This window comes from Aotus nancymaae, unplaced genomic scaffold (genome assembly GCF_030222135.1).
Source record: "Aotus nancymaae isolate 86718 unplaced genomic scaffold, 86718_ANA_hifiasm-v0.15.2.pri h1tg000004l, whole genome shotgun sequence".
NCBI classification, from domain to species: Eukaryota; Metazoa; Chordata; class Mammalia; order Primates; family Aotidae; genus Aotus; species Aotus nancymaae.
In genome coordinates, this window is record NW_026988415.1 from 45,054,763 (window position 1) to 45,126,851 (window position 72,089).

At 36.8% G+C, this 72,089-nt stretch overlaps 1 protein-coding gene and 1 non-coding gene across 7 annotated transcripts; one reads left to right on the forward strand and one right to left on the reverse strand.

The window, feature by feature from the left end:
- The first annotated feature begins 6,086 nt into the window (after positions 1-6,086).
- Positions 6,087-60,620, forward strand: ZMAT1 (zinc finger matrin-type 1). Of its 6 annotated transcripts, none has more exons than XM_012438898.3 (7): positions 6,087-6,375; positions 36,722-36,828; positions 45,029-45,130; positions 45,208-45,382; positions 46,940-47,005; positions 56,193-56,292; positions 58,101-60,620. In XM_012438898.3, the coding sequence occupies exons 1-7, from the start codon at positions 6,087-6,089 to the stop codon at positions 59,404-59,406; spliced, it is 2,145 nt and encodes a 714-aa protein (XP_012294321.2). In that variant the 3' UTR covers positions 59,407-60,620. The 6 variants fall into 6 exon arrangements, with proteins under 6 accessions (XP_012294321.2, XP_064218403.1, XP_012294323.1 ...); XM_064362333.1 differs by having other exon boundaries at positions 56,250-56,292; XM_012438900.3 differs by lacking the exons at positions 6,087-6,375; positions 36,722-36,828; positions 45,029-45,130; positions 45,208-45,382; positions 46,940-47,005 and adding an exon at positions 48,187-48,382.
- Positions 27,645-27,750, reverse strand: LOC135269237 (U6 spliceosomal RNA). The gene has a single exon (XR_010337563.1). It is a non-coding gene; the product is annotated as a U6 spliceosomal RNA (small nuclear RNA).
- Positions 60,621-72,089: the final 11,469 nt, after the last annotated feature.

Consider the following 72,089-nt stretch of genomic DNA (forward strand, 5'->3'; position numbering starts at 1 on the left):
TGCCTCAGCCTCCAAAGTAATTAATTTTTTTTTTTTTGTAGGTTTAGTAGAGACGGGGTTTTACCATATCGGCCAGTTGGCCAGGCTGGTCTTGAACTCCTGACCTCAGGTGATCTGCCCACCTTGGCCTCCCAAAGTGTTGGGATTAAAGGCGTGAGCCACCACACCTGATCTTCACAGGATTTCATATCGTTTTTTATTTATTGTTTTGGCTGGAATAGTAGCAGCTCTGAAGCTGCTACTACTGAATTTCCCCATAATTATAGTTTTCTCCTCACAGGCTAAGGAATGAATATGGAGGTTTTATCATCTGACATGTGCATTCATTTTAATTATATATTTGTGGATCAAGGAAGTGACAGATTAGTTTATGGATTCATTAGAATGACAGTGAACCAGACCTGGGCAGACTCAGTAGAAACACAATGAGGACCTCCAATAGAGCGTCATGATGATGCTTCAGGTCTTCAGGCATCTAGTTGACACAGAGCTAGCTAGAATTCTGTGTCCAAAGGACAAAAAAATGTTTAAGTAATTTTCCCCAGTGTACAGTTAAGTAAATGGTCATAGGTCCCTTTGGGGAAGGACTATGAGAACCATTACTATATAAACGTACTATAAAGTTGCAACATTTTCCCTTCCTGGAACCTCATATTTGTGCTATCCCTGGAGGTTGAAAAGACACAATACTCAGAGGAGTAGGTCTATTGGATTGAAACTAAAGTGAGAGTCAGCAGATGTGTATCCCATAGTCAGAGACATCAGTCTTTGCAACACTTGAATTAGGTCACTCTCTCTCTTATCGTGTTCACTACTCAATAAATGCCAACTCTCATTATTATAATTAGTTAAATATACTGTGGTTATCTTGAGTAGTTTTAGAATACAAGGCCCTGTAAAAATGTTCAGATCCTCACCCAAACGCTCCTGGAATAGAGTTATTTTAAAATCATTCTTTCTTGAAGAAAAGACTTGTGAGTGGCTTTGTTGAAGAAGAGTTCAAAGACCTAGATTTGGTTTATTAAGTACACACACACACACACACACACACACACACACACACACCATATATCATCAAGATAAATTCTCAGCCTCTCCCTGTAGCATAAAATTTCACATTCTGTAATTGCCTTAAATACTTTCAGGATGCCCACCTGAAATGCACACTTTAGCAATAACAAAAAAAAATGGCTACAATGACATTTAGTCTGATGTTCTTCACATTCAGAAGATGATTATTAGCTAGGTTTAGGATTAGTATTAAATTAAAAAATTCTAATACACACTATTACATGTGAAATTACTTTTATTTAACTTGTCACTTGAATGCAGAGAACAGTTTCTGTCCACAAGAACAACTCTAGACACTACCTGGAAGGAAAGCTGATGTCTTTTAAAGTAATATCTGCAAGGCGATGTAAAGAGGAGGAAATACAATGCCAGATATAGGTGACGGGGGGATGGAGGCAACAAACCACATTGCCATGTATGTACCTATGCAACAATCCTGCATGATCTGCACATGTGCCCCAGAACCTAAAGTACAATTAAAAAAAGAGGAGGAAATACATAAAATGTAAAAATCAGAGGTCAGGAAGGCACATGAAACATAAGAAAACGGAGTCATAAATTGTTCACTGACTCCATATTCCATCGAGTGATTAAGTGACCAATGCCTAACCACGTTGGTCCTTTAACCAATTACAAAGGAGAAGCTTAGGTTAAAGGAAAACACTTCCCCATGGTTAAAATCAAATAGTAAGAACATTCTGGAAATTTCTAGATGTTTACATAGGAACGGAAGCATTAAGAATGATTCTGACATAGATCTGGATACTAAATCACAAGGTAGGGTATTTCCTTCAGATCCTCTCTAGGCTGATAAAGATGTGTGTGTGCCTGTGATGGGGGTAGGGAAAAGAGAACAAGAATGAGAATATATGAAAGTGTATACTATGAGACAAATACATTAGGCATACACAGATCTATTTTTATAACAGTTCTGTATAACTTCCTTTTCATTTGAATGTATGTACATATTTGACAACATTTCATATCAATCAAGATACATTTATGTAACTTCCATTCCCAACCAGGTACATCCTATACTATTGTAATTTTATCTATTACTATTATTCCTGAAACAATGGGGAAATACATGCATTAATTAGCTTATAGTTTAATCTTAAGCCTGACTTACCACAGGCTGTCTACTCATAGTATTTTTGTATATACTTTCCAGATATATTTTATGTGTGTCTATATATAATTCAAAAGCTATATGTTCACATGTGCAAATACATTTTTGTTCAAAATTGATTCACATTATACATACTGCTATTGTCTGCATATTTCCCAAAATTCATATGTTGAAACTTAATTGTCAATGTAGTAGTATTAAGTGGTAGTGCCTTTGTAATTATTTGTATATCTAAATGTGTCTATTTATTTGTCTTTAATTTTAGTATTGTTGAACAACTTTGGATGTTTGCCATTGCTTCTCACTTTTGAATCATTCGTTAATAAAATTAAACATTACTGTTCTATCTAGTCATATTTATTCCTATGTCAATCATATTAGTTATATGCTATTAAATTATGTCTGGATTATTTCTCCCATTTTCTGATGCCTTTAAATGTATTGTGTTTGTTGATAATGGTTTTTCAATTTCCCCATATTATTCAAAATGAGATATATTATATTTCACTGTAAATATAGTGAAATGACCACTGCTATGCTTTTGTTTTTTGCTGGTTTCTCATATATGCAAAAATATTCTCCTATATTTCTTTTTAGCACCTCTACCTCTACCTTAGACCCAGCTTCCCTCCCCTACTTCTACCCTTGTTTTCTTTCTATGATTTGGGAGTTGGTAGTTGAAATTCATTGCAATTAATCCAGTCTCCTCCCTGTGGGTCAATGATATAAATAGACCATTTTAATCAGTAAGTAAAGAACCATGGAGAAGTTATTTACACTCATGAGACTGAGTTTTGCATTTTTAAATGGAATTAATGAGCTCAATATAACATTACTGTTGTGAGAAGACTGAGAAATTCTAGGAAACATCTGGCCCATAGCAGGCTTTCCTTAATTGCTACTCTCCGCTATATTCTACTTCCTCTTTCCTGTGAGATAAATTACCTTGGTATTCACTTAATAACATTACTATCATAGAGAGCAATGTTAAGTATAAGACAAGGAAAAGGAAGTGTGTGCTTATTGTCATAGTGCATGACAGGTTTGGTGGCATTTTCATGTTATAGCATGTCACCAAACGCAGTTGAAGGATGGGGAGAAAATTAATTATTTTTTTCGTACATTATCCTACCACTTCTTTTTACTGTTAAAATGGCAGAGACAGAATTTTTCATGGATCCCAAGAAGGAAGAATTCCAGAATTTAATATATATGTGTTGACTGATATAGTTGTTACTGTCAGAGAGGTCCGGAAACTGCAGAAAACCACAGGTAATCCCACAGATCCTCCAAAATCTTTGAGTACAAGATTTACAGAAGAATACTAGGGCCATGAAAAAATTTACTTTTTATATCTGCTGGATTCCACATAAAGAACGGCCTTTATTTTCTTTCTATTTAAAAAATATTATATGAATACCTTTCACTGGTGATACCTAAACCATATTCAGAATCCTGCTGGACAAGAAGTTTAGGAAATGTAATTCTTAGGATTCCAGCTTCTGCAACAAGGGAGAGAACATAGAAGAGGATGGAAAAGCTTCCAAGTGCCAGATAACCATATCTGCAAGTCTCCTGGATTCTACTTCTTTAACCTATCTAATTCTTTTAAGTACCTGATATTCTACATTAAATATTTTCTGGTTGAAATACCTAGTGTAATTTCTTTTTTTCTGACTGAATCTTGAGTGATGTCCACTCCCCCAGAGATTCTGATTGAATATTTCTTACATAAGTGGATTGTGATTCATATTTTGAAAAACAATGTTTTTGAGCGACCCCCCCATATCAGAAGGAGTAAAATCACACCCCATTTTTATGCTTGCCTTGTCCTACTAGAGTATTTCTTGTGTCTGGTCTATCCAGTAATCTCCTTGATGAGTAAAAGTTGATCTAACTTACAGAAGGACAAGACAGAAGACTAGAGAAACTACCCATTGACTCAGGTAATCTTGGATAAATTATTGAACCACAAAAACAACATAATGTAAGTGCTTAAGAGCCCAGCACTCCATGTCTCTCTAATTGGTTATTAGCACCAGCCAACTGTTGCCATTCAGGAATGCACAGCCAGTACTGCCAAATCTTCATGTTGTTAAGAGATTTTTTTTTGCATGAAATACCCTTTTCAAATGTTGATGAGGACATGAATATATAATTGTGTATGTAGAAGAAAACATATCATAAGCCAGATCTAGGAAATTAGAGACCTGGGCCTAGGGATCCCTGCCTTTCAACTTCTGTACCAGGACTTTACTGGGCTGGAGCATGAGTCATCGAAAATAAGACAGTCATCGAAAATAAGACACTGTCTTTCGTCTCAAATGGTCCCAGGTTATTGAGAAGTACAAAGTATATAATTCATTACAATAAAAATATGCACCAGATATAGGTTTAGCACAGAAGATGGTGAAATTAACTCTAAGGAAGGACAGAACAGGTAACCTGGTGAGGCAATGTGTTGTCTGGGTTTCTAGGGGTGTATAGGATTTCATTAGGCAAGTGCCTAACGTGGGGAAAAAGGTGTTTCAGGAAGAGGGAAGAACATATACAATAACATTGCATCATGAAATAACATGGTCTTCACAGGAATCTAAGAAGATTTTTAGGCCCAGGTCTTTGATTGCTGAATCAAAGTAAAAGCAGAGAGGAGAGATGGGGACAGTGGAAAGAGATTAGGTCAAAGAGGTGAGTGGGAAAACTAATAGTGCAAAACTGTGTCTTCTGACTTTATTCAATAAGCACTGGACAGCCAATAATGACTGGCAGCAATATGGTAATAGATTGGAGGGATTGAGATAAAAGGAAATAAGATCAGTGGGGTAGATGCCATACTTCTGACTAAACATCATGAAGACTTGAAATACAGCAATGAAAGTAAGGCTGGAAGGGAGAGAATACTTAAGGGAGACTTGCACAAATGCACCAGGAGGTGTGCCCATCAATAAGGAAAAGAGTGATCTATTGTACAGGATTGACAGTGGATAACTACGGCTACAAGCAACAACATGGATGAATCTTAGAAACAAAATGTTGAGTGAAAGAAACAAGCCCCAGGCCAAGCGTGATGGCTCCTTCCTCCAATCCCAGGTACTTCAGAGGGTGAGGTGGGAATATTGCTTGAGAGGAAAAAAAAAAAGCAGAAACAAGTCCCAGAATGCTACCTAGAAAAAGATGTAAAATTTTGTGAAAATTGAAAACAAACTAAACAATACTATTTAGGTACATATCTATGTGATAAGAATATATGTTAAAGTGCAAAGAAATAATAAATATAAATCACAGTATTGGTTTCTTTGAGAGGGGAGGTTGGGAGGCAAGATGAGATTTAAATTATCAGTAATATTCCAGTTCTTCTATTGGGTGCTGAATTCACAGGAGTTTATTGTAATTAAGATGGACAGATCACTAGGTAAGCTGTCCTTTAAGAGGCCAAGAAAACAATGTGTCAGGACGAAAGATTCTGTTCTACTATCTGTACTAAGTGCTTTAAGAAAACCAGGTGAAGATATATTTCAGAGATATTTTGGAGGAGGGGTCAATAGGTTTCCAGACATTTTTTCCTCTTAAATTGGTTTTAGATTAGCTCTCCAAAGCAGCATCACTGTGTGAGGCCCACGTGCTTTTACATCCCGCGCTTTTTGCCCTTTGCCCTTGGCTGTCATTGCTTCCCCTCCAAAGGGAGGTGGGGTGACGCCAAGCAGTGGGGGAGGGGAAAACGGCCTGTGGCTCTAAAGCTCTCCGATTGGTGGACCGAGGACCCAGAACGAGGCTCGAGCTGAAGCGTCAAAAAGAGGGGCAAAGGGGGTAGGGCTAATGGAAGGCGGGGCTAAAGAAGCTTAACGGAATCCAGACGCAAGTGCAATTGTCCGCGCGCCTCGCTGCGATGGCGGCGGCGCCGGACACAGTCACCCCGCTGGCGGCGGAGTCTTCCCCTCAGGAAGCTACCGTCTCTGCCGCCTCCTCCTCCTACACCGCCTGCGCGGCGGCGGCGGCGGCGGCGGCGGCGGCGGCAGTAATTGTTCCTGCCTCCTCCGCCACCTCCACCCCTGCCTGCCCGCCTGCCTGTGGCTTTGGCGACGGCGGCGGCGGCGGCTTTGGCGGCTCCACAATGGCGGCGGCGGGGAGGGGGGGCAGTAGTTTTAAAGTAGACACCCGCCCTTGCCTCAGAGAAGGTGAGTTCCCGTCCCGGGGTGCGGGGGCGGCCCCATCTCCTTCGCTGCCTCTCTTCAACCCCTCCGAGATCCGGCTGGGCGCGGTTCGCCACTGCCCCACCCCCCACCTGCCGTGGCGCAGTAAAGGCCAAGCTCGCCCCGCCCCGCCCCGCCGTGTTGGCCCCTAGTGTGCAAGATGGACTGAAGCCGAGAGGGCCTTCCCTACCTCTCCCACCCGTGAAGGATGGGGGTCCCAAGGCAAAAGAATTGCAGGTACTCAAGAGGCAGGAGTTGAAGGGAAAAAAAAATACCACATAATTTCTCTCCCAGCCAGGACACCTTAGTGTGCTGTAGGAAGCTGAGGTGTGATTTTGAAGAGAGAGGAGGCAAGGTAGAAGTGCTGTGGACCAAGAGAGTCAAGGATAAGGGAAGGGGGACCGATGGAGAAAAGGGGGGAGATAAAAGAGGAAAGACCAAAGAAATAAAGGGGAGTAAACCCCCTTTGGTGAAATTCAACGTCCTGCAGTGTAGAAACTCGAAGTCGAATATTTACAGAGAGATGATGTTAGAAATTTGGGCAGGTTAGAAGTGTATACTTGAGCTTTAAAGTAAGATATGCCGGATTTAGGAAGGTAAGGTCTAATGGAAGAGACTCTACTGGGGAAAGAAGAGAGGAAGAGAGTGTGGCAAAAGCAGAGATTTCAGGAATCACTTTGGAGAGTTTTCTTTGGCTATTTGAGGATGTGACCTAGTAAAGCGAGGTTTACAGGCCCATCTTCAAGGTGGTTTGGGTTTTAATAAGTTCTGTTGTACCTACCAACACATATTACTCCTAACATAAAAGATATTTCTTGACTATATCAATATAAGCGGTATTCACACAAAGTTCTGTATACTTGTAAACAGCCTACTAATAGCAAACTGTAAAATTTGCCATTGAAATGTGTTTTAAAGCAGTTTGGGAAATGTTCTTAGCTGATGGAGACCATTCCACAACAGAGCATCCCAGTAAAGCATTTTACCATTGTAAATTTCTTAATTTCCAGTGTTTGTTGTGTTACCTTATGTTGCTAACTTGCCTCCAAAGTAAAAGATTGTGGACACCAAAATAGAGAAAAATAAGTTCCTTTCTCTTAGAAAGATGCCCCATTAAAAATTTCCCATAAAAATAATCATGATATATCCCTGTGTGCTATCACATAACCTTTCACACCTTTTACTTTGGAGGAATGGCAAAGTAGAAAAAAAATCCCTTACAATATTTGTATAGGCACATTACATAAATGACACTTATTAAATATGGAAGTTAGAAATACACTGTATTGTTTTATTTATCACTCTCTTACTAAAGGCAACCTTTGAAAGACTTAGTCTAGCGTCTTCAGTCAGCCTCAGTGGATGAAAATATGAAATCTGGATTTTTAATTTTTATATCAAACTTTATGTCCATAACCAGCTAGTAGGCAAGAACAGTTTTATAGGCATCAATATCACAGTTCAATTTGCCTCTCATTGTCTGTTCAGAGTAAGGTTTAAGACCAGTATCTCATGGGGAAAAAATGGCTTTTTGCCTGGTGGTGTAACTGGATTGTTTGCAGTATCTTTAAATATATGCAAATATTTAAGGCTTTCAGAGAGCTAATTTTATAAAGGAGCAGCAATACCTTATCTATATTATTGCTAGACAGTAAAATGAGGAACACCCTGGCATAGGAGTCTGATGCAATTAACATAGGTTCAGCTGCCAATTAATTCACTAGACTTTGTGGCCCTGAACAGGCCCCGCCCCCTCCATTTGGGTTTTGACATTTTTGAAATAAGGGAATAGAACTACCCACACTCCGAGGGTTGATTTCAGATCTGAAAGTATCAACCATGATTTTGCAGTTCTGGATTGATACTCTTTCAATGACATTTCCATGGTTGTGTGCTTGTACAATAACTCATAAATCATAACAAACCTTGTCTGATAGTTATCACCTGACATTAAGTAAGTAATGAGATCTGTGTTGAGTTAGTGTTGAGACAATTTACTAGCATATGAAAAACCAAATATAATTGTTAACCTGAAAATTATCTCTTACCATTTCATTTTAGCTAAATATCCTTCATTCACTGTTCAGTCCAAACTAAAACTCTCTCACCTTTCACTTAACAAATGGCAAATATTTTATATATTGCACTGTTCAAAACACTATTATGCCTCAAAAATTTTTGTTTAGATATTTATGAAGGCCATAAATGGTTGTCAGTTATTATGGCAGATAAAGGAGAAGAAAGGAAAATGTTACTTGGTGGTGTGTCAGTATCTTTTGCTTGTTTGTATAAGTCCTAGTTAAGAGATTGCTCTAAAAGATACCAGAGAATTGTCAAGATTCAATTATTGCAAGTCCACTCCTTATAGGATCATTAAAAGTGATTTGGAAAAGTATTTGCTGATCCATTTTGAACTGTAGCTGATATTCTTGAGGGTTTCATCTGTCTTAGGGTGGATAATGAACCAATGTCAGTGGAAATTAGAAACTAGCAAACAGGGAATATTAGAAGCTTTCAATGATTATAAATGGGACATTGAGCAGTAAATATAGAAATAGAACAAAGAAAGAAAAGAAATGCCATATGAAAAGACACATACTCAGAATTCACGGTAAAGGGAATTATGAGATTTTGTGGGACACTTCATATTTCATTTATCAAAAATGTTTAATGGCTCAAAAGTGAATTTTCACCCAGAAATAATGTTCTGGTATATTCATAGTAAAAAAGAAAATCAAAAATTTTTGCTTATCTACCCATTCCTTTTAAAAAATATATCAAATGTATCCTGTTTTAGATTGGAAAACCTTCTGGCTTTTTTTTTTTTTTTAGCTAGTAATCCATTTGTGTAGCAATTACCTAACAAGACTGTCCTTTGTCTCTATATTATTCAGTAAAGTTTCAAGTCAAATGATAGTAAGTCCACCATAAGAAAATATAGTGGGTAACCTTTCATGTATTCAGGAAACATTTATTGAACACCTCTATGTGTATGTGCCAGGGACTATGCTTAGTGTTAAAGATATACATAAAAATTAGACACAGCTATACTAAACAACTCAATAATAGTGATTGATAGTAAAATTATAAAATAAATAAGTAAGGGAGGGAATGCAGTTTTAAATGTTACTAGTCAGACTCCTGAGCCACAGGACCATTCCATTGTTTATTATAAATCTGTAATCTGTAGCTCATAGTATGTTATATACTACAGGCACAGTGAAGCAAATTATACTACAAATCTAATGTTGGTGTCAGGGAAGAATAGTTAGTAAACTATTACGGAATTAGTTTTTTGATTCTCTGCATTTGGCAGGTTGAGATGTCTGGAGAGAGGTAAATTACTATTCGTTCGTTTCTGACCCTCTCTGTTAGATTTCAGTGTGTGAAAATACTAACTAAGCTTGTTTTAAAGACTAACTTAAGCATACCCCCTACTATATTTATTACATATCGATTGGGATAAAAACTTTGATTCTTTCCCATCTGAAACCAGTCTTGGAGATTCATTCACATTTACTAACCTGTTGTAATGAATGCCATGTATTTGGTGGCTTTCTGATGTGAAATAGCTGTCATGGGATCAAGTGTATTAATGGATTTACACAGTACCTTAATTCAGTTTCTGATTTCACAAGTATGACCCCTGAGCTGGCTAGCCACAAAGTGCTTATGATTATGAAGGTCAAGGACTTAGTTTAAATAAAGAAAATGTAAATGTTTAACATATAACTAGTACTCTCAATTATTTTGTTAATTCTGTTGTAATTTGTCATTGTTAACACTGGCTAAACTCATAAGTCAGGTATTAATTTTATAAACTGAAAAACTAAGGACACTAGATAGCATTATAGCTGTGGGTATTCATCATGCTGGTAGCTATAGATCTTCACTTCTACTACAGCTATTATTCATGAAAACTCCTTAAACAGTGTATGACCTGTAGGGGACAAAAAGAGTTAAAACATCTTATGTAGGTTTACTCAGTTTCCCAGTCTCCTATAACTCAGTGCTGTACTCTGCTTATTCTTTTTTAAGATTCTGATTGTATTACGAGATTGCAAAGGTCAAGTCAGTTTTAAAAAAAAATTCTACTTAATCAATAATTCTTGAGGGAATTTACGTCTAAAAGTATAATTATGGACAATATAGCACATGTGCTCTTTGCACAATTAAAATGATTATTTCTCAGATATTTTAATGCCCGACTTTAAATCTATGACTAAGAATGAGATTTATGTTTATAGTATTGGATCCAGTCCTGAAGTTTGCTCCATTTTTGTCACCTTATTAAAATGGGGTATACAAAGAATCCTTTACAATGGTAGGTGGTTTTGTATCAAGATCAATCGGACTGTGAACTCCCCACTTCAGCAAAGCATTAAAACATCTAATAACAAGTTTTTCCCATAAACATTTGATGGGTTATCCTGAGGAGGAAATTTGGGGTTTTGTACAACTCAGCCTAATTGTCATTTAACAAATGCAAGTGAGATTCATTTTATTAAATATAGCCAGTTATATATAAAATTGAGTTACCTAATTTGAATAGCTTAAACTTGGGGGTTAACAAAAACACTTATTTGGAATGAACAGAGAATTATCTTGCCTGGAACTGAAGAAATATAGTAGTTTTCTGGTTCCTTTCCTCTGAGATCCTGCATGGTTTATAATTCCGTAAGTAAGGGTGGACCAAATTCATTATTCTGATTCAAGCCATAAATGTTATACTTTTGTCGTAAAAATGCATTTCATCTTAAATTGCCTGTTGTTATGTAGTAGCATTAATTAGGAGTAAGTTTCAAATATGACAATTGGATTTCACACTTCGCTGCACTTTTGAATGCAGAACTTAATTTCACTTTACTTTCACATAATAGTGATGCTATTTGGAGTAGGCCCAAGCCAACAAAAGTAGCTAAAATGTAGGGTTCTGTCAAGTCAATCTATTTGCTTTTTATATCATTGAAGGCAGATATTCTGGTACAAACTGAATTGAGTATTTTATATCAACATAAGGGATTTTAGTAATGCTGAAGTCCATAGAATGTGAGCTATTAGTACTCCTAGTTGTATTTTACTGACTTAAGAACATCCCTCTGCTATTGCTATTGTCTCTTCCCAGACTACTAGAATTTTTCAATAGACCAAATCCTCCTGAGTCTAGAATCATATGATTTACATTTTACCTCCCTCAATTATTTAATTCGTATTACCTCTCTGGGCCTTAGCTTCCTCATTTATGAGATGAGGACATTAGACTAGATTGGTTCTGAACTGGAGCCAGTTTTACCTCACAGGAGATATTTGACATTGTCTGGAGATATTTTTGGTTGTCAAACTATGGAATGCTAGTTTGATTGGCAGAGGCCAGAGATGCTGCCAAATATCCTACAATTCATAGGACAGGCTGCTCACAACAACAAATTATCCAGACCAAAGTGACAATAGTGCCGAGTTTGAGAAACCCTGAACTAGATGATCTTTAAAATAGCTCTGGTCTAAATAAAATGAGTATGTGTAATATTAAGTAAAAAGTTCAAAGCTTCTGGATTGGTGAACAAGCATACTTTATCAAGTGCGTACATGTATTGAGCATTTTAGAAATTATTTAATATTCACAAATTCTAGAATTAAAAATTACACATTGTATTTCTGTACCTTTTAGGTGAAATAAAAAAAGGTCCATAGTGGTTAATTTGCTCAAGGCTATATAGTTGTGGGTAAAGATGGAACTTGAATCTATTTGACCAACTCAGAATCTCAAATATTTTTTCCTACATCCCAGTGCTATAGGTCATAGATTTTCTCCCCATTACAAATTATTATGAAAGTTTTATTTTCTTAGGTCATGAAAACATTTCTTGTAAGAGGGAAATGAAGCGGTAAAACACTCTTTATTTATAGCAAATTGGAGTTTATTCATTCTCCCACCAAATGCTGAAGCCACACTTCAATGTAATTAAATACATTACATGGAATACATGAACTCTCAGATCAGATCCCATTTATAATTTGTCACAAAACTACTCTTTCATTTCAAATAATCATCATAAATATTACTCAAAAGTGAATTGCTTATGTCATGGTAGCAAAACAACTATCACTTGCTCGTGCATATTCCTCTGAGCAACAGATTGACTCTACAGGGCACCTGTCCTTCATGCAGTGATTCAGATGCTTTTATCTTTTATTTTTTTCAAAATTTTATTTTATGTTTTATTGTGGTAAAATATGCACACCATAAACTTTGCCATTTTAAGTGTGAAATTCAGTGACGTCAAGTACATTTACATTGTCAAGCAAGCTTCACCACTGTCCATCTCCAGAACTTTTTCATCATCCCAAATTGAAACTCTGTACATGTAGGTCATAGTTTTGTTATATAACCATATTTCTCCACTCTGAAGAACTTTCTGATGTATTTAATTTCTGGAAAGTAATATATATTTAAAGTTATGCTGAATTTGTTAACAGTTGGCAACTTGAAGAAATAGTTTCTTATTACCACAAAGCACAGCATTGCAAAGCAATTTCACCCTCTTATACCCTGAGTATAAATGGGACCATCTAGTAAACATTGGTTTTATCTTATCTTTTCCATATATTATTTTTAAGCCCTTACTTCATTATCAGATTTAGGTTGTCTTCCCATTTTGAACCTAGTTCTGGATAGTATTTTCTTACTTCCCATTGCTTTTTTTTCATATTAAAATGAAAATGAATGATGTCAGCATTGGAAATTCCTGTATATTTTAAAGACAGTATATTCCAGTTCATATCTGAGAGCATGCCTTTGTGTCATTAAGATCTCAATACCAAGTTTCACTAAACTAGGCTTTGAGTCTGATTATAAAATCTTGCTCCTTGACCAAGTGTGATGGCTTACACCTGTAATCCCAGCACTTTGGGAGGCCAAGGTGGGCGGATCACTTGAGGTCAGGAGTTTGAGACCAGCCTGGCCAACATGGTGAAAACCCATCTCTACTAAAAGTATAAAAATTAGCCGGGCACAGTGACACATGCCTGTAATCCCAGCTACTCAGGAGGCTGAGGCAGGAGAATCACTTGAACTTAGGAGGCAGAGGTTGCAGTGAGCCAAGATCATGCCACTGCACTCCAGCCTGGGTGGCAGAGTGAGACTTCATCTCAAAAAACAAAACAAAACAAAAAATCTTGCTTCTCTATCCATATCTCTTTTCCAAGTTTATAATAGCATAAAAAATTCAAATGTGCCAGGGAATGAAGAACAGTTGAGAAATTCTAGGCTAGAAATATTAAAATGATATGCCTAAAATTAACGAGGAAGTATTTACATACCATGTTCAAAGAAGTATATTTGTTCCAGATGAGACTTGAAATCGTGCTTCACCACATTCAGTGTATTGTCATTTGATATTCTAATGTGTAATCTGTTTATATTTTTAACCCTAGCTTTCCTAATTTCTTACTTAATTAGATTGAAAGATAAAAGACCATCTGCCATGAATTTTGTACATTTATCATTATGGAAAATTGAATTATTATACCTAAAGCATAACCAGTATATTAATTTTGCGAAAATTCTTTTTAGCTGCAATTATTAAAATATTACATTTGGTAATAGAAACGCCTCATGGATTTTTGCAAAGTAATATTTTGGAGGGAACGAACTTTAGGCTTAAGACATAGACAAGAAAATAAAGATAATGGAGGAGTAGGAGAAGAAACATTGGGACCCTTTGATTTTTTTAGGCCCTTAAGTGTTTGCATTAACTATATAGCTCCTTGACACTTTAAATAATCATCTGTGCTTCCTGACAGTCTTTGTATTTGGAAGTAGCTAAGCTGTTTGGGTCCTCTATAATAAATACTCCACCAAAATTTTGCTTCTGTATGTATTCCAATCTAAAATATATTTTTTCATTGATCATCATCAACCCATATAAAGTCAGGTAGAAAAGAAACTTCAGAAACAGAAATCTGAAAGGCTGTGATATGTTCTTAGTCATACAGCTAATTAATAGCAAGGTGAAAACCAATGCAGTCTCTCTCATCCTAATACTTTTTACAACTTACTGCTTTTGGAATTGAGAATCAGTATAAACCCACACTTAACAACAAACCAATAAAAATATATTTATTTCATATTCTAATCAGTTAAGGAAGAAAAAAAGACATGTTAAGAGTATAAAGACGAAAAGAAAAGAGAGGAAGATGCCCCTAAGTTTCTTCAGCTATCCCTTGGTTCCCATTTCTACTAGAATCAGCTCCTAAGTCCCAGTTCTTTGCCAGAACACGTTTATTCCTGGCAGATAGTGAGTTTTCAGTAAACATTAATTCCTGTCCCAGTTATCTTCCTCACAATCAACATCATCTGCTCATGTATCCTCTAATTTAACATCTGTTCCCAAAGGCCAGGCTTCCCTCTAAGCTGTCACCCTGAAACAGGCTGAAAAACATCTGTATTGTCACCAGTTTCCTCTCCCACTTTCAGAATTGGCTATTGGTCATTTTTTTCTGGGAGTCAAAAAATCACGTCTCAAATGGTGGGGGTTGGGGGCCAGGTGGATCTAAAGAAACATTTAGCATCTCTTGTGAATCAGACATATGTTTCTTACATATGTCAAGCTTGGAGATGAAATCTCTTTTTAAGACTAGCCTTGCCTGTAATCCTAGCACTGTGGGAGGCCGAGGCAGGCAGATCACCTGAGGTTAGGAGTTTAAGACCAGCTTGGCCAACATAATGAAACCCCATCTCTACTAAAAATACAAAAATTAGCTGGGTGTGGTGGTGCACGCTTGTAGTCTCATCTACTTGGGAGGCTGAGGCAGGAGAATCACTTGAACCCGCGAGGCGGAGGTTGCAGTGAGCCAAGATCATGCCACTGCACTCCAGCCTGGGTGACAGAGCAAGACTTCATCTCAAAAAAAAAAAAAAAAAAAAAAAAAAAAAGGCTAGCCTTTTTAAGAGAGAGCTCTCAGGGAAATCTTGGGCAGACTTAGATCTGAATCCTGGCTCTGACACTTACCAGCTTTGTGACTTTGGGCAAACTGCCTAACCTCTCCAAGCCTCAGGTATCACTTTTAGAAAGTAGAGATCATCAAATTCATGTACAATTTAGGGTAAATGCAACCTGAGGAGAATGTGGAAGTATACAGTAGCCTCTGGAAAACAACACCCATTTTATAAATTTGTTCTCAGTAGAAACCTACCTTCCATGAGCCTCCTGGTGACAGATTCTAGAAGATCCAAAAAGATCTTGAAAGGCTGGCAATGGTTGGTTGAGTCTAACAAGGTAAAACTTAAATTCGAAAGTATAAGTATATGTTGGATCTGTTTTGGGATCCAGAAAAAATTCTATCTATATAACCGTATCCTAGAGGGACATAGTTTAACCAGTTCCAGATCAAAAAGAACCATGTATTTTAATCGAAAGTTAGCTGAGCGTGGGTCAACAGTATGATAAAATGGTGAAGCTATTGTAGGCTACATTAATAGAGGATAAATATTCAAAATAAGGAGTTAAATATACTTAATACTACTGAACTGTACACTTAAAATGGTTAAGATAGTGAATTTTACATGGTTTTTTAGCCCAATTTTAAAAATAAGGTGGTCCCATTTTACTTGTTTGTTATTATTACAGTATTAAAGTGATTGTGTTTAGGTTATATGTTATGAGTGGCAGGGATTTAGACAAACTAATAAAAGTATTAGAAATTATGACATACTGGGATTAATTCACAAAACGGGCAAAGAGGGAAGGAAGAAGGCCTCCCACAGTGCTGGAATTATAGGTAAGGCTAGTCTTAAAAAGAGACTTCATCTCCAGGCTTGACATATGTAAGAAACATATGTCTGATTCACAAGAGATGCTAAATGTTTCTTTAGATCCACCTGGCCCCCAACCCCCACCATTTGAGACATGATTTTTTGACTCCCAGAACCCTAGAGAGGCTATAACCCTCTCTGTGCAACAGAATCACCTGGGAAGCTTTAATAAACAAAACAAACAAATAGTAAAATATGACTGGGAACCACTCTGAGAGATTCTGATTAATTAGTCTGGAGTGGATCCTGGGCACTGGTATATTTTAATTGGTGATTCTGATGTGCAGCCAGGCTTGAAAACAACCATGGTGGAAGGCTGAACCAAATGACCAGTTTGGCTAAGAGATTACAGCCAAATACAGGCTAAAAGCAGAGATTATTTAGCCTGAACTTTGGAGATTTGAGTAGATTTAAAGTAGTGCAAAAAGATGTACATTTATATAGCCTTCCTTCTTTTATTAAAAAATCTCTTCAGTTTAGACTAAAGCATAATTTAGCTTGATAAGTACCATTCTAGATGACAAGAGTTTTATATCAATCAACTTAGTCACCAAATAGATATTGGACAGCCGTTGTGTGTAGGATTCTGAACCTGTCCCATAAGGCAACGATTCTCATCATAACTGATCATCAGAATCACTTATGGTTGAATTGAAGCACCCACAGATACTCTGATTTTAATTAGCATGTATGATTTTGAAAAGCTGTATGTGTGAATTTGATGTAAAACCCGGATTAAGAAGTATTTTCACATCAGGATTTGTTCCTGAATGTTTGAGTAGATATAAACCATTTCACTGAATTAGAAAAGCATGCTATTTAGAAGAAATTGGGATAAATCCTTTTAAGTACATTTTAATTTTTCTTTTTTTTTATTTTCTCCTTGCAGAACTCAGTCTGTCTTTTAAGTACATTTTAAAATATGAATCATTACTCCAGTATCTTCTTTAATAACTTCATATTTTCATGTATTTTAATTTTCAATTCACTGAAATCAGAACATCAACACATTTATTTTCTTTTTTTTTTTTTTTTTTTTTTTTTTTTTTATTGCATTTTAGGTTTTGGGGTACATGTGAAAAACATGCAAGGTTGATGCTTAGGTGCATACGTGGCAGTGTGATTTGCTGCCTTCCTCCCCTTCACCCATATCTGGCATTTCTCCCCATGCTATCCCTCCCCAATTCCCCACCCCCCCGCTGTCCCCCCCACTCCCCCACAACAGACCCCCATGTATAGTGCTCCCCTCCCTGTGTCCATGTGTTCTCCTTGTTCAACACCCGCCTATGAGTGAGAACATGTGGTGTTTGATTTTGTGTTCTTGTGTCAGTTTGCTGAGAATGATGGTTTCCAGGTTCATCCATGTCCCTACAAAGGACGCGAACTCCTCGTTTTTAATGGCTGCATAATATTCCATGGTGTATATGTGCCACATTTTTCCTGTCCAGTCTATCATCGATGGGCATTTGGGTTGGTTCCAGGTCTTTGCTATTGTAAACTGTGCTGCTATGAACATTCGTGTGCATGTGTCCTTATAGTAGAACGATTTATAATCCTTTGGATATATGCCCAGTAATGGGATTGCTGGGTCAAATGGAATTTCTATTTCTAGGTCCTTGAGGAATCGCCACACTGTTTTCCACAATGGTTGAACTAATTTACACTCCCACCAACAGTGTAAAAGTGTTCCTATTTCTCCACATCCTCTCCAGCATCTGTTGTCTCCAGATTTTTTAATGATTGCCATTCTAACTGGTGTGAGATGGTATCTCAATGTAGTTTTGATTTGCATTTCTCTAATGGCCAGTGATGATGAGCATTTTTTCATATGCTTGTTGGCCTCATGTATGTCTTCTTTTGTAAAGTATCTGTTCATGTCCTTCGCCCACTTTTGAATGGGCTTGTTTGTTTTTTTCTTGTAAATCTTTTTTAGCTCGTTGTAAATTCTGGATATCAGCCCTTTGTCAGATGGGTAGGCTGCAAAAATTTTTTCCCATTCTGTTGGTTGCCGATTCACTCTATTGACTGTTTCTTTTGCTGTGCAGAAGCTGTGGAGTTTGATTAGGTCCCATTTGTCTATTTTGGCTTTTGTTGCCAATGCTTTTGGTGTTTTGGTCATGAAGTCCTTGCCTACGCCTATGTCCTGAATGGTTTTGCCTAGGTTTCCTTCTAGTGTTTTTATGGTGTTAGGTCTTATGTTTAAGTCTTTAATCCATCTGGAGTCAATTTTAGTGTAAGGTGTCAGGAAGGGGTCCAGTTTCTGCTTTCTGCATATGGCTAGCCAGTTTTCCCAACACCACTTATTGAACAGGGAATCCTTTCCCCATTGCTTGTTTTTATCAGGTTTGTCAAAGATCAGGTGGTTGTAGATATGTTGTGTTGCCTCCGACGCCTCTGTTCTGTTCCATTGGTCTATATCTCTGTTTTGGTACCAGTACCATGCTGTTTTGATTACTGTAGCCTTGTAGTAGAGTTTGATGTCTGGTAGTGTGATGCCTCCTGCTTTGTTCTTTTTGCTTAGAATTGACTTGGCTATGCGGGCTCTCTTTTGGTTCCATATGAAGTTTAAGGTGGTTTTTTCCAGTTCTGTGAAGAAGGTCATTGGTAGCTTGATGGGGATAGCATTGAATCTGTATATTACTTTGGGCAGTATGGCCATTTTCACGATATTAATTCTTCCTAACCATGAACATGGAATGTTTCTCCATCTGTTTGTGTCCTCTCTTATTTCGTTGAGCAGTGATTTGTAGTTCTCCTTGAAGAGGTCCTTTACATTTCTTGTTAGTTGTATTCCTAGGTATTTTATTCTCTTTGTAGCAATTGTGAATGGCAGTTCGTTCTTGATTTGGCTCTCTTTAAGTCTGTTATTGGTGTATAGGAACGCTTGTGATTTTTGCACATTGATTTTGTATCCTGAGACTTTGCTGAAGTTGCTTATCAGTTTCAGGAGCTTTTGGGCTGAGATGAGGGGGTCTTCTAGATATACAATCATGTCATCTGCAAATAGAGACAATTTGACTTCCTCCTTTCCTAATTGAATACCCTTTATTTCTTTTTCTTGCCTGATTGCTCTGGCTAGAACTTCCAGTACTATATTGAATAGGAGTGGTGAGAGAGGGCATCCTTGTCTAGTGCCAGATTTCAAAGGGAATGCTTCCAGTTTTTGCCCGTTCAGTATGATATTGGCTGTCGGTTTGTCATAAATAGCTTTTATTATTTTGAGATACGTTCCATCGATACCTAGTTTATTGAGGGTTTTTAGCATAAAGGGCTGTTGAATTTTGTCGAAGGCCTTCTCTGCATCAATTGAGATAATCATGTGGTTTTTGTCTTTGGTTCTGTTTATGTGGTGAATTACATTTATAGACTTGCGTATATTGAACCAGCCTTGCATCCCCGGGATGAATCCTACTTGATCATGGTGGATAAGCTTTTTGATGTGCTGTTGTAATCGGCTTGCCATTATTTTATTGAAGATTTTTGCATCTATGTTCATCATGGATATTGGCCTGTAGTTTTCTTTTCTTGTTGAGTCTCTGCCAGGTTTTGGTATTAGGATGATGTTGGTCTCATAAAATGATTTGGGAAGGATTCCCTCTTTTTGGATTATTTGGAATAGTTTCAGTATGAATGGTATCAGTTCCTCTTTGTATGTCTGGTAGAATTCGACTGTGAACCCATCTGGACCTGGGCTTTTTTTGGGTGGTAGGCTCTTAATTGCTGCCTCGACTTCAGACCTTGTTATTGGTCTATTCAGGGTTTCGACTTCTTCCTGGTTTAGGCTTGGCAGGAGGCAGCTGTCCAGGAATTTATCCATTTCCTCCAGGTTTTCTAATTTATGTGCATAGAGTTGTTTGTAATAATCTCTGATGATGGTTTGAATTTCTGTGGAATCTGTGGTGATATCCCCTTTGTCATTTTTTATTGCATCTATTTGATTATTCTCTCTTTTCTTTTTTATTAGTCTGGCAAGTGGTCTGTCTATTTTGTTGATCTTTTCAAAAAACCAGCTCCTGGATTTATTGATTTTTTGAAGGGTTTTTCGTGTCTCTATCTCCTTCAATTCTGCTTTGATCTTAGTTATTTCTTGTCTTCTGCTAGGTTTTGAGTTTTTTTGATCTTGCTCCTCTAGCTCTTTCAATTTTGACGATAGGGTGTCAATTTTAGATCTCTCCTTTCTTCTCATGTGGGCACTTATTGCTATATATTTTCCTCTAGAGACTGCTTTAAATGTGTCCCAGAGATTCTGGTATGTGGTGTCTTCATTCTCGTTGGTTTCGAAGAACGTCTTTATTTCTGCCTTCATTTCATTGTTTATCCAGTCAACATTCAGGAGAAAGTTGTTCATTTTCCATGAGGCTGTGCGGTTCTGGGTTGGCTTCTGAATTCTGAGTTCTAACTTGATTGCACTGTGGTCTGAGAGACTGTTTGTTATGGTTTCCGTTCTTTTGCATTTGCTGAGGAGTGATTTACTTCCAATTATGTGGTCAATTTTAGAGTAGGTGTGATGTGGTGCTGAGAAGAATGTATATTCTGTGGATTTGGGGTGGAGAGTTCTGTAAATGTCTATTAGGTTTGCTTGTTCCAGGTCTGAGTTCAAGTCCTGGATATCCTTGTTAATTTTCTGTCTCGTTGATCTGTCTAATATTGACAATGGTGTGTTGAAGTCTCCCACTATTATTGTGTGGGAGTCTAAGTCTCTTTGTAAGTCTTTAAGAACTTGCCTTATGTATCTGGGTGCTCCTGTATTAGGTGCATATATATTTAGGATCGTTAGCTCTTCTTGCTGCATTGATCCTTTTACCATTATGTAATGTCCTTCTTTGTCTCTTTTGATCTTTGTTGCTTTAAAGTCTATTTTATCAGAGATGAGAATTGCAACTCCTGCTTTTTTTTGCTCTCCATTTGCTTGGTAAATCTTCCTCCATCCCTTTATTTTGAGCCTTTGTGTATCCTTGCATGCGAGATGGGTTTCCTGGATACAGCACACTGATGGGTTTTGGCTTTTTATCCAATTTGCCAGTCTGTGTCTTTTGATTGGGGCATTTAGTCCGTTTACATTTAGGGTTAATATTGTTATGTGTGAATTCAATCCTGTCATTTTGGTGCTAGGTGGCTGTTTTGCCCTTTGGTTGATGCAGATTCTTCATTGTGTTGATGCTCTTTACCTTTTCGTGTGTTTTTGGAGTGGCTGGTACTGGTTGTTCTTTTCTATGTGTAGTGCCTCCTTCAGGAGCTCTTGTAGAGCTGGTCTGGTGGTGATGAACTCTCTGAGTTCTTGCTTGTTCACAAAGGATTTTATTTTTCCTTCACTTATGAAGCTTAGTTTGGCTGGATACGAAATTCTGGGTTGAAAGTTCTTTTCCTTAAGGATGTTGAATATCGGCCCCCACTCTCTTCTGGCCTGTAGGGTTTCTGCTGAGAGATCTGCAGTGAGTCTGATGGGCTTCCCTTTGTGGGTAACCCGACCTTTCTCTCTGGCTGCCCTTAGTATTTTCTCCTTCATTTCAACCCTGGTGAATCTGATGATTATGTGTCTTGGGGTTGCTCTTCTAGAGGAGTATCTTTGTGGTGTTCTCTGTATTTCCTGGACTTGAATCTCGGCCTGCCTTGTTAGGTTGGGGAAGTTTTCCTGGATAATATCCTGAAGAGTATTTTCCAGCTTGGATGCATTCTCTTCGTCACATTCAGGTACACCTATCAAACGTAGATTAGGTCTTTTCACATAGTCCCATATTTCTTGTTGACTTTGTTCATTCCTTTTTACCCTGTTTTCTCTAATCTTGCCTTCTCGTTTTATTTCATTGAGTTGATCTTCGACCTCTGATATCCTTTCTTCTGCTTGGTCAATTCGGCTGTTGAAACTTGTGCATGCTTCACGAAGTTCTCGTGTTGTGTTTTTCAGCTCCATCAATTCGCTCATATTCCTCTCTAAGTTGTCCATTCTTGTTAGCATTTCGTCAAGTCTTTTTTCAAGGTTCTTAGTTTCTTTGCATTGGGTTAGAACATGTTCTTTTAGCTCACGGAAGTTTCTTATTATCCACTTTCTGAAAGCTGATTCTGTCATTTCATCACACTCATTCTCCATCCAGTCTTGTTCCCTTGCTGGTGAGGAGTTGTGATCCCTTGTAGGAGGAGAAGTGTTCTGGTTTTGGGTGTTTTCATCCTTTTTGCGCTGGTTTCTTCCCATCTTTGTGGATTTATCCACCTGTTGACTTTGTAGTTGTTGTCTTTCTGATTTTGGTAATTTTAAGTCTGCTGTGGCAGAACTCATAAACCCCCTGCTCTTCCCCCCAGGTGTTCTGTCCCAGGGAGTTACGGTTTTATGATGTTCCCCTGTGCGGTTGCTGTTTTCCCTGCCCACAAGGTGGCAGCCTAGTCACACTCAGGTTGCAGAGGCTTCGCTAAGCTGCTGTGGGCTCCACCCAGCTTCCGTGTGAACTTCTGGGTGTGGTTAGAACTGCTTCCGATATGTTGGCCCGCCCCTGTAGTGACGGAGTCTCTGTAGTGGCGGATTGCCTTGGTAGAGAACAGCAGGGTGCCTATGGAGAACGCCCCTCCTCCACAGAGCTGGACTGTCCCGGTTTCAGTTGTGTTTCAGGTCTTCTTGCTGGGTAAGAGGGGACACCGTCTCATCTGATCTGCCTCCGGAGCCGCTGCGTTGGCTAAAGCCGCGGCTCTGAGATTCGTGGCGCTGGCCTGGCTCCCCGTTTCAGCTCCCCTTGCTGGCTTATAGGGGACTCAGACTCTCTCACTTTGTACCGTGAGCCGTTGCCTCAGGGTGCCGGCCCAGCGGCTGCGCCGTTCAAGCCAGCGGCGCCAGCGGTGCTGGCGACCCGTGTGGCTTCTCTGCGCGTGAATCTCCTGGTCTGTGGGCAGTAAAAATCAGTCTGGAAATACGGCGTCCACTCACCCTCTGTGCTTTCTCTCGGAGCTGCATTCCCGAGTTCCTCCTAAGCGGCCATCTTGGATCTCCTCCCCAACACATTTATTTTCTTACACCCACGAAGAGTATTTGTCATTGACAATTGTAGATGAATTTATTGGATCTAAAGTCAAAGCCCCATCTCTTGCATCAGGAACAATATTACTTAAGCTTAAATGTAATACATCTAGGCCGGGTAGAATGGCTCACACCTGTAGACCCAGTACATTGGGAGACAGAGACAGAGGCAGGCAGATCACTTCAGCCTAGGAGTTTGAGACCAGCCTGGGCAACATGATGAAACCCCTTTTCTACAAAAAATACAAAAATTAGCTGAGCATGGTGGTGTGTACCTGTAGTCCCAGCTACTTGAGAGGCTGAGGTTGGAGAATCACTTAGCCCTGGAGGTGGAGGCTGCAGTGAGCCATGATTGCACCACTGTACTCCAACCCAGGTAAAGAGTAAGACTTTGTCTCAAAAGAAGATTTAATCAATCTAAAGGATTATTATATTCGTAGCACGTTCTAAACTTAAGCTTTAATACTCTTCTAGTTTTGATATACCTCTTCTTTTCTTTTCTTCCATTCAGTGCCCACTGCCCCTCTTTTGGTTCAAGCCTGAAGCCTGAAACTGACTCCTGATATACTCATTTTAAGTCACTCCTTTCCCCCTGTTGAATACAGAATTAAGTCCATATGCCCTTGTGAAGCCCATCATGACTTCCTTTTATTCTGAGCTTTCCATTATTGTTCTTCATACTCTTGCCTCCCCTAAAATACTTTTATTCCACTCTTTTTATTTGAATTTTACACATCTTTTAAAGTTTAGCTCAAAATCTGTTCTACTCTAGAAACTTTTTTCCCCAAATTTCTCAGAAGGGGCACACTGTACCTTCTTATGTCTTATAAAACTTAGACCATTTTGCTCTTAGGATCATAGTTCTTAATATACACATCTCATATTCCTTACTAAATTGTCAATTTCATGACATTAGGAATTGCATCACTTAGTTTGTCATCTACAATATGTGGAACAGTTACATATGCATAATGAAAAGAGTCAAGATAATGCAAAGTTAAGTTCCAGCTAGACCAAATGACCTGTGACAAGTTATTTTGATTTCACTGGATCTTTCAAAATTTTCAAACATTCAGAGAAATGTGCCACTTACCTTACACATTTGTCTTAAGTGCTAAAGGGATAATCTATTATTTTGACTTACAGAGGTCCTCATTAACTGTTCTTTCTTACCTCTCAAAAATATCTACCATAATACTTTGAAACTAAGCTCAATACATAAATCTATATGATGCCCAAGACACTGAGGGCCTGAACTAGGTAGTGTTAAGAATGAAAAGGAAAAGATAAATACTGAAAAATGTTATAAGGTAGAATTTATGAGTCAATAATTTTCTGGGGAGAAGAATGACTGAGATTTTAATCCTGGAAATATTATGCCACTTGATTAAAAGAGAGAGAGAGAGAGAGAGAGAAAGACTAAGAACTCGTTTGAAGAAATGAGTCAAAGGAAGTAAGTCTAGGCAATGCCATTCTAAAGAAAAAGTTAACAGGAGCACTAGTAACTTCATAGGCTTCATGGAAATGATCTAAAGCACCAGTCATGAAAGGGTGTGTTTAAAAAAAACAGCACTGGTAGTTATTAACTTGAGTGTCAGTTTCAAACTTTGACGGTTAATAGTGGAGAAGTCTGGAATTAAGGGACAGAAATAAATGTTATTGATCTGGGAGATAAATAAGTGTTAAATTTTAGGAATTCTTGAACCTTTAAATTAATAATTTCCTTTTGTTTCTTTAAAAGAAATGGTTCTTCTGTAATAAGTTATATTGTAATCAAATGAATATTTACCTATTCTTTTTAATTGTTACTTTTTGTGGGTACATAGTATGTGTATATATTTGTAGGGTACATGAGATGTTTTGTTATAGGCATGCGGTGTGAAATAACCACAACATGAAGAATGGGGTATCCATCCCCTAATTTATCCATTGAGTTTTAAGCAATCTACTCTTTATGTAATTAAAAAATATATGGTTATTACTGACTATAGGCACCTTGTTGTGCTATCAAATTCTTAGGGCTTATTCATTCTATTTATTTTGTACCATTAACCATCTCTACCTCCCTGCCAACCCCCCACTACCATTCCCAGCCTCTGGTAATCATCCATCTACTCTCTATGTCCATGAGTTCAGTTGTTTTGAGTTTTAGATCCCACAAATAAGTGAGAATATGCGATGTTTGTCTTTCTGTGCCTGGTTTATTTCACTTAACATAATCTCCAGTTCCACTCATAATGTTGCAGATGACTGAATCTCATCCTTTTTATGGCTGAATAGTACTACATTGTGTATATGTACCACATTTTCTTTATCCATTCATCTGTTGGTGGACACTTAGGTTGCTTCCAAATCTTAGCTATTTTAAACAGTGCTGCAACAAATATAGTTGTGCAGATATCTCTTTGATATACTGATTTCCTTTCTTTGGGGTAATAACCAGCAGTGGGATTGCTGAATTATATGGTATCTCAATTTTTAGTTTTTTTGAGAAACCTCTAAACTGGTCTCCTTAGTAGTTGTACTAACTTACATTCCTACCAACAGTATATGAGGATTCCCTTTTCTCCACATCCTCATTAGCATTTGCTATTGCCTATCTTTTAGATATAAGCCATTTTAACTGGGGGTGAGATGTTATTTCATTGTAGTTTTGATTTGCATTTCACTGATGATTAATTATGTTGAACACCTTTTCAGATGCATGTTTGCCATTCGTATGTCTTCTTTTGAGTACTGTCTATGCAAATCTTTTGCCGATGTTTTGATTGGATTATTGGATATTTTTTTCTGGTGGAGTTCTTTGAGTTCCTTATATATTCTGGCTATTAATCTTTTGTCATATGGGTGGTTTGAAAATATTTTCTCCCATTCTGTGAAGTGTCTCTTTACATTGTTGATTATATCCTTTCCTGTGCAGAAGCTTTTTCACTTGATATGATCCCATTTATCCATTTTTACATTGCTTGTAGGGTGTTGCTCAAGAAATTTTTGCCAAGACCAGTGTCCTGGAGATTTTCCTCAATGTTTTCTTGTAGTATTTTTATGGTTTGAGGTCTTACATTTAAGTCTTTAATGTCTTTTGATTTGATTTTTGTATATAGAGGAGATAGGGGTCTAGCTGCATCTTTCTGCATATGGACATCCAATTTTCCCAGCACCATTTATTGATGAGATTGTCTTTTCCCCAGATTATGTTCTTGGCACCTTTCTCAATAATGAGGTCATTGTAGGTTTGTGGATTTGTTTCTGGGTTCTTTATTCTGTCCATTGGTCTATATGTCTGCTTTTATGCCAGTACCATGCTGTTTTGGTTACTATAGCTCTGTAGTATAATTTGAAGTCAGGTAATGAAGGAACAGTTCCTCCAGTTTTTTTCTTTTTACTTAGGATAACTTTGGCTATTCTAGGTCTTTTGTGGTTCCGTATAAATTTGGGGATTTTATTTTTCTATTTCTGTGAAAATATCATTGGCATTTTGATAGGGATTGCTTTTAATCTGTCGATTGCTTTGGGTCCTGTGGACATTTTAACAATGTTGATTCTTCCAATCTATGAATGTGGAAAATTTTTCTATTTTTTGGTGTCCTCTTTAATATCGTTCATCAGTGTTTTACAGTTTTCATTATAGAGATCTTGCATTTGTTTGCTTAAGTTAATGCATAGCTATTTAATTTTATGTGTGGCTATTGTAAATTGTATTACTTTAAAAAAATTTTTTTTTATTTTCCTTTAAGTTCCGGAATACAAGTACAGAACATGTAGGTTTGTCACATAGGTATATGTGTGCCATGGTGGTTTGCTGGACTTGTCAACCCGTCATCTAAGTTTTAAGCCCTGCATGCATTAGCTACTTATCCTAATGCTCTCCCTTCTTTTGCCCCTACCCCCCAACAGGTCCCAGTGTGCATTGTTCCCCCCTCCCTGTGTCCACGTATTCTCATTATTCAACTCCCACTTATGACTGAGAACATGTGGTGTTTGGTTTTCTGTTCCTGTGTTAATTTGCTGATGATGATGGCTTCCAGCTGCATCCATGTCCCAGCAGAGAACGTGATCTCATTCCTTTTTATGGCTGTATAGTATTCCATGGTATATATGTACCACATTTTCTTTATCCAGTTTATCATTGATGGGTATTTGGGTTGGTTCCATCTTTGTTACTGTAAATAGTGCTGCAATAAATATATACACGCATATGTCTTTACAGCAGAATGGTTTATAATCCTTTGGGTATATACTCAGTAATGGAATTTCTGGGTCAAATGGTATTTCTCATTCTAGATCCTTGAAGAATCACTACACTGTCTTCCACAATGGTTGAACTAATTTACCTTCCCACCAACAGTGTAATAGCGTTCCTATTTCTCCACAGCCTCGCCAGCATTTATTGTTTCCTGACTTTTTAATAATCACCATTCTGACTGGCATAGGATGAAAACTATGAAATGCTTCGTGAATTTGCATATCATCCTTGTTCAGGGGCCATGCTATCTTCTCTGTATCATTCCAATTTTAGTATATGTGCTGCCAAAGCAAGCACTTGAAATACTCTTTTATTTCTTTTTCAGATTGTTCATTGTTGGCACATAGAAATGCTAGTCCTTTTTGTGTGTTGATTTTGTTTCCTGAAATTTTACTGATTTTTATCAGTTCTAATAGTTTTCTTGTGGAGTTTACAGGTTTTCCCAAATATAGAATCATATCATCATCTGCAAACAAGAATAATTTGACTTCTTCCTTTCCAATTTGGATGCCTTTATATCTTGTTGTTGTTGTTTACTTTTGTTTTTGTCTGATTGCTCTAGCTAGGACTTCTGGTACTATGTTGAATAACACTTTTGACACTGGGTCTCCTTGTCATGTTCTAGATGTTAGAGGAAAAGCTTTCAGTTTTTCTCCATTCATTGTGATACTAGCTGTGGGTCTTTTGTGTATGGCTTTTATTATGTTGAAGTATGTTCCTTCTATTCCCAGTTTTGTGAGGGTTTTTATCATGAAGAAATGTTGAATGATATCAAATGCTTTGTCAGCATCAATTGAAATGATCATATCATTTTTATCCTTTATTCTATTAATGTGATGTATCCCACTGATTTATATATGTTGAATCATTCTTGCATCCCAGGGAAAAAATACTGCTAGGTCACGATGAATGATCAAATTTAGTGTTGAATTCTGTTTTCTAGTATTTTGTTGAGGATTTTTGCATCAATATTCATCAGAGATTTTGGCCTGTAGTTTTCTGTTTTGGATGTGTCTTTGTCTAGTTTTGTTATCAGGGTAGTACTGGCCTCATAGAATGAGTTTGGAAGTACTCCTTCCTCCTCTATTTTTCAGAATAGTTTTAGTAGGATTGGTATTAGTTCTTTAAATGTTTGTTAGAATTTAGCAATGAAGCCATTAGGTCCCGGACTTTTCTTTACTGGGAATGTTTTTTATTATGGCTTCAAATTCATTACTTGTTATTGGCCTGTTCAGGTTTTGGATTTCTTCTACTGACATTTGGATTAATGTCAGTAGGCTGTATCTCTCTAGGAATTTGTCCATTTCTTCTAGATTTTCCAAATTACTGGCATATAGTTGCTCATAGTAGCCACTAATGATCCTTTGAATTTCTACAGCATCCGTTGTAATGTCTCCTTTTTCATTTCTGATTTGATATATTTGGATCTTCTTGCTTTTTTCCTTAGTTTGGCTAACAGTTTGTCAATTTTGTTTAACTTTTCAAAAAAGCCCAGCTTTTTGTTTCATTGATCTTTCATATTGTATTTTTCATTTCAATTTCATTTATTTTTGCTTGGTATTTATTATTTCTTTTGTTCTACTAATTATGGGTTTGGTTTGCTCTTTCTTTTCTAGTTCTTTAAGATGCATCATTCAATTATTTATTTGAAGTTTTTCCTCTTTTTTGATGTAGATACTTACAGCTATCAACTTCCCTCTGAGTACTGCTTTTGCTGTATTCCATAGGTTTTAGCATGTTGTATTTCTATTATCTGTTTCAAGAAATTTTTCAATATCCTTTTTAATTTCTTCATTGAACCACTGGTTATCCAGGAGCATATTGTTTAATTTCCATGTATTTGTATAGTTTTCAAAATTCCTATTGATTTCTAGTTTTATTCCATTGTGGTTCTAGAAGATGCTTGATATTATTTCAGTTTTTTTTTAATGTTTTCAGAGTTGTTTTGTGACCTAAAATATGGCCTATTCTTGAGAAAGACCTATGTGCTGGGGAAAAGAATGTGTATTGCGCAGTTGTTGCATGACATGTTCTGTAAATATCTATTAGATCCATTTGGTCTATAGTGCAGATTAAGTTTGCTGTTTCTTTGTTGACTTTCTGTCTGGAAGATATTTCCAATGCTGAAAGTGCGGTGTTAAAGTCTCCAGTTGTTATTGTATTGGGGTCTACATCTCTCTTTTACTTGAGTAATATTTGCTTTACATATCTGGGCACTGCAGTGTTGGGTGCATATCTATTTGAAATTATTATGTCCTCTGGCTGAACTGACCCCTTTATCATCACATAGTGACCTTCTTTGTCTCTTTTTACAGTTTTGGTCTTTAAATCTATTTTGTTTGATATAAGTATAGTGACTCCTGTTCTGTTTTTGTTTCATTGGCATGGAATGTCTATTTCTATCCTTTCATTTTCAGTCTGTGTGTCTTTATAGGTGAAGTGTGTTTCTTCTAGGCAACAGATCAATGGGTCTTGGTTTTTCATCTATTCAGTTAGTCAGTGTCTTTTGATTGGGAAGTTTACATTCAGTGTTATTGATAAGTAAGGACTTAGTACTTCTATTTTGATTTTTTGTTTCCTGGTGGTTTGTGGCTTTCTCTTCCTTCTTTCTTTCATTTCTGTCTTCCTCTAGTGAAGATGATTTTCTCTGGTAATATGATTTAGTTTTTTGCATTTTATTTTTAGTGTGTCCATGGTATGTTTTTTTGGTTTGAGGTCCCCATGAGGCTTGCAGATACCTTCTTATAACCCATTATTTTAACTTGATAACAACTTAACACTATTTACATAAACAAACAAAAAGAAAACTAATAAAAACTTGCCCTAACTTCCTCTCCCCACTTTTTAACTTTTTATTGTTTCTACTTACGTCTTACTGTTGTACTATGTCTTAAAAAGTTGTAGTTCTTCTTTTTGATTGGTTCATTATTTAGTCTTTCTACTTAGGATAAGAGTAGTTTATACACCTCAGTTACAGTATTATAATATTCTGTGTTTTTCTGTGTACTATTACTAGTGAGTTTTGTACCTTCAGGTGATTATTTATTGCTCGTTAATGTCCCTTTCTTTCTGGTCAAAGTACTCCCTTTAACATTTCTTTTAGCACAGGTCTGGTGTGTTGATGATATCCCTCAGCTTTTGTTTGTCTTGGAAAGTACTTCTCCTTCATTTTTAAAGGATAATTTCACTGAGGATACCATTCTAAGGTAAAAGGGTTTTTTTTCTTTAGCACTTTAAATACATGATGCCACTCCCTTCTATCCTGTAAAGTGGTTTACAGTGAAAAGTCTGCTGCCCAGCATATTTCTGCTCCATTATATGTTATTTTTTTCTTTTCTCTTGCTGCTTTTAGGATGTTTTATTGACATTTGGAGACTTGATTATTAAATGCCTTGGGGTAGTCTTCTTTGAGTTAAATCTGCTTGGTGTTGTATAATGTTCTTGTACTTGGATATTAATATATTTCTCTAGGTTTCAGAAGTTCTCATTATTATCCCTTTGAATAAACTTTCTACCCTTATTTCTTTCTTTACCTCCTCTTTGAGGCCAACAATTCTTAGATTCCTTTTTCAATCTATTTTCTAGATCCTGTAGGTGTGCATCATTATTTTTTATTCTTTTTTCTTTTGTCTTCTCTGTATATTTTCAAGTGGCCTATCTTCAAGCTCACTAATTCTTCTGTTTTGTCTATTCTGATGTTAAAAGACTCTGATTCATTTTTCAGTATGCCAGTTTCATTTTTCAGCTCCAGTATTTCCACCCGGTTCTTTTTAATCATTTCAATCTCTTTGTTAAATTTATCTGATACAATTCTGAAGTCCTCCTCTCTGTTATCTTGAATTTCTTTGAGTTTCCTCAACACAGCTATTTTGAATTCTCTCTGTGAAAGTCCACATGTCTCTCTTTCTCCAGGATTGGTCCCTGGTGCCCTTACAAGTTTATTTGATAAGGTCATGTTTTTCTGGATGGTGTTGGTGCTAGTAGATATTCTTTGGTGTCTGGGCATTGAAGTGTTAAGTATTTAATGTAGTCTTCACTGTCTAGGCTTATTTGTAGCTGTCCTTCTTGGGAAGGCTTTCCAGCTATTTGAAAGGACCTGGGTGTTGTGATCTAAACTGTGTCTTCTTTATGGGGCACCCCAGGCCCAGTAATGCTGTGGTTCTCCCAGACTTGTAGAGGTGCTGCCCTGATGGTCTTGAACATGATTTGGGAGAATTCTATATATGACCAGGCAGAGACTCTTTTTCTCTTCCCTTACTTTCTCCAAAACATAAAAAGTCTCTCTCTGTTCTGAGTCACCTAAATCTGGGGATGGAGTGACACAGGCATCCGTGTGGCCACCACCACTGTGACTTTGCTGGGTCACACCTGAAGCCAGAGCAGCGCTGAGTCTTGCCTAAGGCCCATTGTAACCACTCCCTTACTACTGCCTATGTTTTCTCAAGGTCCTGGGAATCTACAATCCACAGGTAGCAAAGCCAGCCAGGCCTGTGTTCTTCCCTTCAGGGTGGCGAGGTCCCCCAATCTCTGGGTTAGCCTAGAAGTGTTGTCTGGTGGTCAGAGGCTAGAGTTAAAAAACCTTAGAAGTGTACCTGGTATTCTATTGCATTGCAGCTGAGCTGGTACTCAAACCACAAGTCTCAGCCATTCTTATCCTTCCCTTCACTTTCCAAAGGCAGAGTAGCCTCACCTCTTAGCCACTGCCTCCCCTGGCTACAAGGCAAGGTGTACTGCCAGAATACCACTGGAGTATCCTTAAGGTACAGGGGCTCTTAAGTCTACTTGTGGTGAATGTTGCCTGGTGTAGGACTCACTTTTCAGTGCTGTGAGCACCCCTCTGGCCCAGGGCAGTTCCATAAATGTTATCCAACGGTCAGCTCTAGAATCAGGGACCCCAGGAGCCTACTTGATGCTCTACCTCCCTGTGGTGGTGTTGGTACCTAAGGGGCAAGACAAAGTCCCCTTTACTTTTCCCTCTGCTTTTCTAAAGCAGGAGTTTTGCCCCATAGCACCACAGCGGAAATTCGCTGAGTCTCACCTGCAGCCAGCAAGTCTCAGAGGCTCAGCAAGACCCTCGAGGTGGTTCCTGGGCATCACTGCTGGTTATTCAGGGCCCAAGGGCTCTTCAGTTAGCAGATGATGAATGCTGTAAGGATTGAGCCCTTTTCTTCAAGGCAGGGAATACCCTTCTGGCTCAGGGTGTGTCTTGAAATGTCATCTGGGAGCTATGGCCTGGAACAGAGCGTCACTGCTCTGACTGGTGCCCTACCCTGCTGTGGCTGAGCTGGTAACCAAGATGCAAGACAAAGTCCTCCTCTTCCTTCCCTCTCCTCTTCTCAAGCAGAAGGAAGCCTCAAACTATACAGCCTGGGATTAAGGGAGGGGTGATTTCAGTCCTTCCTTGGCTGCCCCAGCTGGTGTCTCATTATGTCATGTGCCCCCCACCCCAGTCCACTGTTTCTGGGCCTAGTTGAGCCCTAGGACTCACCTATGAGTTGCAGTACTTATGGCCTAGACTGCCTTTCAAGTTTACTTAGAGACTGAGAGCACTTTGGCCCTCAGAGGTAAGGTTTGAAGGCACTCGAGTTGGAACCACTGGGATCAGCAACTCCTTTCTGGCTAGGGCTGGTTTAAATGCTCCTTCCCTGGTTGGGCATCAACTGAGTTTGTTCTGGTTTTCCTTTCTGTTCTAACGAGACAGCACCGAGTTCATTGCCTCACAATTGTTGTGTTCTCCCTTCCAGCACCCAGAAATGCTCTCTGCAGCAGGCTGCAGCTGCAGAGGTGGGGGAGGGGTGGTATCAGCTATTCAGGACCTTTTTTTTTTTCTATGTCTTAAGTGCTGCTTTCAGAGATCTGAAGTTAAAATTGGGTACTTTGAGTGGTCACCTTATTTATGGTTCTTGTGAAGGTATTTTTTTCTGTGTAGATAGTTGTTAACTTGCTGTCCTTGTTGAGTGGGGGGATAATCAGTGGAGCTTTCTATTCTGCTGTCTTGCTCTGCTTCCTATATTTACTTATTAAAGATTTTAATGGATGGGAAGTTCAAGATTATACCACTATGCTTAGTTTGCACATAGTAGTTAATTCTGAAACAAGAGAAGTCCTAAAGTGCATTTTAGTTAGCTTCTTTACATTGCTGATGTTAGGGTCAAAGTTAGATAAATCATATATTCCAAAACAACCTCAAAAATAATTCAGAGGTGATACTATATGTTATAGAGATAAATTTGTAACAATTCATTGTGTTGTTTCTTACATGTTTCTAATTACATTTATTCTTATCTTGAGTATGCACTTTTTAAAGTAAGCATTTTTAGTCCATGTAATAATATTAAAAATTAAGCTTAGGTGAAGACATCTAACATAACTTTTAAAATAAATATCTTCAATGGTTTCTATCTAATTTAAGTATAGGTATTCTTGCTCTATTTTAGTTTTCATTTGCATGGTATATCCTTTTTCATCCCTTCAGTTTCAGTTTGTATGTGTTCCCACAAGATAAAGGAAGTCTTTCTTGTAGGTAGCATATAGTTGCTATTGTTTTTTATCCACTCAGCCACTCTGTGTCTTTTTCTTTTTCTTGAGATGAGGTCTTGCTATGTTGCCCAGTCTAGTCTCTAATTCCTGGGCTCAAGCAATCCTCCTACCTCTTCCTCACATCTTTTAATTGGAAAATCTAACATATTTATGTTTGAGGTAATTATTGATATGTAAGAACTTATTACTATCATTTTATTAATTGTTTCCTGGTTGTTTATAGATCTTTTGTTCCTTCATGTCATGCTGTTTTTCTCTGTGATTAAGTGATTTTCTGTAGTTGTATGCTTTGATTCCTTACTTTTTATCTTTCGGGTATCTACTGTAGGTTTTTGCTTTGTGGTTACCATGAGATTTATAAAAACATCTTATGTTTTAACAGGTTATTTCAAGCTGCTAACAACTTAACTTTGATCATATAAAAAACCCTACACTTTTGCCACCCCAGCACATTTTATATTTTTAATGTCACAATTTACATTTTTATATTGTATATCTCTTAATAAATTATTGTACCTATTATTATTCTCAATAGTTTTGTCTTTTAACCTTCACTAAAGATATAAGTGATTTACATACCACCATTACAGTATTAAAGTATTCTGAATTTGATTTTTACCAGTGAGTTTTATACTTTCATATGTTTTCATGTTACTAATTTTCATATTTTTCTTTCATCTTGAAGAACTCCCTTTAGCATTTCATGTAAGACAGGCCAGGTGAGAGTGAACTCCCTAAGCTTTTGTTTGTCTGAGAATCTTTCTCTTTTATTTCTGAAGGAAAGTTTTGCTGGGTTCAGTAATTTAGATTGGCAGGGTTTTTTTCCTTCAATGTTTTGAATGTATGATCCTACTCTCTCCTGGCCTGTAAGACCTCTGTTGAGAAGTCTGCTACTGGCCTTATGGAGACTCCTTTATATGTTATGTTTTTTGCTTCTTTTCTCTTCCTGCTTTCAGGATCCTCTCTTTGTCCTTAATTGTTGACAATTTGATTGTAGTTTATCTTGGAGTAGTCTTTTTTGGATTGAATCTCAGTGAGACCTTTGACTTTCCTATACCTGGATATGTATATCTTTCTCCAAATTTGGAAAGGTTTTAGCTATTATTTCTTTATAAGCTTTCTATCCCATTGTTTTTCTTTTCTCCTTTATGAACTCTTATAACCCAAACATTTATTATTTTGATGCTGCTCATATATCCTGTAAGCTTTCTTCATTCCTTTTCATTCTTTTTTTTCTTTTTTCTCCTCTTACTGCATATTTTCAAATAGCTTATCTTTGAGTTAATAGATTATTTCTTTTACCTGATCAATTCTGAGGTTGATGCTATTACATTTTTCATTTCATTCATAGTATTTTTAAGCTCCAGAATTTGACCTTTTAAAAATATAATTTAAATCTCTCTGTTAATGTCTAATTTTGGTCATTTATTGTTTTCTTGATTTTATTAAATTGTTTCTCTCTCTTTTTTTTTAAGTTTACTGAGATTCCTGAAAACAGTTATTTTGAATCTTTGTCAGATAGTTTGTATAGGGGTCAGCTACTAAGAAATTTTGTTCTTGTGGTGGTGTTATGTCTCCTTGGTTTTTCATGTTTCTCATTGCCTTACATTAATGTCTGTGCATTTAAAGAAATGTAAGAACTTATTCCAGTTTTTGCAGACTTAATTTTTCTGGCAAAGCCCTTCACCAGTCAGCCCGTCCAGAGATTCTTGGCAGGCCATCTAGTATGATCCTTGATGTGCTTGTTGCTGGAATCCTTGGGCAGGATGGCCTACTACCTGGGTTAGCAGATAGGTGGGCCTGGTACCTGAGTCCTCAGGGTTGGGCCTGAAGCCCAAATCCACTGCAGTGGACCTGTTGATTGGGTCTTGAGGGATGGGCCTGGAGCCTGTATCATCTGCAGGAACCAGCCTGAAGCCTGGTCCACAGGGGCTCACCTGGTGCTGGGGTAGGGCTTGAACCTGAGTCTGTAGGAGATGGCTGAACACTGGATGGGCCTGACACCTGGGACCACTGGCATGGGCCTGGAGCCTGAGTTCATGGAGGCTAGCCTAGCACTGGGGTGTCTTGGATTATTGAAATGATCACTGAGATACCTGGTTCCTGGGATCATTGAGAAAGAACTGGAGCCCAAGTCTGCATGAGTGGTCCTGGAGCCTCAGTCCAAGGGGTCCTGCCTCAACCTCCTGGGCTCAAGTGATCATCCTAGCCTCTGGAGTAGCTAGGACCACAGGTGTGTGCCATGATGCCCAGCTAATTTTTATTTCTATTTTTTGTAGAGATGGTGTCTTGCTCTGTTGCCCAGGCTGGTCTCAAACTCCTGGCCTCAAGCGATCCTCCTACCTCAGCCTCCCAAAGTGCTGGTATTACAGGAATCAGCCACTGCACCTGGCCAAGGCTGGATTTAGAAATCCAGCCTTTAATTACCGGTGTCCAAAATCATTCCATGAAGCTCATGAAATTACTGATGCCCTCATAATGATTCCTTAGAATGCCATTGCCTAGACTTATCATACTAAATAAACTCTTGCTATATCTGACATTAGAGGGATACTTAGTATGTGTATATTAAATTTCAATTGCATACTCGAACAAAAAGCTGTTACTCTAGTCTCACAAGCACTCAAATTTGAAGTGGCATATAAAATCATTTATAGTTGAGGAATGAAAATGATATCTCTAAGTATTTATTAATGTGATATATTTGTCTTCCCTTTTTTATTCACAGATGCCATTTGGAATAAACAGAAAAAGGCTGAACTTTTTACAGATAAGTTTTGTCAAGTATGTGGAGTGATGCTACAGTTTGAATCACAAAGAATTTCACATTATGAGGTAGGTTAAAAATAATGGTAATAGGGTCTAAAGCAGGTTTTTAAATGTAGCAAGTAAACTTCCTATAAGTCATTTTACTTGATTCTTACAAGAATCCTGTGAAAAAGGTAGTATTATTTTCCTTTGATGGATGAGGAGACTGGCTCAGAAAGGGATGGTAATATACTACTTGAAGTTTGGGGAATTCAGATTAAACTCAGCCTTTTTACTCCAAAGATTTTTTCTTTTTTTCACACCGCTCTGCCTCCCTTTGTATCCATCAAGTCATCCGTCCTTGTATTAAATATAAGAGAGACATTATGAAGCTTGCATAGGAAACTAAATGTGAATCAAGGGATATTATCTAGAACTCCCAGAGTCTTTGTTTACAGCAAATGAAGACTATAAAAAGAAAACTAACTAGTTGATTGAGCCACATGTTTTTAGACACAGGACCATAGACTCCTAGAGCTAAAACAGAGAATGTTTAATGTCCTTACTCTCTTAGTTTATAGATTAGAAAACTGAGACCCAGAGGGTTAATAATTCTCCACGGCTAGTCACTGGTATGACTAAGCCTAAAAATGGTTTATTCTGATTTCATATCCAGTGTTCTTTCCCTTCATTTGGTGTTGCTTCATATTTCTACATCATCTGATGAGCTGTTGGATTTCTTTCATTTCTGGTATCTAGGTTACCAAAAATACAAGATACATTCAATTAAAACTAATGTAATGCCAGTTCTCCTTTTTTTTTTTTTTTTTATTGCATTTTAGGTTTTGGGGTACATGTGAAAAATATGCAAGATTGTTGCATAGGTGCATACGTGGCAGTGTGATTTGCTGCCTTCACCTCATCTTGTTCTTCCCATTGCTAATCTTATTGGTAATTATATTTTAGTCCTAATGTTGGCTTAAATTAAATTACTATAATTACAGATAGGGAAATAGTGTTGACTGGATTGAGAGGAGCTAGGTTTAGGTCTTAACTCCACCATTGACTAGTTATATAAGCTTTGGCAAGTCACTTTACCTTTCTGAACATATTTCTTGGACCTATAAAATGAGAATGGTAAAATATCTTACTATACTTGTGAGAATTAAGTGAAATCAAATGTATGAGAGTGCCTAGCACATCTTTAAACTCCATAGATCAGATTTAGAATTAGTAACAGAGACAGACATTCAGGGAACTCTGAGATAACTACAATTTATCCATTTGAACTGTTTTAATTTACATGTGAAAAACAGCTTTTTGTGAAATCATAAAGTACTATTCACTCTAGAAAATAGGCAAAAATACGAGAAAATAAATAATAATTCTGTAACTTGTAGTTAACCATTATTGAATTCCTCTTTTGCTTCTGTGATTGCAATATGATTTCTAAACACACATACACATGTACACATACATTTTTACAAAAAAAGATATACAGACTCTCAGTATAGTATTGTAAAATATAGCAGTATTGCACTTTAATGAGGTTGGATTTATTAATATTTCATGTCTGTGTGTATGTGTTTTAAGAAACCATTCTATACAGTTTTGTCATATAGATACTTTCCTCTATATTCTTCTAAAACTTTGAAGTTTTACTTCTTATGTTATAATCCATCTGGTATTGATTTTCATGTATGGAGTGTGATAACATTTTTTTCATATGGATAGCCAGTTGTTCCAGCACTATTTATTGTATAGTCCATCCTTACCCCATTGATTTGTAGTGGCACTTCTATCATATGCTAATTTCTATATATATATAGGTTTGTTTTGAGACTTTTATCCTGTTTTATTGTATTGGCCTGGTTTCCTATATCTGCAACAATTTCACCTTTAAAATAAGTTACAGCTTTCAAATAAGTCACAATATCTGTAGAAGAAATTTATAAGATCTTAAAAAATTAAAAAATCATAAATTAAGTTAAAAATATATGCTACACATTAGGTGATATTTATAACCTATATAACTAATGAAAGATTTGTGTCTAGAATATGTAAAGGATCACACATCAATTAGAACAAGAAACAAATAGAAAAAGGGGAAGTGATGTGAACAGGCCATAGAATAGATACTCAACTTCACTAATGATTATACAGGATATGGAAGTTAAAATGATAATGAACTATCATATAAGAACCATAATACTGGCAAAAATTAAAATCTAATAACACTGAACACTTCAAGATAATATAGTGAAACAAACACTCTCATTGCTGCATTTGGAGATGTAAACAGCATCAAAATTTTCTAATATCTGGTAAAGTTGAAAATCCACACTCTATAGGCCAAGAATTCCACTTCTAGGTATCTATTCTAAAGGAACTCTTGAACATGTATATTGGGAGATCTATTTATATATGTTAATTGCAGCAATGCCTCTATTAGCAAAATAAACTGAAACATAATTGTCCTAAACAGGAAACTGGATAGGTAGCATATGGACTAGAATATTATACAGTATGTAGCATGAATGAACTAGAGCTACATGTATCAATATCAATAAGTCTTTTTAAAATTTTTTTATTTTTTATTTTAATTATAGCTTTAATAAGGTTTTGGGGTTTGGGGTTTTTTTGTTTTGTTTTGTTTTATTATACTTTAAGTCCTGGGGTATATGTGCAGTTTGTGCAGGATTGTTACATAGGTATACACATGCCATGGTGGCTTGCTGCATCCATTCCCCCATCATCTACATTAGGTATTTCTCCTAATGTTATCCTTCCCCAATCCCCCCACCCACTGCTATCCCACTCTTAGCCCCTCCACTCCCCCAACAGGACCCCGTGTGTGATGTTCCCCTCCCCGTGTCCATATGTTCTTATTGTTCAACACTCACTTGTGAATGAGAACATGAGGTGTTTGGTTTTCTGTCCTTGTGTCACTTTGCTGAGAATGATGGTTTCCAGCTTCATCCATGTCCCTGCAAAGGGCATGAACTCATGCTTTTTATGACTGCATAGTATTTCATGGTGTATATATGCCACATTTTCTTTATCCAGTATAACACTGATGGGCATTTGGGTTGGTTCCAAGTCTTTGCTATTGTAAACAGTGTCACAATTTAACATACGTGTACATGTGCCTTTATAATAGAATGACTTATTACCCTTTGGGTATATACCCAGTAATGAGATTGCTGGGTCAAATGGTATTTCTATTTCTAGATCCTTGAGGAATCACCACACTGTCTTCCACAATGGTTGAATTAATTTACACTCCCACCAACAGTGTAAAAGCGTTCCTGTTTCTCCACATCCTCCAAAATACTGAGTTTTAAAAAACAGTATGAAAAGGATATGTATCAAATGATTACATTTTTGAAAAAAAAATTACAAGGTAGTAATATATAAAACTATTTATGGATACATGTGTGTAGTAAAAGAATAAAAGCATAAAAGGAGATCAAGTACACCAACTTTAAGATAGTGATTACTTATGTGGAGAGAGAGAGGAAGAAAGGATTGTGAGCATGAGGGTATAGGATTGTGAGCATGAGGGTATAGGATTGTATCTAAAATTTTACCTCTTTTAAAAAGGAAATTTGAGAGAATGCAACAAAATGTTAAAACTGAATAGTGAGTATGGGTTTCAATAATATTTCCTGTTCTTTCCTATACAATGGGTGTATTTCACATTTTGAAATTCTGTAGGCCATCTATGACAAATCCACAGCCAACATAATACTGAATGGGGAAAGTTCAAAGTATTCCCTTTGAGAAATGGAACAAGACAAGGATGCCCACTCTCACCACTCCTCTTTAACATAGTACTGGACGACCTAGCCAGAACAATCAGACAAGAGAAAAAAATAAAGAGCATCGAAGTTGATAAAGAGGAAGTCAAACTGTCACTGTTTGCTGATGATATGATGATTTACCTTGAAAACCCTAAAGACTCCTCCAGAAAGCTCCTAGAACTGATAAAAGAATTCAGCAAAGTTTCTGGATACAAGGTTAATGTACACAAATCAGTAGCTCTTCTACATCCCAACAGCAACCAAGCAGAGAATGAAATCAAGAACTCAACCCCTTTTACAATAGCTGCAAAAAAAAAAAAAGAAAAGAAAATAGGAATATAACTAACTAATCAAGGAGTCAAAAGACCTCTACAAGGAAGACTACAAAACACTGCTGAAAGAAATCGTAGATGACACAAACAAATGGAAACACATCCAATCCTCATGGATGGGTGGAAACAATATTGTGAAAATGAGGTCTACAAATTCTGTGCCAAAAGCAACCTAGAAATTCAGTGCAATCCCCATCAAAATACCACTGTCATTCTTCACAGACTTAGAAAAAACAATTCTAAAATTCATATGGAACCAAAAAAGAACCCACATAGCCAAAGCAAGACAAAGGAAAAAGGACAAATCTAGAGGCATCACACTACCTGACCTCAAACTATACTATAAGGCCATAGTCACCAAAACAGCATGATACTGGTATAAAAATAGGCACATACACCAATGGAACAGAAATAAACCCAAATACAGCCAACTGATCTTCAACAAAGCAAACAAAAACATTAAGTGGGGAAAGGACACCCTTTTCAACAAATAGTGCTGGGATAATAGGCTAGCCACATGTAGGAGAATGAAACTGAATCCTCACCTCTCACCTTATACAAAAATCAAGTCAAGATGGATTAAACACTTAAACCTAAGGCCTGAAACTATAAAAATTCTAGAAGGTAATATTGGAAAAACCCTTCTAGACATTGGCTTAGGCAAGGATTTCATGACCAAGAACCCAAAAGCAAATGCAATAAAAACAAACATAAATAGCTGGGTCCTAATTGAACTAAAGAGCTTTTGCATGGCAAAAGGAGTAGTCAACAGAGTAAAAAGACAACCCACAGTGGGAGAAACTCTTCATAATCTATACTTCCGACAAAAGACCAATATCCAGAATCTACAATGAACTCAAACAAATCAGTAAGAAAAAAAATCCCATCAAAAGTGGGCTAAGGACATGAATAGACAGTTCTCAAAAGAAGACGTACAAATGGCCAGCAAACATATGAAAAAATGCTCAACATCACTAATGATCAGGGAAATGCAAATCAAAACCACAATGCAATACCACCTTACTCCTGCAAGAATAGCCATAAACAAAAAATAAATAACAGTAGATGTTGGTGTGCATGTGGTAAACAGGGAACACTTCTACATTGCTGCTGGGAATGTAAACTAGTACACCCACTATGGGAAACAATGTGGAGATTCCTTAAAGAACTAAGAGTAGAACTATCATTTCATCCAGCAATCCCACTACTGGCTATCTACCCAGAGGAAAAGAAGTCATTATTCGAAAAAGATACTTGCACACACATGTTTATAGCAGCACAATTCACAATTGCAAAATCGTGGAACCAACCCAAATGCCCATCAATCAAAGAGTGGATAAAGAAACTATTTTATATATATATATATATATATATATATATATATATATATATATATACACATACATATATATATATATGTATGTATATGTATATATCATGGACTACTACTCAGCCATAAAAAGGAATGAAGTAACAGCATTTGCAGTGATGTGGATGAGATTGGAGACTATTAGTCTAAGTGAGGTAACTCAGGAATGGAAAACCAAACATCATATGTTCTCACTGATACGTGGGAGCTAAGCTACAAGGACACAAAGGCATAAGAATGATACAGTGGACTTTGCGGACTGACAGGAAGAGTGGGGGGCCAAGGGATAAAGGACTACAAATTGGTGCAGTATATACTTCTCGGGTGCTGGGTACACCAAAATCTCACAAATCACCACTAAATAATTTACTCATGCAACCAAATGCCACCTGTGTCCCAATAACTTATGGAAAAATTAAATTTAATTTAAAAAATAAACAAAATTCTGTAAAGAGAGTGATTGCCTTACATTATGTGCTCAGGAAGTGTTAGTTTCCCTTCCCTATACACCAGCATCTTACCTATTCTTACATATTTGGTTATATATTTGTTACAGATTATTTCTAATGTCTCTTAAACCCAGAAGGATTTCTTTTCTTACATGAAAGAATTTGCCTAGGTTTTTTTCTAGGACTTTTATGGTGTTAAGTCTTATGTTTAAATCTTTAATCGATCTGGAGTTAATTTTTGTATAAGGTATAAGGAAGGGGTCCAGTTTCAGCTTTCTACACATGGCTAGCCAGTTTTCCCAACACCATTTATTAAACAGGGAATCCTTTCCCCATTGCTTGTTTCTGTCAGGTTTGTCAAAGATCAGATGGTTGTAGATGTGTGGCATTACTTCCGAGGCTTCTGTTCTGTTTCATTGGTCTATAGGTCTGTTTTGGTACCAGTACCATGCTGTTTTGATTACTGTTGCCTTGTAGTATAGTTTGAAGTCAGGTAGCATGATGCCTCCAGCTTTGTTCTTTTTGCTTAGGATTGTCTTGGCTATGTAAGCTCTTTTTTTGGTTCCATGTGAAGTTTAAGATGGTTTTTTCTGGTTCTGTGAAGAAGGTCAATGAAGAAAACCTAGGCAGTACCATTCAGGACATAGGCATAGGCAAGGACTTCATGACTAAAATGCCAAAAACAATAGCAACAAAGGCAAAATAGACAAATGGGATCTAATTAAACTTAAGAGCTTCTGCACAGCAAACGATACAGTCATTAGAGTGAACCAGCAACCAAGAGAATGGGAAAAAAATTTTGCAAGCTACCCATCTGACAAAGGGGTATTATCCAGAATCTATAAAGAACTAAAACAAATTTACAAGAAAAAAAACAACCACGTCAAAAAGTGGGCAAAGGATATGGACAGTTTTTAAAAGAAGGCATTTATGCGGCCAACAAACATAAGAAAACATGCTCATCATCAATGTCACTAGAGAAATGCAAATCAAAACCACATTGCGATACCATCTCACACCAGTTAGAATGGCAATGTTTAAAAAATCTGGAAACAACAGATGCTGGAGAGGATATGGAGAAATAGAAATGCTTTTACACTGTTGGTGGGAGTGTAAATTAGTTCAACCATTGAGGAAGACAGTGTGGTGATTCCTCAAGGATCTAGAAGTAGAAATACCATTTGACCCAGCAATCCCATTACTGGGTATATACCCAAAAGATTATAAATCATTCTATTGTAAAGACACACACAGCGTGTTCATTGCAATACTGTTTACAATAGCAAAGACTTGGAACCAACCCAAATGCCCATCAAAGATAGACTGGATAAGGAAAATGTGGCACATATACACCATGGAATACTATGCAGCCATAAAAAAGGATGAGTTCATGTCCTTTGCAGGGACATGGATGAAGCTGGAAACCATCATTCTCAGCAAACTGATACAAGAACAGAAAACAAAACACCACATGTTCTCACTGTTAAGTGTGTGTTGAATAATGAGAACACATGGACACAAGGAGGGAAACATCATGCACTGGGGTCTGTTGGGGGTAGAGGGCTAGGGGAGGGATAGCAGCTGGTGGGGGATTGGGGAGGGGTAACAGGAGAAATACCTAATATAGGAGGATGGATGCAGCAAACCACTATGGCATGTGTATACCTATGTAACAATCCTGCACAGTCTGCACATATACCCCAGAACTTAAATTAAAAAAAAAAGAATTTGCAGGTAGGTAGTACAGGGCTGACATGATAGCTTGATAACATTATCAGGGACCTAGGCGTGTTCCTTCTTTCTGCTCTGATGAACTGGTTTTCCTCCTGAATGTCTACCATGGTCCAAAGATGAATGTTGGAACTCCATCCTTTGTATCTTAATTCCAGAAGCAGGAAGGAAGTAGGGTAGAATAAGGGCTTATGTCGCAGTCATTTAAGGAGGCTTCCCAGAAGTTCCACATAAGACTTCAAATTATAGCTTATTGACCAGAATCTAGTCACATGGCTACATCTTGCAGAAAGGAAGGCTGAAAAACATAGTCTTTTAGCTGGGTACATTGTTCAAGATCAGTGACTAAGTGAAAAGAAGATATTTGATATTGGGTAGCAACTAGGAATCCATTTCAAAAGCAAGAATCTGAAAGTTATTGGCTTCTAAATTTAGTATTATTTTCATTTTAACCGACATTTAGAGATTTGAAGGCATGTGAGTCTGTACCAAGTTCGACTAAATATACTAACACACATGAGTGCCATCCTCAAATTCAGAAAGGTATAAATTTTGAATGACTCTTTTATTGAATAAACAAAGTCATATTATATCTTTTTTCAGGGTGAAAAACATGCTCAAAATGTTAGTTTTTATTTTCAAATGCATGGGGAGCAAAATGAAGCGCCTGATAAGAAAACAAAGATGCATGTTGAGAATTTTCAGGTGAGTAATGTATGTTGATATTGTAATTCTAAACTTTTAGTTATTGAATCTTTCTAACAAGGTTGTGCCTGTTTCAGGTGCATAGGAATGAAGGAGTAGACAAAAACAAATTTTGTGATCTCTGCAACATAATGTTTAGCTCCCCACTTACTGCTCAGTCTCACTATGTGGGAAACATCCATGCTAAAAAACTGAAGCAATTAATGGAGAAACATGATCAGGCATCTCCATCAGGATTTCAACCAGAGATGGGTAAGGTTCTGTTCACCTCTTTATCTTCAGTGCAGGATCTACCTATCATGTTTTGTTTAACTCTGCCATACACTTTTTATTGGGGAGACTTTCACCCTAGCTGAAATAACTTGATCATTATTCTTCTGTCCAGTTAATCTCTGTCTCTGTCTTTGTCATTTAATATGAAGATTTTAATTGCTAGCTGATTTTTAAGAAACATTATGACCTCTCCTTTTCTGTTCACCAAATCCAAACAATAGCAAGTGATTTGCTGTACTGCTATAAAGAAACAACAGTAAGCAGCTGGAGCTCTGTCAGTTTCTAATCAAATAATAAAATCTTCACTTTTTGCTTCTTCCCCTTGGCATCTTTTTTGCTTTAGTATTTTCCAAAACATTATCTCATATGAGTGTTCAAATCAATGTCTTCACCAGAATGTAGTGATATGTTTCCTACTAACTGTGGGCAAAAAAAAGTTACTGAATTTCTTTCTATCATGACAGCCTATTTCTTTCTCCCTATGAATATAAAGTACTACCAGCATCATCAGTTAGTTACTGAGTACTCATTTTATGTTAAATCCTAAAGATACAGGGAAGTATAAAACATTATGTCTTTCCTTCTTCCAGTGATGTTGGGTCACCAGCACATATGAGAAAACTGACCCAAAGTTGCCTGAGATGGCAGAGTATACCCTGGAAAACCCAACTTGTATTTTTCTAAGTGCATGTGCTAGAACGAAAAAAGATGATCAATCCTCTGTAGTAAATAATTTACCACATTCTTTGTAACTTCAACACTTTAGGACTAAGGCATGCCTGACATGGAAAATACACCATCATTAATTTTGAACTCATAGTATAAATGTCACCCAGAAAAATCAGTGCTACAAGATATGTTATTAAAACTTTCATTTTATTAATAAATGAAACCAGAATTATTTTCAAATTTAGTATCTAATTTTTGTACATTTTTACTGCCTGTCATTGAAAAGATAGATAAAATCACTATGCCCTACAAGAAAAAAACATTTCGTAAAACCTTTATCTTCAGTCCCCAAATTTATCATCTTGAGCTCAGAGAGGAGGATAAATAAGAGGTATGAAATACTGGAATTGTGGGAACATGTATAGTTTTATAGTCTTAAACAACTGTATATATTTTATTCTGATGCAGACATCACAAATGTAGAATGAATGGATGCCTTACTCAAGAAAGACTAACTTAGAAGTTAGTATCGTGTTTTATCCTCACTAATTTCAAAGAATCATCTTAAGATGGCTATCATGCTTTCACTGATTTTTTATATGGATATAATCAGGCAATTCCTAATATAGAATATTTCTTCCTTCTCATATCAAACTTGGTGACAGATTCATATTCACATTTTCATTCTCACAGAAGGAAATTCTTTTTTACTTTAGAACCTTTATCCAGCAGCTGTCTGTTGAAAAAAAAAAAAAGTCCAGAGAGTGGGTTTTTAGAGAATTCTAAACTTCCCTAGTACTTTACAATAAATACAGTTTCAATATCTGAACATGTGTTTATCACTTCTTATTACAACTATTTCAACAGGAGTGCCTCTTACTACTACTGCAACGTCAACCTTCCTGAAGCCCCTTGCTGTCAAGCCTCCTCCAGGTGGGATTAAAGACAAGACTATGCCTTCCTTTTCCAGCAGTGATTTGGGTTTGAATAATCCAAACAAATTTTGCAAGCTCTATACTGCTTCCTTCAATAGTCCAGTAATGGCCCAACAACATTATGTTGGGGAAAAAAAACACAAAAGAAATGAAGCTAGGAAGACATTTATAAACAAAATAAGAGAGAAAGCTCTTCCAGAAAAATCAAATGCAAATGGTAAACAGTAAAGTTTTCACAAAACTTTTTCATAGGAAGTTTGTATTTTATAAAACATACTAGCTTATTTACAGACCATTTTACTCTTACTGAGCGAGAGGTTGATAGTATTCATGGAATCATAGAATTTTAGATAAGTAAGGACTTTCAAGTCCATGTAGCTTGATATGTTCATTTTCTAGGAAATGAGACCCTGAATGGTTCAGATGATCCCTATTAATTTTAGAATCAAATACAGGAATTCTCATGGTTTCATGTTATTTTAGGTAAATGAGGTTCCTTAAGTACATACATAAGAAAGCGTTTTAAATTAGTATCATGTGGTTATATCATTTTTTTACTAAGTATTGTTTAAGTGTCTCTTTGGTGCTAGACTAGTCATTCTTGGGAATACAGTTCCCTAAAGGAGCAAGTGTGTAAACTAGTTAGGTTAATAATACTTCATTGCAAGAGCTGACAGACTTGCATTTTTGTGTACATATTTTTGGTAACTAGGGGAGTGAAGCATAATGTTCCAGAAAAATATTCATATATTTAGATGATTTTCAATCGATAGAAGTGGGAAGAAGAAAGGATGAACCAAAGGGCTTGGAGCTAAGAAAGAATGGCAAGAATTCAGGCACAATAAAGAGACTGATCCTGACTGGAGTGATCCACTTGCTCTTCTAACCATATTTTTTTTTTCATTTTTCCCCCCACAGGCACCTTCTCACTACTAGTGTATTTTATTCCCCTTTTTCATATTCTCTCTTCTACCTACTTCTTTTCTTCCACTTGCTATTATTTTTCGGTTCTTTCTTTACCCAACCTTTCTGCTTCATGTGAAAATGTTCATTATTCTCTCCTTCTTAAAGCTCTATTCTTTGTCATTTGTAACTCTTTATGCACTGGTTCTTCTCCTGTATTTCTGTTTCTTTTTTATTTTCTCTGTGGGCTCTTTTTTTTATTCATTACCTAGATGTAGATATTCCCATGGTTTCATCCTTGACCTTACTCTACAAACACAATTTCTATTTCCTTGGTTTCATTTCTCATCTGTATGCTTATGACCTTTCTGTCAAGCATTAGATTCACATATCCAAATGGCAGCTACTGCTTCACCTGGATGCCTCATAGCCATTTCAAATCCACCTAGTCATTCAAAGTAGAAACCTGCAGGTAACTATGAACCCCCAAACACCACCTTCTTCACTTCGTATATCTAATGAAGCACCAAGCTGTGACTCTTTTACCTCCTGAATGCTACTCTCCCCTTCTCTCCAGCGCTGCTCTTCAGGTCCTCAAGATCTTTCCTAGAGGTTTGCTACTCAGAGTGTGGGTTGTGGATCAGCGCCATTGGCATCACCTGGGAACTTGTTAGAACAAAGACTGTCAGGCCCCACTGCAGGCCTACAGAATCAGAATCTGCATTTTAACATGATCCATGGTGATTTGTATTTAATAAGTTTTGAGAAGCAATTGCCAGAACCTCTTAACTACTCTTTCTGCCTGCAGTTTTGTTTCCCCAAACCCACCCCCAATTTAACCACTAGAGTGTTTCACTTAAAGTGTAATTATTTCCATGTGTCCTTACCGTTCTTAAAAACCCTTCATTGTTCCTTCATCTTCTAAATATAAAATCTAAGCTCCATAGCTCTCCGTCATCTTGTTTCTGCCTGCCTTCTCCAGGCTTATCCCCTGCTACTTCCTGGCATAATCTATATGGGTCAGTACCTGCAAACCATATATGGTTTCCAGAAACCATTACCCTGTTTTTTGTTTCTGTGCCCTTGTTGATGCTGCCACTTTGACTGGAATATCCCCATAACACTCTTCTCCTAGCTAACTCCCACTCATTCACTTACTTCAAGGTTAATCTTCTGTGCTTCCTTAACCTACATTTCTAATTATCTCTCCATGTGTCTGTCTCCCATTTGAATGTAAGGTCTTTGAGGCAAGGGACTTCATCTAATTCATCTGTATTTCCAGTGCTGCAGATAGAAACTGGCACAGAAATAGGCCCACTTCTGTGGAGATTAGCTTAATATATGAATCAGAGAACTATTAATTATTTTTATTTATTGAGTTCTTATCCTGTTTTTTTACTCTTCCAGTTTCCTACTTAGTGTGATTCAACATATCCCAGAAAGTTACATAGAGATATGTGGTTTTATCTAGGACTGTGAAGAATGTTGATTTAGGCAAGTGTAGAAATAGAAGTGGTAGGGCTTCTGAAAGTAGGAGTATATGTTCAGAGAAATGACAACTTCCACTTGTTAAGGTATTTTCCTGTTGCTAGGTTGAGGGTGTCTGAAAGAAGCGGCTTCTAATTTTGTAGCATTATGTATATTTGAACTGAGTTAACTTTGAGAATTGTGTGCACTCCTGTCAATTCTAAATGGGGAGGGCTGTTTTGGTACTCTGAAGTTTTACATTATTAGAATGAGGAAAAAAGGATTTTGGTGATATCTCATCTGATGGTGAAGGAGAGGGGATGATCATCAGCATAATTTAATCCAGTCATTGGAATTGCTTTACATTAGCCTCTGAAGCTAGAGCTCAAGGAACAGATTTTCAACTCTGCCTTGGGTTTCATTTGAGAGCAGTTTCATTTTGAGAGCAGTAAACATTTGAACATTTAAAAATACCTGAAGAATTTAAATTAGCTAATGAGAATTTCAAAGAATAATAACAGCAGAAGCCCTCATTACAAGTGAACAAGTGGTAATAATTTAACATATGCCATCTTAACTGTTTCACTCATCACCCATTTTCTTCTGTCTACCTTCCTCTCCATCTGCTATTGTTTATACATGTTTCTTCCATATCTAATGTTTCTCTTTTCCTTCATCATTCTCACTGCTTCCTTCATGTCCCTCATTCAGCTCAGATCTTATTAGCACAGGAATGGCTACCATAACGATATGGAACTAAAGTATGTATGTATTTTTTATTTATTGTATTTGTTTTGTTTATCTTACTAATTTTTGGCCCTATTATTGCACTTAGATGTCTCACCTTCACCTGTAACTCAACATACCTAAAACAGAATTAATAATCTTCTTTACAATCAACTTGAATTTCCTGAGTTTTCCATCTTTGCTAGTAGTTCCAATGTTTATTAGTCACCTGCACTTGAATCTTTGAGACTATCTTTAACTACTTGATTATCTATATTCTATCCATCAGCAAGTCTTACCAAATCTTAGAACGATTTCTCCTTTCTGTAGTCCTTCATTACATTTCTACTACCATCACCTCACACCATAAAGCTGTAACAACCTTCTGGAAAGCTTTACTTGTACCTCATTGTTATTCTCTCACTCCCTATTAGCAGGATTTCAACCCTGGATCATTTCCACCCTCTATATTTTCTGCTTCTGCATCACTGAATGATGCTATGGAAAATTATAAAGTATAGGGATTAGGTAAGCTTTCAGAGTCTTGGTACCTAACCTCTTTGGGCCTTTAGTCCTACTTAATCTGTTTACTTTTTCTTCACTTTCCCCTTAGCAACAGTTTTAAACCTACATCATTCTTCAAGACTCTTTTCCCCTGCTCTACACTCCTCCTCATACTTCTCAGACAAGCTCCTTTGTTATTTTATCAAGAAAAATTTGACCATCAGATGTGTATTACTACCAGGTATCTTGGTTTAACCAAATACTCCTGTAACCCTGAATTCTCATTTAACTACTACATTCTCCCCTTCCCTCCTTAGCTAAGACATTTTAAAAATGTAGTCCACTCTTACTGTCTTCACTTATTATTCGCTCAACTCACTGCCATTTGTTGGCACTCATTCCCTCAGCCTTCACACCACTAGTCTACCACTTCACTGTAACTACTACTCACAATGCTAAAGTGACTTCTAAATTTGTAAATCCAATAGACATCTTTATTTAGCTCCTTTGACATTACTCTCTCCTGTTCATTCTTATAATTTGCTGTCCTTTGCTTTGGTGGACTTTTCATAGGCTCATCCTTCTCTACCATCTTTCTTCCAAGAATGGCATTCTCCAGGTTTTTATTGGTATGTTGCTATTCCTGTGCCCACCCATACATTATCTTCAGGAGATTTCATCCACTCTGATTATTTTGACTACCCACCCCCATCCATGTTCTGACATCTCCAAAATCTCTCTGACATATCTTCTGCCTTTCATACTCCTGTATATAACTGCCTGTTGGACACCTTTACATGAAAGTTTGGTAGATATCTTAGACTCTGTGTTCAAACTTAGACTATTCACCACTGCCTACTCTCCTACCCATTAAAACAACACATACATCTGAAGTCCCAATTTCAGTTAATAGGATCACCACCCACCCACTTACCACGTTAGATTTCTGGGAATTATTTTAGACTTCTCTAGATTCTTTCCTCTCCCCTATCCCTCACATTCAACCTGTTATTGACTCTTGCCAGTTTTAAAGTTGAATGTTATACCAATCTCCCTGCTTCTCTCTACCCCTACTGAGACCCATCTAGTCTGTGTCCTCATTATGTCTTGCCTGATCTTCTTACTTCTAGGCTTACTCTTCTTAAATTAATCTTTTGTATTTCAGTCACAGAAAAGACTCATCTAAAACACACAATTGACCAACCATGTCACTTACTACTTAAACCACTTCGAGGTTTCCCAAAACACAGAATACAAAGTCTAGGATCCTTAGCATAATATATAAGTTTCTCTTTGATCTGACCCATTTTGCCTTTTCCCATCTCTTCCCCTTATGTTTTACTCTACAACAATCCCAAATTTTAAGAAGTTCCTGTAAGCACTTTTCTCATGATTTTTTGTACCTAAAACACTCTTCTCAACTCTTTTCAAGTTGACTATTTATCATCTCTCCAAGTTTAGCTAAGACATCATCTCTTCCAATAGCCTTTTTCAGATCCCCATATTATGTTGAGTGTCTCTGATTCTTTGTGCTTGCATACCTCTTAAACATACCTCTTTTACTTTTACCAAATGAGACTGAAATTTTTTGTTCATGTGTCTTTCTCACACTAGATATTTGAGCAACTTGACTGTTTTATTCGTCTTGTATTCATCTGGCATCTAACCTGATGCTTGGTGCCACATAGGTATTCAGTGTTTATTAAACAGATTATTTGGATTCCACACACTGTGCTCATTTCTGTCTCTGCCATACCTGATATTATTTTCATCCCTTGGAATGCCCTTACCTGCTTTCTTACAAATTCAAATCCTTTCTGTCCTCAAAGATCCATCACAACTTCCCTTACTGCTCTAGTTCTTGGTGTTCTCCCCTTTCTCTGATTTCTCATAGCCTTTACTATTCATTGAAAATTGCATCAATTATAGCCCCTCAAGGGAATTAGCATCCTTGAGACAAAGGATAACATTTTATTCTGCAGTATCCTTCTTAGTGCTTTATATGGTAATGAGGGCATAATTTTTTCTCAATTCATATTTGCAAATTGAGAGGCAGTATTGTATAGAGGGAAAAGCATAGATTTGTAGATACACTTATAGTCACTTGCCAAATTGCACCACAGATTCCTCTGATATAAAATGAAAATAATGTGACTCCACAGGATAATAATTAACTGAAGTAGTATATATAGTACCCATCACAGAATAGGTTCGTAACAAATGTTAGGTTTGTCAAAATATTTTGTCCTGTCATAATTTAAAAATAGGTAAATTGGACATTTTCTATTTTTCTCTATAACATAAATCCCATAGTCACATGCAGTTTTTTTCCAACTTTTATTTTAAGTTTATGGGTACATGTGCAGATGTGCAGGTTTGTTATATAGGTAAACGTATGCCATGGTGGTTTTGCTGCACAGATCATCCCATCACCTAGGGATTATGCCCAGTATCCATTAGCTATTCTTCCTGACAGCTGCGGTTTTGATTATATGCAGTTCTCGATTGGTTTTTCCCCATTTAAGGTGTTAGACCAGTGGTTCTCAACCTTGACTAATTAGAATCATGCAAGGAGCTTTTAGAAATCCCATTGCTCGGGCCATCCCTTCAATCAATTAAATTACCATCTCTGGGACTTATAATTTGTGTTTTGTTTTCTCTTTTTTAACTCCCTTCGTGATTTTTATATGGAGCCAAGATTGAGAGTAGTGTTAGACATGCACCTTCCCAATTCATGCTTTGAAAACAAGGACCTTAGTTCAGAGACTTGTAATATAGGGCTATGATGAGGGGAAGAGTAGGCCCCACAAGTACTAAGTTATTGAAGATTCTGAAAGGTACAAGATGCAAAGGAGCCTGAGTTTCTGGATGAACTCAGGAACAAGGAATCCTAGAATACCTGAGAACAGAACAGCCAAAAACAGAACAGGACCACGGAGTAGTCTCTGGAATAAAAGAGTGGAGAGTATAAGAAACATAATGAAGGCAGGCCCCAGGAGGATTCAATCACGAATTCTGACCTTAGGGCCAATGAATAGGTTTCATATCTTCACAGGAAGGATTTACACAACTTTTATATATCATTTTCTGAGATGTTTGAATTCTAGAAAAAGATAAAGAAAATCAGTATGTAGAAAAAAAAAAGGGGGCTAAGGTAATGGTAATCAGACCACACAGTTCTAGAACTGCCTCTGGGTCTTTCATACATGACTGGCAGTTCTTCTAAACCTTTATGTTACCTCTATTAGAATATTGTTTCTGATGTAATTTGTGGAGAAACAAAGCAGGAACTGAGGCGAACATATATACAGTATACTTTATAAGCACTAAATAAATATGTAAAAAGTGAAATATAACCTGAGTTTTTAGTCATAATGAAGATTATAGGCTCAACAATCTAGGGTAGAGGTATCTTTTGGCTTCCATGGGTCACTTTGGAAGAATTGTCTTGGGCCACACATAAAATACACTAACACTAACAATAGCTGATGAGCTAAAAAATAAATAAATAAATAAAAATCTCATATGTTTTAAGAAAGTTTGTGAATTTGTGTTGGGTCGCATTTAAAGCCACCCTGGGCCACATGTGGCCCATGGGCTGCAGGTTGGAGAAGCTTGATCTAGGGCAAGTGCTCAATGGTGGCTGGACAGTTAAATCATATGGAAAGCTTTCAAAAAGTAAGGATAAAAATCACCTGGGGTGTCAGTTAAAAATGCAGATTTTCAGGCTCTCCCCTGGAGAATGTGACTCAATATTCTCCTCCTAGAGATTCTGATTTAATTGGTCTGATACGGAGCTGTAACATCAATAATTTTAAATTTTTCTGTGTGATTCTAATGTATAACCAGCATTGAGAACCATTAATCCAGAGGAAACCAGAACTCCTGCTTATCTTGCACCACTTAGGTACCCTCAAAATGTATTGGCAAAGTTAATCTAAGCCTTAGTTACAGCAGCTATAAAAGATAGTAAGAATTTCCTAAGAGTTTCTTGTGAATATGTACTCTCCTGGGTTTAGTCCTTAGCTTTGCAGGAAGTCCAAAATCCTCAAGTTGACCAGCCTCAATCAGGGACTCACTAACCACAAACAAACTTGAAAGAGGCTGATAAATAACTGAGGAACTGGAAAGATATTACTTTAATATGTTTTTCACAAGGCCTGTGATAATCATTTGCCGTATTTGTGATAATAGAAATTTCTTGTCCCTCACCCAGAAACATTAAGTCATGTTCTCCAGGGGAGAGCCTAGGAATCTATATTTTTAACTAACACCCTAGGTAATTTTAATCAGAGAAATCTTGAAAACATTGTACTTTAAGTTACTGTATTGTTATTCTGGTGTTGATTTATGGTATGAGGAAATACATATTTCCATTTCCTGGTTTTTCTTGATATATATCATCCAGGGTATCCTTTTTTTGGTATCAAAGAATATGAGAAACCAAATTATAATCAGAAAGTGACTTAGTACACATGAAATTAGAGCACAGAGAAGGACAGTTTTGAGGGTTCATTTCATTCAGGTTTTGACATAACCTGCTGAGTTTTCCTAGGCCTGCAATAGAGTATATGTCAGTAGTGTGCAGTCTCATATTCTGCAAAGTCAGCATCTTACTTTCCTGTTGTAAGCAGTCTCCTGTTTCTATGAATAGTCTTTGCTCAGACATGGCCAGTACACTTGATAATAATTAATTTAGGTTATTTTAAATGATTAGGTCGCTTTTTGGTTTAAAAGAAGATGACCTTGATTGTCCTTAAAATCTTTGCAGGTACCAATTTATTTCCTTCTCCTTAGGGTCAGAATGATTTTATATTTGGCTTGCGAAATATATTAATTTGCTTCTTCTGATCAAAGACGAAGTGGAAGGATGATGAGATTAGAAAAGTAAAAATTAATTTATTCCTTGATTCTAATTCTACGAAGCAGAATAGTGTGCTAGCTACTATATAATTCCTAATTATAATAGTTCTTAACTCTTTTGAAGTGGTAACTAGTAGTTTTGTTTTAGAATTTTGCTTTCAGCTTTTATCCTGAGAGTGGGGCTCACTGAACCTCTCTCCTTTCTAAAATCTGTGGAAATTACTTTTGGTAACTAATGCACTGCAGTGATTTCAGGCAAGAGAGTTAAAAAATTGCCTTTATTTGTTTTTAATGTTTTGGGACGTTTCAGCTTTTGGTTGGGTGGGAACAGAATTAGGTGGCAAACAAAAAGAAGTTGGTTAAGATATTCAGAGGCAAAGGTTGATTGGCCATGCTAAATTTCAGGTGCCTGTTGCACCTTCATGTAGCAACAGTAAGTAGACAGATAGCAGATTTTTAGGGAATAAGTCAAGCTAGAGAAGCAGTGTGGTGTAGTATAAAGAATTCTGGCCATTCAATTAAGAGGCGTGGACTCTGAGAGGCTAACACTACTACTAACTTGCTCTGTGACTTTGACCAAATCATTTGACCTCTCTGGGCCCCATCTTTATTGGAAAATGTAAAGTAGATGGTCTTTAAGAAATTCTTTTCCAGTTCTAACATTATGTGATTCTAAATATATTTATACTGACCTTCTTAACTTGAACTCTCTGTTTTTTCAGCATTTAGTATGAGAACCTATGTTTGCCATATTTGTAGTATTGCTTTTTCATCTTTAGATATGTTCCGGTCCCACATGCAAGGAAGTGAACATCAGATTAAGTAAGTATTTTTGCCAAAATTTTCCTATGGTGCCAAACACTAGAGCTTCTAGTTAAGCAGTCTTTGATGTATTTTTACAAACTTCTTAGGCATCCATATGCCTATGAATTAAACCTGGGTATGGTTGGCAGTATTTGTAACTTATTGCATACTATTGTCCCTCAGGGAGTTCTCTAGTAATGATAGTGTACTGACAAAGCTGGCTAACTGGCACTCCTCCTGACTAGAGAGCAGTGTTCTTTGGAGACATGCTAAAGAATTACTCTGATACTAACCCCCCAAATTCAGAGAATTTCTGGAAGGTTTACTCAGTTCCAGGGATTCAGTGATCCAGTGATCCAGTCACTATTTTTCCAGTGGGGTATAGTGGTTAAGAATAGAGACCTTGCTGTTAGATAGACCTAGATTAGAGTACCAGATCCATTTTTCTACCAAGTGTGTAACTTTGGACAGTTCTTATATAAGATTGTTACAATGAAATATAATATGTGTAAGGTGCCTGCCCTGGCACATACTAAAAATTCAATAAATATTTAGTCCATTTTATTCTGTTATTTCAAGGAGAGGAGAATTGAGTGGACAGTTGGAGACTGGGTAGTTTAGTTAGCAAGTCAGAGGGTGTTTGACTATTTATCTTTGTCTTGATGCTTTTAAAGTCAAGACATAGAGCCAGGCCTGGTGGCTCATGCCTGTAATCCCAGCACTGTAGGAGGCAGAGCCCAGGAGTTTGAGACAAGTCTGGGCGACATAGTGAGACCTTATCTCTACCCCCAAAAAAGAAAAATTAGCCGTATTTAGTGGCATGCACCCATGGTCACAGCTACTTGGGGAGCTGAGGTGGGAGGATCGCTTGAGCCCAGGATGTTGAGGATGCAGTGAACCATGATCACACCACTGCACTCTAGCCTAGGCAACAGAGTGAAACCCTGTCTCAAGAAAATAAATAAAATAAAATGAATAAAATAAAATCAAGACATATTCTTTCTGTTACATTGTTTTATTCTAGTAGAAAATATTTATATTATTTGAATTTGAATACTTAGAAGCTAAATTGTCTGACTTGCCCAATTAACCGACATTTACATTCCTTTTTTTAGAGATGAGTTCTTGCTATCTTGCCCAGGCTGGTGTGCAGTGGCTATATGCCTCATCATAGTGCAGTACAGCCTCGAACTCCTGGTCTCAAGCAATCCTCCTGCTTCAGCCTCAGTAGCTGGGAATACAGGTGCATGCACCTCACCTGGCTAGATATATAATTTAGACTTTAAAAAACCTCGAGATTACAGAATAAATACCTATCACATTTATAAGATGTATATAAGGAACTGACTAATGAAAACTTTAAAAACAATATGACAGTCAAATCAGAGCATCTGTGAGGACGTTAAATATCATTACTTCCTACGCATACATTCCAACATGCCTTAACATTTTTAGTGCTACAACAACATCAGATAAGTCTGCTCCTTTATACCCATCTTCCCTTTCATCCCGGGCCTGAGGAAGTTTCCTCTTTTTTTTTTTTGCATAAAAATTGTGAGGTGCCTGGGAGATATACTACTGTCCATACTGCTTTTTGGGGGGCATAAAAACGTCATGATTTATGGCTTTTATAATGAAGTAGGTTCTCACTGTTCATGCTGCTTTTTTTGGCATAAAAATTGACGATTTATAGCTTTTATAATGAAGTAGGTTTTTAAAATTTGAGCATTTGTTGTTTTTCTTTTTTCAGACTAATACTTTTAAGAGCAAAGAAAATATTCAGTATAAAATAATCTAATAAGAATTTTCTACTGTCTTCTTTACAGAGAATCCATTGTTATCAATCTAGTGAAGAATTCAAGGGAAACACATGACTCTTACCAAAATGAATGTGCAGATTACATCAACGTGCAGAAAGCCAGAGGACTAGAGCCCAAGACTTGTTTCAGAAAGATGGAACAGAGTTCTTTGGAAATGCGCAGATACAGAGAAGTGGTTGATTCCAGACCCAGACATAGAATGTTTGAGCAAAGGCTCCCATTTGAGACTTTCCGAACATACCCCATACCATACAATATTTCACAAGCAGTGGAAAAGCAGTTGCCTCATTCAAAGAAGACATATGACTCTTTCCAAGATGAACTTGAAGATTACATCAAAGTACAGAAAGCCAGAGGACTGGATCCAAAGACTTGTTTCAGAAAGATGAGAGAGAACTCTGTGGATACTCATGGACACAGAGAGGTTGATTCTGGACCCAGATCAAGAATGGGTGAGCAAAGATTTTCACGTGAGGCTTCTCAGACCTACCAACCACCATATCATATTTCACCAGTGGAAAACCAGTTACCTCAGTGGTTACCAGCTCATTCAAAGAGGACATATGATTCTTTCCAAGATGAACTTGAAGATTACATAAAAGTGCAGAAAGCCAGAGGACTAGAGCCAAAAACTTGTTTCAGAAAAATAGGTGATAGCTCTGTAGAAACACAGAACAGAGAAATGGTTGATGTCAGACCTGGACATAGAATGTTGGAGGAAAAGATCCCATTTGAGACTTTCCAGGCCTATTCAGGACCATACAGTATTTCACAAGCAGTGGAAAACCAGTTACCTCATTGTTTATCAGCTTATGACAGCAAACAGAGACTAGATTCTATTAGCTACTGTCAACTCACCAGAGACTGTTTCCCAGAAAAACCAGTACCCTTGAGCCTTAATCAGCAAGAAAATAACTCTGGCTCAAACAGTGTGGAATCTGAAGTTTACAAGCACCTCTCCCCAGAAAACAATACTACTGACCATCAGGTGGGTCATAAACGGAAACATCAGAAGAGAAGACGACACCTGGAAGAAGGCAAAGAAAGGCCGGAGAAAGAACAGTCCAAGCATAAAAGGAAAAAGACTTATGAAGATACAGATTTAGACAAAGATGAGAGCATCCGACAAAGGAAAAAAGAGGGAGATAGAGTCAGTGTCAGTTCAGGAAAGCTTAAGCATCGAAAAAAGAAAAAAAGCCACAATGTACCTTCTGAGAAAGAAGAACGTAAGCACAAGAAAGAGAAAAAAAAATCTGTGGAAGAAAGGACAGAAGAGGAAATGCTTTGGGATGAGTCTATTCTTGGATTTTGAATGTTTAGTTTTGTTTACCCAAGGTTGAATTGAAAAAACAGTATGAATTTAGAAAAAGACCACAACATCTGATAAAGAAAAGAAGAGGTAGATATAGTCAGTGTCATTTCAGAACACAGTTTTTTTGTATAAAAATTAAAATTGAATTAAAAGAAGAAGAAGAAAAACTAAATATCTGAAAAAGAACATAAGAACTCAAGGAGAACATAAGAGAAAAGCAAAACTGTTAAAGAAAAGAGAAGAGTCTGTGTTTTGGAATGAGTCTACGCTTGTGTATTGAACTTTTAGTTTTGTTTACCCAAGGATTAATTGAGAAAATCAGCTAAGCAAATGGACTTAGACAAACGCAAGAGGATCAGATGAAGAAAAGGATAGGTAGATACAGTCAGTGTCACTTCAGGAAAGCTGTTTTTAAAACAGCTTGTAATTTAATTGAAAGAAGAAACAACAACAAAAAAAGCCTAAACCTAGCCTCTGAACACTAACATGAGAACACAAGAAGTTAAGAGAAAAAGAAACCTACTCAAGGAAAGACACAAGAGACAGTGATTTGGGATGAGTCTACTCTAGGATTTTTAACTTTTTAGTTTTTTCCTTCAAAGTTGAAGAAAAAAGTTAAAGAGTTTGCTTTCATAAAATTCGTATTATTGGAATTTTTCTAGGTAGATGGCTACTTTAATCTCTAAAAAAGCCAAGTGAAGTAAAAGTATTCAAAATGCCTTTTCCTCAAGTTACTTTCCTTCAGTTTCTTAACAAAGAAAAAAAATATTAAATGTTTCTCACATACCTCACATATAATGTGGTTTTCCTAAATGAAGTAGTGTCTACTTCTGCTCATCAAATTGCTGTGATAATGAATTATCTACTCATGGGAGATAATTTATTTTAAAGGACAGATTTGCCAAGCATTACAAAATCAATTCTTTGCTTGGTTTTTCTTTAGTGTTGGTGGTATTCTATTGTTGTTTTTCTGTGTTTATGTGTCTCTGCTTTCTTCAAGGAATATGTATGAAATAACTTAAACTGATTGTTTTTTTCTTTGTTGAATCTAATTTGCAGTGTATTTTTTGCATTTTCTAGTTCTGGACATGGAAAATGAAACAGTCTATAATAAACTTAGATGACATATAGTTTTAAAAAGCTCTCAAAAAGTGCTGATATAAAAAGTCAGTCTACATTCTGGAAATGTTTATATTAAAATGTTTTAATTTCTACATATTGTTTTATGTAAATGATCATTTCCCATCCAAAGATGATTATTTTGGCAGTTGGAGGGGCAATACTTAAACAGTTTGCACTTAATACCTCTGGGGATCACACGGTGAAATTGTAATAATTTTACTTTTTTCTACATCTTACCTCATAGAAGCTGATATTCAGTCTCAAACTCAGTTTTAGGTTAGGAAAATGTTACTAATTAAATACTTGAAACCGAAGAAGGAAGAATTTGTAAGTGGTAAAGGGCCAGAGGATGTTACCTTTGAATTGTTTGATTTTGTCAGTTTTTTTTTTTACATTGGTGCTCTCTTTATTTATGAGCAATCCCTCTTGTAAGTATTTGGGATAGTAGAAAGTGTAATGGCCTGTGAATCCAAATTCCAGGATTCTGGTCTCAGTTGTATCATCAAGTTGCTGTGTGAACTTGTGAGAATACCATTAGAATCCAACTTGAGTCACCAGGAATATGAAAAATAGGCTTTAGTATTCCCTTCATGTGTTAATTCTATCAAAAAATGAATTTATGCTCCACACAGTGGCTCATGCCTGTAATCCCAGCACTTTGGGAGGCTGGGACAGAAGGGTCACTTGAGCCCAGGAGTTCAAGAACAGCCTAGGCAGCATAGTGAGATCCTGTGTCTATTTTTTAAAAATAACAAATTTAGTTGGTGACATATCTGCTTTTAGACAAGGGATTTAATAGTTGCTTTTGTTCTTTGCAATTTAAATAAAATAGTAAGTGTGAGCTGAAGCATAGTATCATTGACTGGATTTATACCTAGTTGAGTAAATAGTCCTAAATGGAGTTAGATGGTTCCCAAATCCTCTTTTCTTCCATGAGACTGTTGTAAGGTTATTTTATGGTACAATATCATCCCCCCTTTTAAATACATTTGGTGTATTGGTGAAAGGAAAAAGGAAAGAAGAACCAGGGTAGAACGCATAGACTGAATTACCAAGCACAAATTGCCCAGTTACCTTTTTTGAGCACACCACGAAATGCAGCATTTTTTCACAAAGTGCAAGATAAGATCAATTGAATTGCCAGCATCTGTTAAATTAACAAATTCTTTCACAGAAGTTTATTTTGTGTTTAAAGTTGGGGAGGACTCAAAACTATATATCAAGAATATTCACTAAGATACCAAATTAGTCTGATCTTTTTAAAATAAGTAGATGCAATGATTCATAAAAATTACCCATGTTTAAACTATAGTGGATTAATCATGCAAACTTACAAAATTAAAACCATTTAAATTGGGTGATGAGTAGACAGAAAAGGATGTAGTATTGACTACAGTCTAGGGACATGCACCAGTGACTTGCTCTAGAAAAATGGTTTCAAAAATTTTAAGACAATTTTTTGCCAAAAATAAATTTTACATTGATCTCACCATAAAAGAAATTTTACATTAACCTAAAGACATAATTTTCTGGTTGAGGGTGGGACAAGGGTCTGGAGCCCAACATTGGCACTTTTGTACGCTTCCAACTTCTGCCTCTGATCACTTAAAGGTAAGAATATATATAAGTCAAGATGTTTATGTGTAAGATCCCAAATGATCTCCACTTCTGGAATTAAGTGTTTAATTGACTAAGATGAAATTTAATGATATAAATAATAAATCCTACATTTAGGTATTTCAATACAAAAACCTATTTGAGGAGACATAAGTTATATGTGAAAACAGTGTTGAGGATTTTATTGCATGTTTGGTTTGAAAGACTAATATGCTCACCCAGACATAAAATACACATATGGTCTAAGTCAAATATATAAGAGAATATTTGGAACAAGTTAAAAGTATCTAACTTCAGAGATAAATCCTGAAGTGGGTAGAAGATACAGAGAGGCAAGTGTTGGCCAAATTTGGAAAATATTTTTCAAAATTTGGAGCTGTAGAAAAAATAGAATTGACATTCTTGTGTACATGCATTGAACAAATAAGAGCTGACTGTCAGCATTGTTCCAGGAAGGAACCTGAAAAATGAACACAGATTCTGTTTCAAAAAGCTCACAATCCAACAGAGGAAATGGACCAATAAATAGGCAATTACAAAATAAATTTGATAAAGGCTTCAATCAAAGTGATGAAGGATGCTGTGGGCAGCAAAGGTAATAAGATTAATGGAATGGGAAGAGGGCATTCAGAAAAGGCTTCCCAAAGGACGTCTAAGCAGACTGTTTTCTCTCAGTTCAAAGGCTGATTTATTTGATATATCTACATGGCTCTCTAATAGGTGCTGCAAGCTTAATATAGACAAATAAAATGCCTTCTTCTGCCATTACCAATAATTCATCTAGTTTCCCTTATTTCTGTAAAACCTTCATCTAATTGCCTAAGCCAAAAACCATTTTTCAGCATCTCTTCTCTCCTACATTAGACCATAAGTGATTCCCCTTGATTATATCACCAAAATATCTCTCAATGTTCAGTTCATCTTCACTGTCATCACCCTAATCTGAAATATTATTTCTTAACCAAACTGGGAAAATAGGTTTGAGAGCAGTTGAAACATTGGAAGAAGTGATCACAGGTTCTAAATAACAGATAAGAAAACTGCACAGAATCATCAAGAGATCATAGAGAGCTACGGTGAACTAGTCCCTTAAGGATTTCACAACTATCCAGCATATGTTTTCTTCCAGAAGAAAAAAATCCGCATACAGAAAGAAAACTGCTTATTTCAGAAGTCAAATTGAACAGGGAAGAAGTATTGTGGGGAAGGGAAAAGTAAAGTTCAGATAGTAGCAAATGGAAGAAGAATCCAGAGAAATCAAATCCCAGAAAGTATGATGACAGCAAAATAAACTTCTAAAGGTGAGCCTAATACCTTGAGAGACAAGTCCCATAGGATGTGAACACACCAGAAACATGCAAACACAAAGCAGATAAAAACTCTGACCTAGCATTTCTAAATGAGCTGAAGAAAATATTTAAAGCTTTGAAACAGTATAAGTCAGGAAAAGAACCCAGAAATAAACAACAGAAGGTTATGAAACAGAAACAGGACTAAGGAAATAATCATGAAAACAAGAAAAAATCATAAATGAAGATTAACATGGAAGGAATACATGATAGTAGAAACTGTGGCAACGAGACAAATGAAAAGGAAAATGAAGATAAATAATTTTTTAAATTATACTAATGATTGATAAAACTAATAGATAAAAGATAGCCAACAGAGGTACAATTAAATTCATTGAAATGGAGGCTGTGTTATGCTGCCCAGAACCACTCCCCACCCCTTGCCATATCTTCTCAGGTCCGGGCACTCACTTCTCCAAATTCTGGAGAATTGGCCTTATCTGAAGGCAACTAACTCTCCTAAGGCTATGCAGCACACATCCAATGATGGGATGATGTAGATAGACAAAAGCCAGACCTCCTGCTTCAATGTTGGGCAAATTTGAAAGGCCATCTCAGTTCCCAAACTCCCCATAGGATCAGCTGAGGCCTTCGTTGTGACTGTATCAGTTCAATTCTTTCTCTGCTGTTCTTTCCTCCCTCATCAATTCACAAGGATTCTTATGAGCATGCCCCTATAAATTGTCTACAATCAAATTTTTATCTCATAGTCAATTTCCCCTAGAACTTTACCCAAAACAGGTGATAACAGAAGTGATCCTAGAGAACAGACCTCCAAAATGGGATTTTCAAAGCAGGCAGTGAGGATTCTGTCATTGGCAACAGATAAAATACTCATAGTAGGTAGTCCCTGGCATGCTATGAAAAAGTTTAACAACTTTTTCAACTTGAAAGTTGTTAAAACTTTCAAGTGATACTAGTAGAAATGAATGCACATGCAAATGTAATATCTCAAGTAATTGAGAAGATTAGGGGAAGTAGCAATTATATGGAATTTGCTGACTTTTTAGATGCCCATTGATACATTGTAGAAAGCAAATGAAAGGCTGAGAAAATGAATGACCAATTGAGGGCAAAATATGAAAGTCAGAAGGCATCCTTGGTAACATATAAAGAGACTTTCATCTCTTCATTTTATCCCACTTTCTCCTGAACCCTCTGAGCTCTAGGATTGTCAAATAAAATACAGAATGCCCAGTTAAATGCGCATTTCAGATAAAGAGCTAATCGTAATAAATGTGTTACATGTAATACTTTAGTCAAACTGACACTTTAAAAATTCATTACCTAAAATCTAAATTTAACTGAGTGTCTTTGTATTTATTTTTCTTTTTGCTAAACTGGCAACCCAACCCTTTTCTCCCAATTAAGGACTAGCATCCCCTTCTTGCATGAAGATAATATTTTGCTATCTACCTTACAAGACAACTTTCCTCCTCTACTTTCTGCCCCCATCTCTCCTGCTGGCCACTAAACCAGTAACTGATCAAATCACAACTTAACCTGACCTGAGAAGTACTGTTATAATAAGGGAAAAGGGAAGGACTATGTCCATTCTAAGGGAAGGAAAAAGGTAGGAAGAGGCTTGGTGTGATTGGGCTCAAAGGTTATATAATTTGTGGCCAAACTGTAAGAGCAATAGGGGTTTCCAGAAGGCTCCATTTGTATTTGTATGTGTGTGTGTGTGTGTGTGTGTGTGTGTCTGTGTGTCTGTGTGTCTGTGTGTGTGTTGAGGGGTGTTGGAAACAGGGAGCAAAAATGGACTTCCCATAGAGGGAACAGCCCATCTGAGAATCTGAGAGTGTATACCAGAATAAGCAAAGGGAGGGTAGGGTCCGACCTGAAGGACTTTGACAAAGAGGGTTATAGTCTTAGCCTGTTTGAAAACAGGAGTTGCTATGGTTTGAATATTTTTTTCCCTTCCAAAACTCATGTTGAAACTTAATCCCCAATGCAATAAAGTTGGGAGGTGGGGCCTAATAGGAGGTGCTTAGGTTATGAGGGCTCTGCCCTCAGGAATTGATTATGTTCACAATAAAAAGGGCTTATGTGAGTGGATTTGCTCTGTTCTGCTCTTCTGCCAGGAGAGGAATATTGTTCATCCCCTCTAGAGGATGCACCATTCAAGGCACCCTCTTGAAAGCAGAGATTGAACCCTTACCAAACACCAAATCTTCCCGTTCCTTAATCTTGGACTTCCCAGATTCCAGAACTGTGAGAAATAAATTTCTACTCTTTATAAATTACCCAGTGTAAGGTATTCTGCTGCAGAAGCACAAAGCCGACTAAGACAGAAGTCATTAAGGATTTATGAGCAGAAAAAAAATGATAGAAAGTTGGATTGAATTGTCTCTGGTAGTCTTAAATGACTGTAATATGTTCGTTTAAAAAGTCAGTGTGACATACCACTCCCCCTACCAAAATAAAATAGTGGGAAGCTAGAAGGGTGGGCAGAAAAGGAGACCAGCCACAAGATCTGTATTAGAATCCAAGTGTGACACTAGGGACTAGGAGGGTATCACAGAGAACCAGAAGTAACAATCAGATGGGGAGAGACTATGAAGTTCTCTTGACCAGACTCTGAAATGCTAGGCTTGGTCATAGATGCCTGGGAAAATTCGAACTGAGAGACAGGATCATGGGAAAGTAAAGCCATGTGTCATTTCCATGATGTCCAAAATTAAGAAAGGCAAACTAAGAACATGATATCATTAAAGGATAGTCTTCAGATGAAAAGAAACCTAATGATTTCATTACAAATCCAAGTTTCCTGAATCTTTTAATTGAGTCCAAAGAGGATTAAAAAAAAACCCTGTAAGTATGTAATAATTGCCCTGTAGAACCTGGGGACAATAAAGTTTCACTGAGTTTCAATGTAAGATAGGTACTTGAAAAACAGATGTTTGGGAGTAGGAATGACTAATCATATTCTGGAATGGTCAAAAACAATTCCCCACAGATCTGATATTCTGTAAATAAAATCATTAGCACAGACTCACTAAAGGTTTTGTCCATTTATATTTACATTTCTGTTTATTATGAGTATATTGATATAATTCTTAGGTATATTATTGCAATATTTAGTAGGGACATTTTACAACACCCCTTTATTTATTTAGTTAGTTAGTTATTCCATCCCCTCAAGCATTTATCCTTTGAGTTATAAACAATCAAATTGTACTCTTTAAGTTATTTGCAAATGTATAATTAAGTTATTATTGACTATAATTGCCCTGTTGTGCTATCAAATCCTAAGTCTTACTCATCCTTTCTAACTACTTTTTTTTTTTTTTTTTACTCATTAACAATTCCTGCTCCTCCTCAGCCTCCCATTACCCTTCCCAGCCTCTGGTAACTATCCTTCTACTCTCTATGTTCATGAGTTCAATTGCTTTTATTTTTAGATTCCACAAATAAGTGAGAACATGTGATGTTTGGCTTATTTCACTTAACAAAACATCTCCAGTTCCATCCACGTTGTTGCAAATGATAGGATCTCATTTTTTATGGCTCAATAGTATTCCACTGTGTATATGTACCACATTTTATTTATCCATTCATCTGTTGATAGACAATTAGGTTGCTTCCAAATCTTAGCTATTGTAAACAGTGCTGCAACAAACAGGAATATCTCTTCGATAAACTAATTTCCTTTCTTTGGGGTACATACCCAGCAGTGAAATTGCTGGGTCATATGGAAACTCAATTTTCAATTTTTTGAGGAACTTCTAATTTGTTCCCCATGGTGGCTGTACTAATTTAAATTCCCACAAACATTGTACAGGGTTTCCTTTTCTCCACATCTTCACTAGCATTTGTTATTGTATGTCTTTTGGATATAAGCCATTTTAGCTGAGTTAAGATGATACCTCATTGTAGTTTGATTTGAAGCATCTTATGATCAATTATGTTCAGCACCCTTTCATATGCATATTTGCCATTTATATGTCTTTTGGAAAATGTCTATTCAAATCTTGTGCCCATTTTTGATTGGATTATTAAATTTTTTCCTATAGAGTTGTTTGAGCTCCTTATATCTTCTGGTGATTAATCTCTTGTCAGATGAGTAGTTTGAAAATATTTTCTCCCATTCTGTGGATTGTTTCTTCACTTTGCTGAATGTTTCCTTTGCTATGTAGAAGCTTTTTAGCTTGATATGATATCATTTGTCCATTTATTCTCTGGTTGCCTATGTTTGTGGGACATTGCTCAAGCAATTTTTGCCAAGACCAATGTCGTGTAGACTTTCCCCAATTTTTTCTTGTAGTAGTGTCAGAATTTGAGGTCTTACATTTACATCTTTAATCCATTTTGATTTGATTTTTGTATATGGCAACATAGGGATATGGGTTTCTTCTGCATATGGATATCTAGTTTTCTTAGCACCATTTATTGAAGAGACTGTCTTATCCTCAGAGCTATGTCCTCATCACCTTTGTCAAAAATGAGTTCACCATAGGTGTGTGAATTTGTTTATGGGTTCTCTATTCTGTTCCACTGGTTCTTTTATCTGGTTTTATGCCAGTACCATGCTGCTTTGGTTACTATCACTCTGTAGGATAATTTGAAGTTAGGTAACATGATTCTTTTAGTTGTATTCTTTTTGCTTAGGATAGCTCCAGGTACTCTATGTACTTTGTGGATCCACATGAATTTTAGGATTTTCTATTTTTGTGAAGAATGTTATTGGTATTTCGATGGCGATTGCTTTCAATGTGTAGATTGCTTTGGGTAGTATAGACATTTTTACAATATTGATTCCTCCAATCCATGAACATGGAAATTTTCTTTAATTTTTTGATGTTCTCTTCAATGTCTTTCATCAGCGTTTTATAGTTTTCATTATAGACATCTTTTCCTTCTTTGGTTAAATTAACTTCCAGGTATTTAATTTTATGTGTGGCTATCATAAATGAGATTACTTTTTAAGTTTCTTTTTCAGATCGTTCACTGTTGGCATATAGACATGCTACTGATTTTTGTATGTTAATTTTGTATTTGCAACTTTACCAAATTTGTTTATCAGTTCCAATAGTCTTGTTGTGGAATCTTTCAGTTTTTCCAAATATAAGACCATATCATCTGCAAACAAAGATAATTTGACTTCTTTCTAAAACCTATGCAATACCATTCAAGACAAAGGCATGGGCAAAGACTTCATGACAAAACTCCAAAAGCAATTGTAATAAAAGCCAAAAATGACAAATGGAGTCTAATTAAACTAAAGAGCTTCTGCACAGCAAAAGAAACTGAAGTGAACAGGCCACCTACAGAATGGGAGAAAATTTTTGCCATTTACCTACCTGACAAAGGTCTAATATCCATAATTTACAAGGAACTTAAACAAATTTACAAGAAAAAAAAAAAACATCAAAAAGTGGGCAAAGGATATGAACAGGCACTTCTCAAAAGAAGTGTCAGCAAACTGACACAAGAACAGAAAATCAAACACTGCATGTTCTCACTCATAGGCAGGTGTTGAACAATGAGAACACATGGACACAGGGAGGGAAGCATCACACACTGGGGTCTGTAGGGGGGAAATAGGAGAGTGACAGCGGGGGATGGGGAGTTGGGGAGGGCTAACATGGGGAGAAATGCCAGATATAGGTGATGGGGAGGAAGGCAGCAAACCATACTGCCATGTGTGTACCTATGCAGCAATCTTACATGTTCTTCACATGTACCCCAAATCTAAAATGCAATAAAAAAAGAAACTACAAAGAAAAAAAAGAAGTTTATGTGGCCAACAAACATATGACAAAAGGCTCAATATCACTGACCATCAGATAAATGCAAATCAAAACCACAATGAGATACCATCTCACACCCGTCAGAATGACTATTGTTAAAAAGTCAGGAAACAATAGATGATGGTAAGGCTGTGGAGAAATAGGAATGCTTTTACACTGTTAGTGGGAATGTAAACTGGTTCAACCATTGTGGAATACAGTATGGTGATTCCTCAAGGACCTAGAACCAGAAATACCATTTGACCCCGAAATCCTATTACTGGGTATATACCCAAAGGAATATAAATTATTCTACTATAAAGACACATGCACGTGTATGTTTATTGCAGCACTGTTCACAATAGCAAAGACATGGAACCAACCCAAATGCCCATCAATGATAGACTGAATAAAGAAAATGGGGTACATATACACCATAGAATGCTATGTAGTCATAAAAAGGAACAAGGTTATGTCCTTTACAGGGACATGAATGAAGCTGGAAACCATCATCCTCAGCAAACTAACACAGGAACAGAAAACCAAACACTGCATGATCTCAGTCATAAGTGGGAGCTGAACATGGAGAACATATGGACACAGAGAGGAGAATAACACACTCCAGGGTCTTTTGGGGGGTGGGAGGTGAGGGGAGGGTTGTTAGAAGATGGGTCAATAGGAGCAGCAAACCACCATGGCATACGTATACCTATGTAACAAACCTGCACGTTCTGCACATGTATCCCATTTTGTGTTTACAAGAAATAAAGAAAGTAATAATATATAAATAAATAAATCAGTGATACAATTCCCACGACACACACACAAAAAAGAAGATAATTTGACTTCTTCCTATCCACTTTGGATGCCCTTTATGTATTTATATTGTCTGATTGCTCTAGCCAGGGCTTCCAGTACTATGTTGAATAACATCATTGACACTGGAAAACCTTGCAGTGTTCCATATCTTAGAGAAAAGGTCTTTCAGTATAATACTGGTGATGGGTCTCTCATATATGGCTTTTATTATGTTGAGGTATGTTCCCTCTATACCCAGTATTTTGAAGACTTTTATCACAAAGGGATGCTGAATTTTATCAAATGGCTTTTCAGCATCAATTAAAATGATGATATGATTTCTATCCTTTATTCTATTAATATGATATATCACATTGACTGATTTGCATATGTTAAATCTTTGCATCCCAGGGATAAATCCCACTTGGTCATTATGAATGATCTTCTAAAGTGTTGTTGAATTGAGTTTTCTAGTATTTTGTTGAGGATTTTTGCATCAATATTCATCAGAGATATTGGCCTATAGTTTTATTTTGTTGTTGTGTCTGTCTGAGTTTGGTATCAGGGTAATATGGCCTCATAGAATGAGTTTGGAATTATTCTCTTCTTTATTTTTCAGAATAGCTTGCATAGGATTGGTATTCATTCTTCCTTAAATGTTTGGTAGAAGTCAACAGTAAAGCCATTGGGGCTCAGGCTTTTCTTTACTGGAAAACGTATTATTACGGCTTTGATCTCATTATTTGTCATCATTATTGTTTTGTTCAGGTTTTTTATTTCTTCCTGACTCAAACTTGGTAGGTTGTGTCTAGATATTTGTCAATTTCTTCTTTTTTTTTAAATTGTACTTTAGGTTCTGGAGTACATGTGCAGATCATGCAGGATTGTTGCATGGGTACACACATAGCAATGTGGTTTGCTGCCTCCACCCCACCCATCACCTATATCTGACATTTCTCCCCATGTTATCCCTCCCCAACCTTTGCTGTCCCTCCCCTAGTCCCCCTCAAGAGACCCCAGTGTGTGATGCTCCCCTCCCTGTGTCCATGTGTTCTAATTGTTCAACACCTGCCTATGAAGTTTGTCAATTTCTTCTAGATTTTCCAATTTATTAGCGTATAGTTGCCCATAGCAGCCAGTAATGATCCTTTGAAGTTCTGCAGTGTCAGTTGTAGTGTCTCCTTTTTCATTTCTGATTTTATATATTTGGATCTCCTCTCTCTTTTTGTTACCCTTGCTAAAGGTGTATCAATTTGGTTTAACTTTCAAAACACTCACTTTTGTCTCATTTATTTTTGTATTTTTAATTTCAATTATATTTATTCCTGCTCTAATATTTACTATTTCTTTGTTCTACTGATTTGGGGTTTGTTTGGCTCTTTCTTTTATAGTTCCTTAGGACATATCGCTGGATTGTTTATTTGAAGTTTTTCCCTTTATTTTTTTTTGAAGTTTTTCCTCTTTTTATGATGAAACTATAAACTTCCCTCTGAGTACTGCTTTTGCTGTATTCCATAAGCTTTGTCATGTTATGTTTGCATTATCATTTGTTGTCAGAAATTTTTCAATATCCTTAATTTCTTCATTGAACCACTGATTATTCAGGAGTATATTGTTTAATTTCCATGTATTTGTATAGTTTCCAAAATTCCTCTTGTTATTGATTTCTAGTTTTGTTCTATGTGATCAGAGAAGATTCTTGATATTACTTCATTTTTTTCAAAGTTTTAAGAGTTTTTTTGTGACCTAACATATCGTCTATCCCTAAGAATGATCCATGTGCTGAGGATTCTGCAGCCATTGGATTAAAAGTTCAGTAAATATCTTTTAAGTCCATTTCATCTATAATGCATTTTAAGTCTGCTCTTTCTTTGTTGACTGTCTTAAAGATCTTTCCAATGCTGAAAGTGGAATGTTGAACTCTCTAGCTATTATAGTGTTGAAACTTATCTTTTTCTTTACCTCTAATATTTACTTTATATATCTGGGTGCTTTAGTGTTGGGTGCACATATATTTAAAATTGCTATGTCTTCTTACTGAATTGACCCCTTTATCATTATATAG

What these genes read in the sequence shown, in the direction of transcription:
- ZMAT1 (XM_012438898.3), top strand. Translation starts at nt 6,087, where the DNA reads ATGGCGGCGGCGCCGGACACAGTCACCCCGCTGGCGGCGGAGTCTTCC. An exon ending in CCGCCCTTGCCTCAGAGAAG is followed by an intron (nt 6,376 to 36,721) that starts GTGAGTTCCCGT and finishes TTTTATTCACAG; the next exon opens with ATGCCATTTGGAATAAACAG. An exon ending in TGCTGTCAAGCCTCCTCCAG is followed by an intron (nt 47,006 to 56,192) that starts GTGGGATTAAAG and finishes CTGTTTTTTCAG; the next exon opens with CATTTAGTATGAGAACCTAT.